Raw genomic sequence first — 72,089 nt, 5'->3', positions numbered from 1 at the left:
AAGTTTGCTCACATGGGCTTACTCGGAAAGTCAAGAAGCATGGGATCTAAGGAAATTTGGCTGTATAAATTCAGAATTGGCTTGCCCGAGGAAGGAAGAGGGAGGTGAATGATGAAGCGCATTCTGCCTGGCAGTCTGTTTTTGGGACCTGACTATGATTTTTCTCAGTGACTTGGATGTAGCAGTGAAAGAGTGTGTTAGTAAGATGGCAGACAACTCAAATGTGTGTGGTATTCTGGATAGTGTACAAGGTTGTCATAGCTTTCATTGGGACATTGAGAGGATGTAGAGACGGTCAAAGAAGTTGCAGAAAGAGTGGCAGAAAAGGGTGTATTGATTAACTGAAATTGAAGGCAGAATATAAGGTTAATTGCAGGATTCTTAGCAGTATGGAGGAAAAATTGGATCTTGATGTCTACATCCATAGATTACTCAAAATTGCCACGTAAGTTAATAGGGTTGCTAAGAAGCAGATGTTGTGTTGACCTTCATTGGTTGGGGATTGAATTCAACACCTACAAGGTAATATTGCAGCTCTATCAAACTCTAGTTAGGCCACTCTTGGAATATTGGGTGCAGTTCCATTTACCTCATTATAGGAAGGATATGGAAGCTTTAGAGAGGGTGCAGAGCTGATTAAATAGGATGCTGCTGGATTAGAGAGCATGTCTTATGAGAATAGGTTAAGTGAGCTGGGGCTTTGCTCATTGAACCGAATAACAATGAGAGATAACTGGATGGAAGTGCGCAAAATGAGAAAAGGCATAGATCAAGAGACATATTCTCAGGGCAGAAATGTCTAATAAGAAAGAGCATAATTTTAATGTAATTGGAGGAAAGTATAGTCAGGATGCCCGAGGTAAGTATTTTTTTACACACTCCGAATTGTGAGTGTGTAAACATGCTGCCAAGGGTGGTTGTAGAGTTGCATACATTAGGGATATTTAGGAAACTCTAAGATACATATGACAGAAAAATGGAGGGCTATATAAGAGGGAATATTTTTTATTGATCTTAGAATAGGTAAAAGTGCTGGAGCGTCATTGTGGTCCAACAGGTCTATACTATACCATAATGTTCTATGTTCAATGTAGTAGGACCAGTTTACAATCCACAAAATCTGGCATTGACAAAAGTTGCATTGTTTATAAAATTGTGCTTTAAAATCTCACTTGCAAGCTGGATGTAACTTACTTCTGATAACTAATGCAATTGTTTGAACCAGCTTTAAAAGAGTGTGGCAAAATACCATCTAAGATTTCTTTCCAGTTTTACAGGATTCTAGTCTGTGAGATCAATAGGTAACCGAAATAATATGAAAAATGTTATACATTATTTTAGATGGAAGAATTAGACCCAAAAATGTAATTACGGATATAAACTTTCACTGGTCATTGCAGTTGACACACGAGATATTTTTCTCCTTATGCCAGAGATAAAACTTTGCTTAAAGAAAAAAGGAAATTGCAAAAAAAAATATAAAAGCCAATTATCTCAGTTTGTTTCACAGTAAAAATGGAAGGCAATGTTCAGAGTTGAAGTAATAGCGGTTTCTCTTATTTACTAGAAAAACCGTGTAATAACTCAATTTATCATAGTCTGACATAGAAACTGACCTTTTACAATCAGGTAAAATGGGTAATAATGAATAGCTTGTTGGTTTTACATCTTCCCTGATTTTCAAAGCCAATGTGACAAAAAAAAAAGAAGAAATGTAACGCAGTCAACTGACCTTATATCACCACCGTTGATTTGATCCTGCATAGTGAACCTGAATTTGCTCCTGTTTAAAAGAATAATAGACTAAAATAGAAACTTCGCGTGGCAGTATTAATGTTATATATATTTTTTATTTCCACTGCATTCTACTTATCAGAATTTAAGTTTCTGTTTTTATTTCATTTTTCCAGTATCCATAGTGTTTTGTATTTTCCCTTGGATGCTGAGCAGTTGTTTCCCCTGACTTGATGCAAGGTGAGTATCAAGCTAAGACCATAAGACCCTATGATACAGGAGCAGAATTAAGTCATTTAGCCTGTTGTGTCTGTTCAGACAGTTGATTTATTTTGCCTCTCAACCCCATTCTCCTGCCTTCTCTCAGCAACTTTCCATGCCCCTTTTCAAAATCAAGAACCTATCGACCTCTGTGTTAAATATATTCAATGTCTTGGCCTCTACAGCTATCTGTGTCAATGAATTCCACAGATTCATCACCCTTTGGCTAAAGAAATAACTCTTGAAATCTCTACAAAAGGGATGTCCTTCTTTTCTAAGGCTTTGCCTACGGTCTTAGACTCTCCCACTATTGGAAATACCCTCTGCACATACACTTCAACTAAACTTTTCAATATTTGATAGGTTTCAATAATATTTCTCCCTCTTTCTTCTAAACTCCAGCAAGTATTGGCCCAGATCCATCAAAAATTCCCCATACATTAACTTTTACATTCACAGAATCATTCTCTTAAAACTAGTGATCACTGTCTCAAAATGAAGAAAAAGCCTGTAAGGCTTGAAACAACAGCATTTTTATATATAGAATGTTTTGAATTCTCTACCCCATAGAATAATCACACTGTCTGAGTATATAGCAATAGATTTTTGGGTACGTAGTGTAACAGGGGATAAGCAGATAAAGTCAAAATAAAAATACATTGATAATCAGCCATGATTTTATTCAATAGTTATTCGAGCAGACTTAAAGGGACTTACTGACTAATCTTGTTCTTATTTATTCTATCCTTGCAGTTTGCAGTTGCATTATGTCAGGTTTTGGATGGTGTAGATGCCAAAAAGGTGTTTACATTAGTAAGGAAGTCCAAGATCTGAAAATGCCACCTCAGAGGCCTGACTTTGGAACTGAGATGAAGAGGAATTTCAACAGCCAGAGCATGGTGAATGTATAGAATTCATTACTATAGAGGGCCAAGTCTGGGTGTGACTGACTGACTGAATCCTCCTCTGAGTCAGGGTTGACAATGTGTCCTAGCTGCCTAGACATGCAAGCCTGGGAAGTACAATATGGAGCGCAAGCTGTTGTCCATGCAACAGGCTTCCCCACTCCATGCATCTAATGAATCCAAAGGAATGGCAGAGACCAATACAGTTTGGCACCAGCAGTGTCACTGGAATTGCCAGTCTACATTGAACTCAATGTAGGACTCCCTTAGGGACTTCAGCACCAGATTTTTCCCTTCTGGTTTACTCCTGGAGCCTTCACCATAAATAGATATAGCTGCAAGGCAGTGGAGGTTTGAAATCAGAATTTTCTTTCTTGTAGATAGGCTGCCAACCGCACCTGATGAGTCCCATCTGCCTGAAGCAATTGGTTTTAAGGAGCCAGTGACCTGCCTTTGCCTATTCTCCTGTCAGTAGAAATCGTTCTGCTGAGCTTAGTAGCTAAGCCACACATGAAGGCCAGGAACTGGATTTGGTTGTCAGAGCCTATTTGAGAAGCACGCCATTGGAGTTTATCCCCATTACAACCTCCAGCTATAATAACCTTAAGGGACCATAATGGGTGTATGTAAGGCAGATATTGATAGGTACGTGATTAGTAAAGGAGTTAAGGATTAGAGAGAGAAAGCATGACAAGAGAATTGAAAACATAAATCAACCATGATTGAATGGTGACACAAACTCTGTGGGCCAAATGGTTTAATTCTCTTCCTATATCTTATGGACTTTAGATATATGTGATGATTTGAAATGTAAACCAAGATGTTCCCTGAATATGCATCTGTTCTACTGATAAAACAAAGTGAATAACACTGTGGATGAGAGCTTTGAAACTTTGACCTAAGAGCCAATGCCAATATTAATGATAGAACCATTGTCAGATGGGAATGCAGATGATAAGCCAAAAGTATCAAGTGGAGACTATGTTCATTCTCATTCTCAGAGACAAAATATTGGATCCTGATGCTGTTGCAATACAAACCTTCCGTGGAAGTCAAGAATGAGGCATAGAACATATTACTTACAATCTTGTTATTAAGTATTTCAAGAGCAAAGAGGACAGGAGAAGCAGCATGCCAATAGATACAGGAAAGGGAAAGAAGCAGCAAAAGAGTAAAGGTAGTGTGGTCTTCATGTGCCAGACTACTGATAGCAGAAAAGTTCAGTAAAATTGCATTGATAGCTGTTAACCAATTCAATAGCCAGATTCAAGGTATGTGAAACTGAGAAGTTTCCAGAAAAATGCAGAGGAAACTATAACCACTGGGCAACTCACTGTAGTAAAGGTGATTATATAGATCTATAAACAAGAATAAGAAACTTAAACAATCCTACAGCTCACTGCAACAAAGGATACCAACTGACTCTCAATATGGCCAGACCAGCATTTTGGGGATTGGAAAGAAACAACGAATCTTCAAAGTGGGAGTTAAGCTTACGTCAGCATTGGGCTTCATTGCTTTTGCAACAATTTGAATTGGTACTTGAAGTGCTGATTACACTTTGAGAGCCTACTTTACTGTCTACTGCCAAAGCTGTAAATAACATTAAAGATGCGGTGTTTGGAAGAGAAGCAACACTCCTGGTACTCCTCCCACACTCTCAGAAGTTCTTCCCAAACTATTTATGAGTCTTCTGCAGATTGGTTACCAGCGAGCCCAGATAAGGACTGGGATTGCAATTACATTACACTGCAACCTGTAGCTAAATATTGGTGTTGAGATCCAACAATTAGCAAATTATTCCAATATACATAAGTGATGAACAATCAGGTTCATGCAAATAGCACACACAGACCCTGAACATCAATAGGTAGCCAGACTTCATGTAATTTTAATTTACACCCACCCATTCTTCAGGTAAGAAGGTGGCTGATTGCAAACTTCAGGAGAGGGAAATCAGAATTCTATAAACCAGTAATCAGAGGATCAGAGGTGGAGAGGGTCAGTGACTATAAATTCCTGGTGTCACTATCTCAGAGGACCTATCCTGGACACTGCATATGAATATAATTGCAAAGAAAGCATGACAGCGCTTCTACTTCCTCAAGAGTCTGCAGCGATTCGGCACATCATCAAAACCCTTGGCAAACTTCAATAGATGCGTGCTGACGGGGTGCATTATGGCCTGGTATGGGAACACCATTGCCTTTGAGTGAAAAATACTACAAAAGGAAATGGATTCAGCCCAGTACATCCCTCCCAACTACTGAGCACATCTACATGAAATGTTGCCATAGAAATGCAGCATACATCATCAAAGATCCTCAACACCCAGGCCATGCTCTACTGTTGCTGCTGCCATCAGTAGAAGTTACAAAAGTCTCAGGACTCGCACCACCAGGTTCAAGAACAGTTACTGCACCTCAACGATCAGGCTCTTGAAGAAAAGGGGATAACTACACTTATTCTATTTCTGGTGTTCCCACAACCGATGGGACTCTATCTTGTTATTTCATACTCATTATTTATTGCTATTTACTTGTATTTGCCTTGCACTGTTTGTTGTTCATTGATCCTGTTTACAGTTACTGTTCTATAGGTTTGCTAAGTATGCTTGCAGGAGCAAGAATCTCAGGGTTGTACATGGTGACATGTATGCTCTCTTATAATAAACTTTGAACTTCAGCTAGGAACAGCTTAAATCTTCTGCATAATTCTCCTCATACAAACTCTGAGAGAAGACTTTGGAAACATGGGTAACAAAGCATGCAACTGAAGGTGGAAGACTGTAACTAGAAACTGATGCCATGGATTAGGACGAGAGAATAAATCCATTATTTGTTATCTTTGGAAGAAGGGAAGATTGCATAGACTCATCTCATGAAACATTTACTGTGTTATCAGATTAAAAACTCTGCTTCCTGTTATCATTTTTCTATTCAATTTTGACTGCAGAAGTTAAAGCTGCCATGCTTTGTCGAGTTGATTATACTGAAAGCTCTGCCCTTGTCACTTTGGCAGTAAGCTTTTTTATTATGCTTTTGGTGTTCACATTGATAATTATATTGTTATAGATACATTGGAATGTTTATGTGGCTAGAAGTATAAAATATATTATTTCACATTGGTAATATTAACAATTAACCTTGAGCTCACCTTATCAGAGCAGTCAGAGTTAAAGGAAGAACTATTGCCTACGTGAGTTTTTCTTTTCCTGCTGAGATACCTTTGGCGGTCAAGAAGTACAATCTCAATAAAACTAGCTGACCCCAAGCACAATTTCTAAACAATCTTTCTCTAAGTATTATCATACATTACCAAACTCATTGTTGCAGTGAAACCCTTTTAATGCAGTTCAGGACAAACTCAAAAAACAAATTTTAGCTCTGCATAAGGGTATTATAGTCCTTTGAATTGAACTATGTAAAGTTTAAGTGATAGCCATTAACCATCGTATCCATTTCTTCTCATGAGCAATTATTATCTTGTTTCATTTGCTTCAGTGTTATTGTTTAGAGATGATCTGAAAGCAAACATTTTGTGGGTGAAGACAAGCAGCAAAGAATTAGATGTTCATGCATAATTGCTTTGCTTCCATTTAAAAGAAGAGATTAACCCATTTATTAGAACAACAGTTAGAGAAATATTGGGGAAAAAGCTTTAAACTTCTTTAAGCACAATCTTTCTTTTCAGGTCATTTGTATGGAACTCATTTTCTATCCTGGATAATAAGTGGAGATGGAAAGAGAAGTGTAAATGTGTTATTACTGGAGAAGAACTTCACTACCACATTACAAATACAAAATGCAAGCTCCAACTTCTTAAATCAGTCATTTTAAAGTTACAGTAAGATACATTTTTTGCACACATGGAGCACTTTTGACAGACATGTAATAATCATCCACTTACTACTCCCAATTTTGGGTGATTTTAGCAGAAGCAAAAACTTAGAGAAATGCTACAAGGCCTTTCTGTTCACTGTCATCCACATATCACCAATGTTTATTGTTAAAATCCACCACACAGATCGAGAGCTTTAGATTTCCTTAAGGTAGTGGTCATGATGCACCATCAATAATTCCAAAATACTGGAAGTAGGGTAAATACTGAAAGGCTTTTATTCGCAGTAAAATGTGACTTCCAGCATGCTGAGTGTCTGCCCCTGGACTGGGAAGGAGGAGCAATGGTGAAATCGCCTTTATTCAGGGGTCTGTGGGAGGAGCCACAGGGGCAGTCAGCAGAGGGGCGTGTCCAGACAGGTAACCCAGTTACAACATATATATATGGTTTACCACAGGTCACCAACCTTTTTAAGCCCAAGATCCCCTACCTCGACCTTAGTGAAAGGCAAGATCTACCTACTAAATCGTTTAGAGAAAAAGCAGCTTAGATTGTACTTCAAATTTGAGGCCTTTTATTTGGGCTAATTGTATTTGAACTACACAAAATACTTTTGTCAAAGTCTTAAATTAATTCAAACAAGAAAACACTGTAACTAGCATATCAAACAGGCCATAGCTTTCTTTCTTTAAGAATATTACAATACTTCACACCTTTAATTCTAAGTTTCATTATTTAATTTTATTTCAACATGAAAAATAAATCAATAAAAATTGATTGTTGCAGTCAGTGTGATGACTGGGGCTGAATACTTCCTGCTAGTTCCCTGAAGTTTGGCTCATAACTATAGACAGCCAGTCTGAGACAGTCTGTGAGGTGTCTGTCAGTAAGACAGCTCCTGTACTTAGATTTAATAATTTTCATCTGTGAAATTGAATTTCACATAGATAAGTTGACCCAAAGTAGGCACTGACTTTTAGTGCTATAAAACCAATGCGCACACCACGCATTGCTGGGGCTCCATCAGTTGCAATTGCCACCAGTTTATGAATGGGGATGTCATTTTCACGGACATATTTTTAAAATTCATTGTAAATATCCTCACCTCTCATTCTCCCCTTTAATTGCAAAAGAGTGAGGAAGTCCTCCTTTGTTGTAAAATCCTGGAAAGCCATTCTGACAAATACGAGCTGAGCTGTTTGCATTACATCCAGGGATTTATCGAACTGTAGTGACAAGTCGATCCACGTCCTCTGACAGTGACTCTACCCTCCTTGTCACTGTTGCAGGGCCAGGCAGTATATTATGTACTGTGGTTGTGATGCCGTTTTTGTTTTTAAAGTCATTAAAAACAGTCTCTGTGGTAATGGCCATTGCTTCCTTGAATAAATCGCCATCTGTAAAAGGCTTCTTGTGTTTAGCCATAAGGTGACTTACATGAAATTGATGCTTCAATAGCGGCCTTATTTTGAGCAGCATGTTTTGTGAAAAACGATTGCTGGGCCTTCAACCCCGATTTCAGCTCCTCAACTTTCCTGGCACCTATTGCGCTCTTTGGGGGGTTAAAGTTAAAGTCTGTCCCGAGCCTTATGGCCCACCAGGCCGGTGCTTATGCCTGTTTCTATGGCGATTGCCGATTGCGTCGCCTCTGATCTGGGCCGACATTTAAGTGCTGGGCGGCACCTAATTAATTATCTTGTTTATTTTGGCTTTTTTCTTAAAGATGTGCTGAGTGCGTTACGGCCACCGCTGTACCACTGCATGCTTCGAGGCAATGAATTGTCCACGGCCTGAAGGTTGGGGACTCTGCCGTATATTGAGATTTGTGTCAGTCTGTACTCTTATCTAATCTGATTGGTCACTTTGATGCAGCACAGGCTACGCTGAAAATGCGGTGCATGGCAGGGGAACTACATACATGTGCACTGGGCAGAAAGAACGGAACTAAAGCCCTGCAACTCAGAAATAATCGCTCTTTATAAACAGTGTTCAATAGCAAAAGTATTGCTAAATTACCATTATCTTAATTAGTATTACTTATTTTTATGATGCTCATATTACAACAGTATTTGTGTGTTTCTTTTTGATTTTTTTTTGGGATCTACTGGGAAAGTCTCAAAGATCGACTGGTCGATCATAATTGATGGTTTGGCGACCGCTACTTTAAGGCAACTCGATGGCTTTGCCATTTTGTGGGTAGAATTTCCATTCACGCTTCAGATAATAGTTTAATCCAAAGGGGTGAAAAAAATGTGCAATGAAAAGGAAGACTCACCTTTCCAAGAAGTGAATTAAATTGAATTGAATTGACTTTATTTCTTACATCCTTCACATATGTAAGGAGTAAAAATCTTTACGTTACATCTCCATCTGAATGTGCAATGAGCAAATTCAATTAATTTGGAATAAGTAGTGTGTTCTGTAAGATATGCAACAGAACAATCAACATAGCTTAGAAATACAATTGTGTCAGTGTGAATTAAACAGTCTGATGGCCTGGTGGAAGATGCTGTCCCGGAGCCTGTTGATCCTGGCTTTAATGCTGCAGTACTGTTTCCCAGATGGTAGCAGGTGGAATAGATTGAGGTTGGGGTGACTCGGGTCCCTAATGATCCTTCGGGCTCTTTTTATGCACCTATCACTGTAAATGTCCTGAATAGTGAGAAGTACACATCCACAGATGCGCTAAGCTGTCCAAACCACTGCAATTGAGGGAAATACAGTTCCCATACCAGGCAGTGAAGCAGCCAGTCAGGATGCTCTCAATTGTGGCCCAGTAGAAAGTCCTTAGGATTGTGCCCCTGTAGAGAGAGTCTGAGGTGAAAGAGGAATCCTACTGGTATGATGTGAGCTTGTCAATCCAGAGCAGATACAGTATATAATGAGGCAATATAAAAAGGTATGACTCTGTCAAAACTGAGTGAAGACTTATGGACATTTGGTAAAGACTGAGGCTTGAAATTATGTCTTCAGAAGGACATAAGGCCACAATATAAACCCTCCCTCTTTTGGGGACACACAGGATCATTGTCTCTACCTTGCAGGGCAACCTGTCACCCATTGCATGTGGTGGTAAAAGAATGTGATAAAAGAATGACCTCAGGTTATTCATGTCCTAAGGGTACTCTGTGACAGCCTGAGGCTGGTCACTTGGAGAGAAATTTTACTTGGACAATGAGATAGAGGTTGAAGCAAAACACACAAAATGCTGGTGGAACTCTGCAGGCCAGGCAGCATCTATAGGAGGAAGTACAGTTGACGTTTCGGGCTGAGACCCTTCATCAGGACTAACTGAAAGAGGAGATAGTAAGAGATTTGAAAGTAGGAGGGGGAGAGGGAGATCCAAAATGATAGGAGAAGACCGAAAAGGGAGGGATGAAGCTAAGAGCTGGAAAGTTGATTGGCAGAAGAGATACAGAGCTGGAGAAGGGAGAGGATCATGGGACAGGAGGCCTGGGGAGAAAGAAAGGGGGAGGGGAGCACCAGAGGAAGATGCAGAGCAGGCAAGGAGTTATAGTGAGAAGGACAGAGAGAGAGAAAAAAAGGGTAAATAGATAAATAAATAAATAAATAAATAATAGATAGATAAATAGATAGATAAATAAATAAATAAGGATGGGGAAGATGGGAAAGAGGGACATTAACGGAAGTTAGAGAAGTCAATATTCATGCCATCAGGTTGGAGGCTACCCAGACGGAATATAAGGTATTGTTCCTCCAACCTGAGTGTGGCTTCATCTTGACAGTAGAGGAGGCCATGGATTGACGTATCAGAATAGGAATGGGATGTTGAATTAAAATGTGTGACCACTGGGAGATCCTGCTTTTTCTGGCGGACGGAGCATAGGTGTTCAGCGAAACGGTCTCCAAGTCTGTGTCAGGTCTCACCAATATATAGGAGGCCACACCGGGAGCACCAGAAGCAGAATATCACCCCAGACGACTCACAGGTGAAGTGTCACCTTATTTTTTCCTTTTGTTTTTCTCTCTCTGTCCCTCTCACAGTAACTCCTTGCCTGCTCTCCATCTTCCTCTGGTGCTCTCCTCCCCCATTTTTTCTCACCAGGCTTCCCGTCCCATGATCCTCTCCTTTCTCCAGCTCGGTATACCTTTTGTCCCCACCGAGACGCGTTCAAAGCTCTCCGCTTCTTTTTGGATTCCAGACCTAACCAGTTCCCCTGTACCACCACTCTCCTCCGTCTAGTGGAATTAGTCTTTATTCTTAATAGTTTCTCCTTTGGCTCTTCCCCTTCCTCCAAACTAAAGGTGTAGCCACGGGCACCCGTATGGGTCCCAGCTATGCCTGCCTTTTTGTTGGCTTTGTGGAACGGTCCTTGTTCCAAGCCTATTCTGGTATCCGTCCCCCACTTTTCCTTGGCTACATGGACGACTGCATTGGCGCTGCTTCCTGCACGCATGCTGAGCTCATTAACTTGATTAACTTTGTCTCCAACTTTCACCCTGCTCTCAAATTTACCTGGTCCATTTCCGATACCCTTTTGCCAATCAACTTTCCAGCTCTTAGCTTCATCCCACCCCCTCCTGTCTTCTCCTATCATTTCAGATTCCTCGCCCCCCACTTTCAAATCTCAAATGTTCTTTCAGTTAGTCCTGACAAAGGGTCTCAGCCCAAAACTTCAACTGTACTTCTTCCTATGGATGCTACTTGGCCTGCTGCATTCCATCAGCATTTTGTGTGTGTTGCTTGAATTTCCAGCATCTGCAGATTTCCTCGTGTTTGCAAGATAGAGGCTGAAGTTTGTTTTGTATATGCCAGCATCTGCTGCAATGACTTTAGTCAATTTCTGGGAAGAGGTTTCTATTTTTTCTACACATTTATGACCCAAGTGTGTTTTGAAAAATAATGAATCCCACATAGATAAGTGTCCTCAATCACTGAACTTGACACAAATCATAGATGAAATGTGTTTCTTAAATTTGGTTCTGTTGATTGAAATTTTGGAAGCAGAATACAAAAAGCTGCACCAGTTATCTTGCTAGTTCAGCATAGGCAACACAAACAAAATGACACATTCATATTGATTTTACTTTTGCTTTGTACTATATTTTGTGGAACCCTTTATATATTTTTAAAATTGTTTTAATTGGTTCAATTTTCATAGCTGTAACTTCAATTAACTCGGCCAAAGTATTGGGATTTCCTTGCTAAATCTATCTAACTCATCTCCTCTCCTTTTCTCAAAACAACTATTTTAGAACTTCTTTAAAACTCTCTCAATATCAAAAGTTGTTCAATATTGTTATGATGTAGAGACTTGGTGAAATTCCATATATAAACCACTATATAAATGCAATTTGATGTTGCTATCTTTGATTACACAAAAAGTAATATGTTTTTCATTTTATTCAACTATATGTATTTTAATATGCAGTTAGGAAGCAATTTGGGAGTTATTTTAAGGAAATCCCTAGATTCCAGAACTATTTAGATTGATGCTGCTCAGGTATTTATTGAGGTCTGTTGATTCCTTATGTTATTTTTAAAAATTAATCATTTGTCAGAAAAATTATGATTAAAAATAAGATTAGTGAATTGGAACAGCAACAGCAAATTAAAATAAAACCCTGGAGAAATTTGAAGGAAAAGGCTTCATTTAATGAGATTGTACTTAAATCTGATACTTGCATGGAAAATTAATAAATGAATCAAAATAGAAATATTACACTGTATTGTATACTAAGAGTACAGAGCAATGAATCAGCTATGAATTGACCATGGTAAAGATGGATCAAACCAACTATTCTGGTGCTACAACCCTCTAGGAAATGTTATTAACAGTTTAGGAAGGTTTAATATACTTATGACAGATAGGAGACATACTAATGGGGAAATTTATGTGCATTAAAATCTCAAACTCAACGTGAACTTGAAAAGGTAATTGGAAGTGTCCGCAGAAAGTAACTCTGACAAAATATCACCACAGTGGTTAGGCACCCTCCTGACAACTGGAAAGAGATTCTTAAAGGACTATAAAGAATTACCTCTTTATTCATTGCTTTTCATACCCGTCTGAGAAAAGAAGTTGAAAGGTCTGGTTGGACCACAGAACTTTGAACACACCATGAATGTGGTAACTTCAGCAGTGCAGGAAAATGAAAATATTGCTGGGATTCACCTGTGCGAGTGTTACATTGATGGCATTAACAGCTGTAAGTAACCAGGATGATCCAAGGAAGAAACTGAAGGGAGGTGTTACATCAAGTAAAACTGACGAGAAGAATATGTCTCACGTTGGTGCAATAAGAGAACACAGTGTAATGAGAACTCCACAGGCTGTCACTCAGCTCTGCCATCTGTTGCAGTTGCACTTAGTTCCAAAGACCAAAGGGAAGAAATCACTGGTTGTGAAGGAAACAGTGATCCTCACTGTTGGATAATTTTATACTCCAAGAGATGACATTGGCGCATTTACTATCAATACAACTAACCAGGTAATCACTTCTTCCTAAAAGCAAACACTGAATCAGTTTCCCTAAGCAGCCTTTTGAACCATTAGCAAACTGTTGGCTTTACCCTGTGTTGTCACACCCTAGGTGCAAGATGTCTATGGAGTTGCTTCCGCAGTGTCTGACCTGCAGTTCATTTACATGACTCCCTTCGTAGAAAAAGAGCACTGACCGAAAAAGAGGATAGTGAAGACAAATTTTTGAGGAAGCATTCCAATGCAACACCACCAATCCAGTTCTTACAATAATCAAATCTATTTATGTCCCATACACCTTATGGCTTGCACTTGCTTTGTAACTGTAAAGGCTGATTTATACTTGTGCGTCAAATCGACGCCGTAGGTACGGCATAGCCGCAAACCCTATGCAGTGCCTGCGCGGATCCCTACGCCATAGCCTGATGCGCACCTCTCCCAAAATGTAACTATGCGTCGTGGCAACGCAGACCACAACAACTGTGATTGGTCCGCTTGGTAGCATCGAATTTCCTCCAATGCTGCAATAGCTTCCCATTGGGCGACTGAAGGGCAGGGAAGGAACTCTGGCTGCAGTGCTTTCCATAAAGCTTTACAGACCTCCGAAATTATGGAGGACACATTTTGCTTTTACGAAAAAAGATGCTCGCTTTAAACTTGTTTACCCTGAGAAAGACTACCATGACCATGAAGCCTTGCACGGGCAGGTGTGTGCGCATGCGTGACGTGCGCAAATTGCAGAGCGACGCAGACACACCAATGCACAAGTATAAATGCTCACAACGGTGTTGCCCACTTGTGTAGGCTATGGCAGAAGCTTGACGCACAAGTATAAATCAGCCTTAACGCTCCATACTTATCATTATTGCACTTCCCTTGGTTTTAGCTCAGTGTAGTTCTGTTTTGAAATGATCTGTGTGAATGGCATGCAAAACAAATTCACTGCATCTCAATTCATGTGATAATAATAAACCAATTATTGATCTTTATATGAATATAAATGGCAAAGTAAAACTGAAAAACAAAAGCTGCTTACAAACATTTCCTTGTTGCATATTGAGACCCAGTATAAAATGTGCAGTAATGTGCTGTAATTGTTATATATTTATATGGTAAAATGTGCAGTAAATGAAGAAAGATGATAGGCAGGTGAAGTTTTTGCTTGTTTCATGTTGGGCAAGGTTTGGTCAAAGAGGAATCCTGCCAAGATTATATGAACATATGAATCAGGAACAGGAGAATGCTGCATGAACCTTTGAGCCTGCTCCACCATTAAGTGAAAACTCAACTTTCTTGTTCCATTTACCGACAACTACCTTCCAATTCTCGCTTATCAAGGTGATTTGAAATGATGCTGGAAGGAGTCAGATATTCGAAAGCTGAAACTAGAGGATCTATCAGCTTGGGCTCACCTTCAGGTTTCAAAGACAGATCATTCACTCCATGGTTAGCTTCATAGTCTCGAGCGGTAGTTAGATGGCATCACCCAGATTGAACTGTACCCCAGAATTAATTTGAAAGCTTTTTTCTCAAGGTAACTTGCTTTTGTGCTATCTATCTCTTGGCCAATTATTCTGCAAACCGGAGATGACTGAGTGTTTCAGTGCAGTCTTCCTGAGGACCAGAATGGATGCTCAGGCTCCACTTTTCCTTGCTTCCTCCTCCTATTATTATTCCAAAATTCTGATGGAGGGAGCAAAAGAGACTGTAATCACAGTGAGATGATTACATCTCACCACTGTACCATTGAGACCATACTCACCAACTGCATCTCGGTGTGGTATGGCAATTGTCCCGTATCGGACTTCAAAGCACTCCAGCGTGTGTGCCCAGCGGATTATTGGCACCTAATTGCCCACCATTGAGAACATCTACCATAAACGCTGCCTAGGCAAGGTGAAAAGCATTATCGAGGATGCATCTCACCCTAACCATGGACTTTTTACTTTCCTCCCATCCGGTAGGCACCACGGGAGCCTCCACTCCCGCACCAGCAGGCACAGGAAGAGCTTCTTCCTTGACGCTGTGACCCTGCTGAACCTCACATCACAGCGCTAAGCAGTATTGCACCCACATTGTACTGTCTCAGTACTTTTATATTTGTGTGCTGTAGCACTTACCTTTTATTCGCAGTTATTTTGTAAATAACACTATTCTTTACATTTCTGGTTAGATGCTAACTGCAATTCATTGGCTTTGTATCTGTACTCGGCACAATAACAATAAAGTTGAATCTAATCTAATCTAATGATTTATGATCACATTCAGTTTGAAACTTAATATAATTGAATATTATTTACTCTTGAATGGATCAAATTGGCATGTTAGAGTGGCAAAGTTCAAAGTAAATTTATTATAAAAGTACCTATACATATACTATGAGACCAGAAGATATAGGAGCAGAAGTAGGCCATTCAGCCTATTGAGTCTGCTCTACCATTCAACCATGGGATGATCCAATTCTTCTAGTCATCCTCACTCCCCTTCTTTCACCCCATACCCTTTGATGCCCTGGCTAATCAAGAACCTATCTCTGCCTTAAATACACCCAATGAATTGGCCTCCACAGCCACTTATGGCAACAAATTCCACAGATCTACCACCCTCTGACTAAAGTAATTTCTCAGCATCTCAGTTCTAAAAGGATGTCCTTCAATCCTGATGACGTGCCCTCTTGTCCTAGAATCCCCTACCATGGGAAATATGTACCGACACCTAAGTCCCTCTATTCTAGAACCCAAATGTTTATTGTAAAAGTCCCTTTCTGATTTGCCTTCCCAAAATACAGCACCTTCCTCTTATTAAAATTATAGACACAACAGGTACTGCCGATGCTGAATTTGCTGAAAATGGGATGCTTGATAGGGGAGTCCTAAAGAAGGGTCATGTTGGGTGTTTACTCCATTTTATAGATGCTGCTTGATTTGCTGAGTTAATCCAGCATTTTGTGTAACTTATGCAAATTGAATTCCTTCTGCCATCCCTCAGCCCACTGATCAAGAATCTCCTGTAAATCCTGATAATCATACTCTCCATTATCAACACCACCTACTTTAGTGTCATCTGCAGAATTACTAACCATGCCTTGTACATTCGCAACCAAATCATTGATATCGATATCAAGTCATAATTGGCTTAGTACTGAACCCTGGAGAACAGCAGTAACCATAGTGTTCTGCTCTGAAAAACAACCTTCATCATTACTCTCTAATTCCTGCCATCAAGGCAAGTGTGTATTCAGTTAGTTAGCTTTCCCTGGATCCCATGCAATGGTAGTTGTCCATCGTGCCCAATGATGACAGGAAACCTGTGGGGGAGAGTTTTTAAAGTAGAAAAGCTGTTGCACTAGGACAGTTCTATTCCCTCGATTTCAGAAGTTCAGGTCAAGTGGTTCGAACAAGCATCACAAACTAGTGTCTTCCTTGGTTGCAGTGGATGAACATGAGATCTTCCATGCCTTGTCATGCCCTTCGCTCTCCATGGAGCATTGCAGAGCCACCTTCCTTCCGAGCTGTTGGATCTCGCTGTTGATCTCATCCACCCCATCTGCTTCACATGCTAGGACAGGTATGTCCCCATCTCACTGGGATATACGGCTGCCAGCTATTCTCACTTGATTTAGTCTACCTGTTGAAGTGATGTTCTGGGGTGTGGCCACTGTTGCATACAAACAGTTACTTGGAGCCACTGGTAAGAAATGAGTGTCCAGCAGGGACCATTAGTTAGTAAACAACCCAGAATGGACATGACAAGTCCCATTGGTCACTGGCAGTACATTGATCCATACCATGTCTGATAACAATGTAAGTCCTGATCTGTAATCTACCTGAACACAGTGCTAGTCCACTTTTAACCCATCTCCTCTTTCACTCACTGTTAGGCTGATCTTAAACCCACATGTATTCTGTCAAAATTCCTCGAACTCAACCCATGTATGGAGTGCTGGGCAACATACTTACAACTCTGAAAATATCTGAAACCCATTCAATTGTATCTAAATCCTTTCAATTTTGGCTCAAGCTAATCTTTCTGTTGAAGATCAATGACTGAAGAACTTAGAGCTGATTCACTCTGATGTTTACTCCAAAGTTGTTCAGGAATAATTGCCCTCAAGCAAATATACTTTCAGTGGCCACTTTATTAGGTACCACTTATATTTAATAAAGTAGCTACTGAGTGTAACCTATCCACATCGAAGTTTGAAGTGTGCATTTAGAGATGATCTTCTGCACACAACTGTTGTAATGTGCGGTTATTTGAATTACTATCGTCTTCATGTCAGTTTGAGCAAGTTTGGCCATTCCCCTCTGACTTTTCTCATTTACAAAATGTTTTAGCCCACGGAACTGCCACTCACAGGATATTCTGTTTTTGCACACAATTCTCTGTAAACACTGGAGATTGTTGTGCAAGAAAATCCCAGGAAATCAGCAGTTTGTGAGCTACTCAAACCACCCCATTGACACCAAGAATCAGTCCATAGTCAAGGTCACTTCGAGTATATTTCGTCCCCATTCTGATGTTTGGTCTGAACAACTGAAATTCTTCTTCCTTTAATGTTGGTTGACAGATTAACATAAAGTGAATTTCTGCCAGCTACTGAACATCATTCAAGCACAGCAAATACTTATCTTCCAGGAAGTTTTCCACCACCATCCCTTTCATATCTGTGCCACTACAACCCTACATACTACTATGAGCATAAAATCCCAGACTATTAGCTAATAAACTTTCAGCATTCCATTACAAGTTGACAGAAGTAAATAAAAGAAAAAGAAAAACATAGAAAGAAAAAAGAATCCAGATTATTATTGCAGTTATAGTAAAAAAAATTGCTACTATTTTGGCTTAATGTCTTCTTCATAATTACCATAATCGTGTTATCCACCACATCTACAACACTGCTTTTTACCCCTACACATAGCTGCTTCATGATCAAACTTCTGCCACTGAAAACTGCTCAGTATAGTGACATATAATTCATAGAGCCAAAATTAAACATACCCTGCAACTTTTCTTCCATCAATTTTAATCAACACCCATAAGCTACCTGTTCTTATTCCATCACAAGACCCTTTTAAATGTTTGGCGTCCACAACCTTACTCCCAACTAAATTATTTTGTAACTTGGGCCATGGGTACATTTAGAGACATTCCCCAGGAACCCACAATTTGTCATCCTCCAATATTTCCTATCACCCCAAACCATTTCCCATGCACTATTTCTGTCTTCTTCATCTCTTCATGCCACCTCTACCCCACAATGTTTGACTGAAACCCAGATATAACTGAACCTCCTGACAACATCTGCATGCTTTTATACATTGTTGCTGTCACATGATTGGCTGATTAGATGCTTTCATTGACCAAATACCTACTACAGTGGCCACTGAGCGTATTTGCTAAATGAAGCAAATGAAAGTTGGCTGAAGAGGAAATACTTTTACTGAGTCACATTATTCAAGTCGCAAAGCAGACTTAATGACCCGAATGGCCTAATTATGACCCATGTCTTATGGTCTTATTTCTTGTAATACACAAACAGTAATCTAACAAAGGGGATATTCTTTTTCATCATTACAATTATGCAAATGTTCATTGTAACAAAAATATCAATCTTCTAGAGAATCTTGGGGCTGACCATTATTGCTACTGTACGCTGTACACTGCTACCTGTAATGAGTTTGCACATTCTTCCTGTGACCATATGGGTTTTCTCCCACAGGCCAAAGCCATACCAGTTAGCGGTTCAATTTATCATTGTAAATTGTCCTGTGATTAGGCTAGGATTGAGTTGGAGGATTGTTGGGCAGCGTGGCTCAAAGGACCAGAAGGGCCTATTCTGTGCTGTATCTCAATAAATAAATAAATAGTCATCTGACACACACAACACAATAAACAATAAGCATGATGTCTGACACACATGTAAATATTGGCTCAAAAGAACAGGTGCTTTTCAAAACTGGAGAAGTACCTTGCAGGTGTCTGTGGAATGCAGTGTTAAATCTATTCCTTCACAATAAGGTAAGTGTTTGTTGACAATCACTGCTAATGACACTGATAAAGAACTGTTCACTTATTAAAATCGGGGAACACAAGATTGTCAGAAATGGATGAACTGTGATGTTATTCAGATAACAGTCTTGCCATGGTAAATCCCAATAAAGCATTAAAGATGCGTATTGCACATCATGCTTGCATAGTAATCTTATTGCAACAATACCAAAATTGGAGTTAATACATGCAATGAGGTTTGGATTTTTAAATGCTGTTTGACTATTTTGCTGGGGTAAAACCATAAGTTTTACTCGGAAAGAACAAATTCAAACAACTTTCTGAAGAGGAGCTGATCAATAGTGTATAGAATAAATTCCTTGCTCTCAGAGGTGAGTTACCTAAAGGGAGTGTGAATCAGAGATAAAGTGATAACCTTCCAGTTTCAATTCATCAACTTATATTAATTCCACCTAAAACTCTCAAATAAGAATGCAGAGCAACTTAGAAATTCCTTCACATAGGACAGCCTTTGTTTTATGCAACATGACCAAGTTTTATTTGAAAGAATATTGCCAAATACAATTGGGGGGAGGGGGAGGAGGGAATGTCGACTCAGACCATGAGAGGCCTGCGTCGGGCATTTTCATGCCTTACAAGGCGCAGATTGGAAGTCTGTGTGGGGCGCCAATTGAGTATAGGCATATTATATATGTTGGAAGATTTATCCTTTATCCACCATGCTTTTGATACCTGGAGGGAAAAAGTGAACAAAACCTGTTTTGATGACACAGGCACAGAATCCACTGATGCATTCAAAGCCTGCAAATTGTGCCAACTAATAACATTCAAGTAAACTTCAATGTGTCAACGAGGTCTGATTTGGAGCCGGTTAAAACAGGTCAAACTTTACACATTTATTGTAGCTGTCAATCTTTTTGCACTTAAGTTCATCTTTAAATATAAAATAAAAGATCTGGAAATGCCACTTATGGATGTAGGCCACAAATGTAGGCCACATCCAGGCCACAAATCATGCGCTGCCGGGCCGTGAGGAAATGATATGATTTGGCGATATGAGTCAGCTGCACCTTTCCTCATTCCCTGTCACACACTGTTGAGCCATTACGCATGCGAGGTCATTACCCGCGCGTCATCCATGTCAGAGCGGGAAAGAGGTCAACTCCTCGAGCTTGCAAATCACAGCGGGCTGAAAAGTATGTTTGACATAACATCTCTGCCGGCATTCTGGATCAAAGTCAAGGATAAATATCCTGAGATAGCCACAAAAGCACTGAAAACGTTGCTTCTATTTCCAACATCATATTTCTGCAATGAATGCAACGGAAACTAAATTGCGAAATAGACTGGACACAACGAAGCCCCTTCGAGTACCGCTGCCTCCTGTCACCCCTCGATAGGACTGACTTGTTGCAGGAAAACAAGTATTCAGCCCAGGTCTCCCACTGATTCAGCGATATTGGTGTGTTGCAATGATTTTATAAGTTCATACGGGAAAATATGTTCTGTGTGTTTAATATCCAAACATTACTTAAAATGTTATGATGCTATTGACTTATATAACCATATAACAAATACAGCATGGAAACAGGTCATCTCTGCCCTTCTAGTCTGTGCTGAACGCTACTCTCACCTAGCGCCACCGACCTGCACTCAGCCCATAACCCTCCATTCCTTTCCTGTCCATATACCTATTCAATTTTTCTTTAAATGATAATATCAAACCTGCCTCTACCACTTCTACTGGAAGTTCGCTCAACACTTACTTCAAGCTCCCCTGTCCTCCCCTGATAATAGACTTCTCACTATATTCATGCGAGGAAAATATGCGCTATATGTTTAATATAAAATTCATTAGATAAACCCTTTTAGAAACGAAATTGAGTGTATTAGCCACTTATCACCTATATTCCGGTCGAGATTAACACCTACCAACCCCCCAAACAGAATCGCCAAAACGATTTGTAGGAAAAAAAATCGACACGTACACGCATGCGCACTGGTGCCCGCGCAAGGTTTCATGGTCATTATAGTCTTTCTTCGGGTAAACCCAACATATTTGACTGCTACTCTTGTCCGTTGGCAACACTCCCCCCCACCCCCCAGTCAGCCGGTCCGCAAGACTATTGTCAATATCAAACTGGTCCGCAGTGCAAAAAAGGTTGGGGACCCCTGTTGTAGATAGTGTAGAGGATTGTTGAAGATTGCAGAGAGACATTGATTGGATGCAGAAGTGGGCTGAGAAGTGGCAGATGGAGCTCAACCCGGAGAAGTGTGAGGTGGTATACTTTGGAAGGACAAACTCCAAGGCAGAGTACAAAGTAAATGGCAGGATACTTGGTAGTGTGGAGGAGCATAGGGATCTGGGGGTACATGTCCACAGATCCCTGAAAGTTGCCTCACAGGTAGATAGGGTAGTTAAGAAAGCTTATGAAGTGTTAGCTTTCATAAGTCGAGGGATACAGTTTAAGAGTCGCGATGTAATGATGCAGCTCTATAAAACTCTGGTTAGGCCACACTTGGAGTACTGTGTTCAGTTCAGGTCGCCTCAATATAGGAAGGATGTGGAAGCATTGGGAAGGGTACAGAGGAGATTTACCAGGATGCTGCCTGGTTTAGAGAGTACTGTTACGAGAATACACATAAAATTAAGATGTTTGCTGGCCTGGGCTAGCATCAGTGGCATCAGCAGTTGGTCTGCCACCTGCCCTCAGGGGAAGGAGAGATAAGGAACAATGGAGCAGCGTCTGGAGATGTGTAATGAAGGGATGTGGGAGGGAGAGCTGTCTGGAGCGGCTCCCCCCTTTGAACCCTGAACTGTTTGAAGTGATGGACAGGCGATACCCCAGCAGGGGGATAAAAAGGGACAGGTTCGCTAAGGCGACACACACGCCACCCGAGGTAACGAGACCCTGGAAGCGGTGCGCCTCTCACGAGTGGGTGAGAAGTGCCAGACAACGACAAGGGTGGAAAGGTACGATCAGCGGGAACCCGGTGTGTGTCCGCCCTTGCCTGGGTGCCGGGTTCACTGCAGAGGATCGACCGCATCTGGAGGAGGGGTCACAGTCGGTGACCTCAGGTGACATCACCAAGGACCCGCCCAAATGCTGTTTGTGAGCCATCTCGCTGGTCTGTGAGTGAAGCCGTTCTGAATGATCAGTTGTTCCTGTTCTATGTCTCTCTTCCCCCACCTTGTCCATCGCCATGGCAACGATTACTGCGAACTGGACTACTAACTGGACTGAACTTTGAGTCATTTTGAAATTGGTCATTTACCCCTAGACAACGATAGAGCTTGATTGATGCTGTTATCTTAATTCTGTGCACATGTGTGGTTATCATTGTTGAATTGTTGCATTTATTATCCTTTCGATTACTGTGTTGCTTGTTTCTTTAATAAAACTTTCTTAGTTCTAGTACTCCAGACTCCAACTGAGTGATCCATTTCTGCTGGTTTGGCAACCCAGTTACGGGGTACGTAACAGTACGCATTATGATCAAAGATTAAGGGAGCTAGGGCCTTACTCTTTGGAGAGAAGGAGGATGAGAGGAGATATGATAGAGGTGTACAAGATAATAAGAGGAATAGATAGAGTGGATAGCCAGTGCCTCTTCCCCAGGGCACCACTGCTCAATACAAGAGGACATGGCTTTAAGGTAAGGGGTGGGAAGTTCAAGGGGGATATTAGAGGAAGGTTTTTTACTCAGAGAGTGGTTGGGGCGTGGAATGCACTGCCTGAGTCAGTGGTGGAGACAGATACACTCGTGAAGTTTAATATACTACTGGACAGGTATATGGAGGAATTTAAGGTGAGGGGTTATATGGGAGGCAGGGTTTGAGGGTCGGCACAACTTTGTGGGCTGAAGGGCCTGTAATGTGCTGTACTATTCTATGTTCTATGTTCTATGTTCTATATTACAACTTTCCAGAATCTGTCTCCCTATCTGCTCCTCGATGTCCCTGTTACTACTGGGTAGTCTATAAAAAACACCCAGTAGAGTCATTGACCCCTTCTGTTCCTAACTTCCATCCACAGAGACTACGTAGATAATCCCTCCATGTCTTCCTCCTTTTCTGCAGCACTGATCAACAGTGCCACGCCCTCACGTCTTTTGCCTCCCTCCCTGTCCTTTCTAAAACATCTAAAGCCTGGCACGCGAAGTAACCATTCCTGTCCCTGAGCCAACCAAGTCTCTATAATGGCCACAACGTCATAACTCCAAGTGTTGATCCAAGCTTTAAGCTCATCCGCTTTGTTCATGATACTCCTTGCATTAAAGGAAACACATGTCGAACCATCATTCTGAGTGTGTCCCTTCTCTACCACCTGCCTATCCTGCCTCTTGCGCTGTCTCCAAGTTTTCTCTATTTGTGAGCCAGAAATTTGGTGATATATCAGCTGCGTGTAAGGGTGAAAAGCAGTGAGGTACATGTGGTGGAGAACAAGATTACGACAGTTGTGGAGAAGGCATTAAGCTAAATTGTAGCTAATGTGGAGGAGAACTTAGTGCTGCTTCTGCAGGATGTCCTTTATATAAGAAAGCTGTGGAAGTGCAGGATATTGGGTGGAAACGAGCCTATTGTATGCAGAGGCTTTGTACAGAAGACAGAGTCAATGAGGTCAATGAGACCTACCAATAGCCAGAATACAGATGGTTTAAAGGTTATTGAGTAAAGTGCATGATTGTATAACAAAGAATTCTCTGATTCTTGAAAAACTAAAATTTGTCACTTTCATGGCAGATGTGGTAAATTGTAGAGCATAAGCTAAAAGTAGGACAGAAAAAACTGAAGTTACATTAAAAACTGCAGAAAACAAATCTCTAGAAATAAAAGACTTAACTCTACAAGTTATTAATGATGCCTTACAAGGAGGAGTTAATAAGGTTCAGATTTCAAAAGTTGTTAATGGTTTTTCTAAATTTACAATTGAAAGCGAGAAGCCTTTTAGCTAATGGCGAAGAGTTTAAGAAACGTATTGAGGATTTACCGAATAAACCTGATGTTATATGCACACAGGAAACCACGTTAAATCTCATCTAAACTTTAAGATACAAGACCATGTTAATGTAAGAAGTGATCATAAAATGGGTAATGGAGGAGCAATGGCTATCTTTATCAAAAATGAGACAGCACATAGCATATGGAGTTTTAGAGGCTGGGGTTGTATACGAGTCAATAGCAGTTGAAATTTGGTGAAAGAATATTGAAGTACAGATGATATATTTTGTAACCAATAAATAAGGTTAACACATGATACATTGGAAAATGAGTGTGAATCTGGGAAAAATAAGGTTATATGGTGTGCTCATAGTATAGTACCATCTGAGGTGTAGTGACAGTAATGTGAATGGGACAGCGTGGAAGACTTTTTGGAAGAAATGTATTTTGTATGCTTGCAATGATGGTAGGATTACAAGGATAAATCTACCTAGCAATACTGTTTCTGCCATATTTGTTCTTCCAACCAGGTAAGGATATTGATTATAATTGACATTTTGATGAGAAACTCTGCTATCTTCTTAAAGATGATGCCTGGGCATGTCTAGTCCAGTGCTACTTATACACCGCCATCTGTCCCTCCTGATTAGTTAGTCCTCAGCCACTCAAGTTTCCGCTCTTCCACCTTGTTTACAATCAAATTCCAGTTCTTACTTAGAGCGATGTCCGGAAGTGAGGTAGGAATGGTGATTGACTCCAGGCTAAACAGAATCACAGAGAAATGAGACCCCCTCTGCCCACCATCTTGTCAGTAGCCGTGCAGTTGCTGGAGGGCAATATTGAGGAATTGAGGAAAAGATTGCTGTGTAAGAGCAAAATGAGAGATAGTTGTGTTCTACGTATACACAAGACATGTCTTACTCCCAGCACGCCAGATATAGCAATTAGACCCTAAGGCTTCTCAACTAACAGAAAGGATTGAACTGCTGATTTGGAAAAGGCAAAAGGTGGATGTGTGTGTTTCATGATAAACTCGTTGTGTTCAAATGTGGTGGTTTGGTTGATCTCATGTTCTCACAATCTTGAACACCTAATGATTAAATGCTATCTATTCCATTTACCTAGGGAGATCTCCTGCATAACTCTGACTGCAGTTTACATGCCACCGACAGCCAGCTATAATGAACCGCTTGAGATACGGCATGATGACGTCTCCACGCAAGAAACAGTTCATCCTGATGCATTTCAAATGTAGTTGGGGACTTCAACTGGGCTTGTTTGAAGAAACCGCTGACCAATTACCATCAGCATATAACCTGCAGCACCAGAGGTCCCAACACAGTCGACCACTGTTATACTAAGATAAGGAATGCCTGCAGTTCCAAGCCCAGACCACACTTCAGTAAATCAGTTAACTTGGCTGTCCCTGTCCTACCTGCATACAGGCAGGGCCTAAAGAACAAAGCTGCAGAGATTAGGACAACAAAGAGTTGGTCATGGAAAGCAGAAGAGCAGCTATAAGATTGCTTTATGTCGGTGGACTGGATCGTGCTCAAGGACTCATCTGTGGATCTGAATGACTAAACCATGGATTTTGCTAGTTATGCACAAAGTACATTTATTATCAAATATGTATGCAGTATACAACCCCGAGATTTGTCTTCCCACAGACAGTCAATTAAAAGCTAAATAGCAAAAGCAGCATGCCATAGACAGAGCCAGGCAATCCTGCATCCCAAAATATCAGTTCACATCTCTGCAGTCCTATGAGACCTAGTTGTAAAGTGTGCTAGATAACTAAACAGTTAATAGAAGGAGACGATTTCAATAACATTCCCATTGTTAACCATGTGGGTGCTAAAGGAATGTGTGAAGCATTTTTTTTTAAACCTTGTTCGGCCACAATTGCCAAACAGATTACCCATTTTGGCTTTTTACCAAATGAGCTACTGTCCCTTCCACCGCACAAGGTGGCTTTCAACCAACTTGATTCACTTCAGGTGATCCAGAAATATGTGAAAGGAAAGGATAGATCAAACTTGAGCTACAGTCCAGATGGCGCTTACTCCAACGCCTGCTGTACATCCAACTGAGCATTTTCCCCCCAATACAGCAATAACACTGTTATCTACCCATCAATGTGGAAAATTGCCCAGGTACATACTGGTCACAAAAGCAGGAAAACCCAGTCTGGGAATAAAAACTTAATTTGCTCACAATAATGAGAAAAGCAGTAGAAGCTGCCATTATGTGTGTTTTCAAATGGTATTTGTTCACAGATAACCTACACACTGGGGCCTATTTTCATTGTTCCAGGACTGCTGAGCTCTATGCTTCACACAAGCATGGTCCAGACTGTCGTGTATTTAAGTTATATTTGAGTAATATTATAAATACAATTTTTGAATAAGCATTCTTTATTTGTATCAATAATTCATTTGGGTTACATTTAATAGTACACAAATGATATATGTCATCATGCCACCATGTCATACAAGTGTGCCCCACTTAAAGGATCAATAAAGTTAGAATTGTGTTGCAGACTCTGTTTTTCCTTTCAATTAATTTTATGTTTTGGAGATACAAAACAACACACAAAGATGGACCAAAAGCTGAATTCCAGGATGACTGTCCCTGATATCAAGGCAGCATTTGACCAACTATGGCATCAAATTATCCTGATGCAAGTGTAGTCCATGAACATTAAATGCAAAACATTCTAGTTTTTGGAGTTATACCCTGCACGAGAAAAGTCATTTGTGGTTGTTGAAGGTCAACCGTTTCAGATCCGAAACAGACCTGCAGAAGTTCCTCAGGACCACTTTCTGGGCACAATCATTTTCAGCTGTTTCATTCAATTTCACTTGCAATGTCTCAACAATAAAGCAGCTCAGATCTGTGGGTATCAAGACTCGAACACAATTCGGCCATGTGTGATAAATATGTGGCAGTAGTATTCACTCCAAGAATTTCCGGGAAATAGCAATGCAAGAACTTATCCATCGATCACATAAAAGAAAAAGGATTCCAGGAGAAGGTAGTAGGCATCTTGTGCAGTACTTTATTGTATCCTGCTTTATTTGTTTGGATTTAGAGATACAACATGGAATGGGCCCTTCCACCCTTTCCAACTGCACTGCCCACCAACAGCCAGCACCTCTGATTTAACCCTAATCTAATCATGGGACAACTTACAGTGACCAGCTAACATACCTAGTATGTCTTTGCACTGTGAAAGGAACCAGAGCACTCAGAGACAACCCACACATTCCACACGGAGGGCACACAGAGGCTCCTTACAGAGGGCGCTGGGACTGAACTTCGAACTTTGACACCCCAAGCTATAATAATGCTGTGCTAACCGCTACACCAACATGGCAATTAGCATTGTTTTGTGGATATCTGTTACATCTATTCTAATAAACAAAGTCAACTCGGCTTTAATAATCGATCAAATTTCTATTCATTATTCATAAGCATTCCTTTATGTGAGGATTTACTGCAACTGCTAACACAAGTTCAAAGTAAATGCTATTATCGAAGTACAGTATATCACCATATACAACTCAGACTTTTTTGTGGGCATGCTCGACCAATCTATAGAATAGTAACTATAACAGGATTAATGAAAGATCAGCCGAAGTGCAGAAGACAACAAACTTTGCAAATGTAAATATAAATTGTAATAAATAATGAGACCATGAGTTGACGAGTCCTTGAAAGTCAGTCCATAGGCTGTGGGAACATTTCAATGATTGGGAAAGTGAACTTGAGTGTAGATATCCGCTTTTATTCAAGAGCCTGATGGTTCAAGGGTAGTTAATGCCAGAATGAAGGAAACCTCAATCTGTTTCCATCTGCACAATATTTTAACCAATTCATCCTCAGCCTTCCAATAACTTCTAGCAGTATTTGAGCATTGCTACTTTAAGAGCTTTTTCTATAACAGGCCATCATGTAGATTTTTCACAAAGGTGCATGTGACTGATTAACATGCACAATTGGCACAAATCATGTCATCTACTCTTTGTGCATGGGGCTTTGCCTTTTACTCTCTGTTTGGACAATCTTTCATCTCCATTTGTAACTTGGATATTTCACATTCTGTTAACACTTAGTTTACCTGAATCTGCCCTTGCACACTTTGCATCTGCCTTGTGACATTTCTGAAGCTTCCAGACAAATGGTAACAAGGTCAATGTCTCTTTAAACCACTACTTTAACTCTGAGTCTTCCTGTCACTATGAAATCGGAATTCTAGAGTAACAAAGAACTTCTGTCTGTCAATCGAAAAAATATGCCAGAGGATTGCTAGGTTAAATTAACCGTGTTAAAGATAATTGTACCTCACAAAAATAATTTTGCTATGATTGACCAACTCCATTTCAAATGAATCAGGTGTCATTTAATTTAATTCCTCCATTGTTCATACTTACAAAGGAGAAGAATAAGTGTCAAGTACTTGGATACAGACTATGTGAATGGATTATGCAAATTATGAAGACAGTACATTATGTATTTTCTTTACAAGTTAACTTTCCAAAGAAAATATGGCGAAGCAACAAGTATGGATCCAGAGATAGAAGGAATATGTTACAGCATTACTCTCAAGTCATAGGCCGCATTAGTTAGAAAATAGGTTATAAATCAACAAACGGAAAGGGTACTTCATAAAAAAAATTGATGAATTTAGTTAAACATTAGAATATTAGAATCTGAATATAAACAAACTGTTATAAATTGTCTGTAAATAGAAATATGCCCCTTTTAAGGGTTTTTTTTCCTGAAATTAAATTGCAACAGTTTAGCCTTTTTAAAAAAACATTTTACATCACTATAATTATTTGATTCAATTATTGACAAAATATTCATGAAGCTCATTTGAATTCTAGTCCTTGTGAATGTAAGTAACTTCTTAGATCACCAGAGTTAGAGTTGTTTAATGGTGGGTGTGGGGGGGTTGAGTGGAATATTTGAACAGTTCAAAAAGACAGCTTAACTCTTTCTGATCCCTTAGCATGTGGGGTTTGTATGTCTGTTATTGAGTAATGTTTGTAGAGTGTCTGTACAAGGGTAAGCTCTATAGGTCTGTTAAAGTCAAATGTTTGTAGATAGCAGCTGGATTCTTTCTTAGTCTCAGGACCATTAAAATGCAAATTAAAATTGGCTTGGCGGATTACTTATTAGATTCGGGCCCATAGCTTGTATGTCACATTAATGTTCTTTTTGACTGCCTCTGTGGCGTGCAGTCAATGAAAGACTCAGTGCTAAATTGAATTGAATGGAACTAAATTGAACACTCCTACAGTGTTAAAAGGACACTGAGGTCTGATGTTTAAAATTTTGTGTGTTATTAGCTTGTTTTTTGCCATTTGCATGATTTCTTCCTTTTTTTGTGCATTGGGTGTTTGATGTTTTCTTTGAATGAGTTCCATGGTGTTTCTTGGTTTTGTGCCTGTCTGCAGGAAGATGCATCTCCAGGGTTGAATACTGCACACATACTTTGATAATAAATGCACTGTGAATCCTTTAAGGAATGTTGTATCCAAAATATTGGTGGACATTGGATGAGCAAAGACCATTACAATGTCTAATTGATTTATGAGGCTATACTGAACACTGTTAATGGACACATGATGTGTTTGCAAAAAGACAGGCTGTGTTGAGACAAAAGTTCAAAGAGCTCATCTTTCTCTGTGTATCTCTGCCTTGTGAAGCAGATAAGTAAACCTTTCCCTGGTTTTGTTGGATCTCATCTGAGGGCTGGAATTTGCATTCAGTGCCTGGGACCCAGGGTGGTTTCACAAGTGAGTCAGAAATCGGAGCTCCCCCAACATCGGCGAGAATCAAGTGATGACTAAGAATCATGAGACCTGAAAGCTTTGTGGAAATTTTTTGACTTGCTACGTAATATTTCGGAAGGTTTATTTGTGCTGTCTGTTTTATGATAATAAATTATGCTGTTAATTTTTTGTGCTTGTACATGTCTCCTGGACACTTGAATAGTTTGAGTCTGATCAACCCCACCCAGTATTCTGTTTTGTTATAGGTTGCTTGTAATGTAATGATAAATCAGAAATTTATAAGTTCCTTTATATTAGATCTGTACTCTTGAAACAATTTTTATCTTGCATGCTAATGATGGGAGAGTTATGAAAATGAGAGAAAACATGGGTTTTCATGTCATCACACACACACACACACCAATGAAAGAGATCAGTATTTTGGACCCTTTGCATTCAAGAATCTATGGCAGAGCTTCAATGGGAATAAGCATCCTCTGTACCAGCACAGTTAACAGATCCATTTACTAACCAAATAGGCAACAATATGGAATATCATTTCACCTGTTTGTGACAGCAAATGAGCTTGATGTACACATGGAGAAGATCTGCCCTCCCTCTAAACCTTATTAATTAAAAACAGATACTTTGTGACAGGTGGATTAATTGAAGGTCTCCTAAAAATCAATGCTTCCATCATCTGCTATGAATTTAACCTGTGATTATTGATTTTCTAAAGTAAGTTAGCATCTAAACAAATTTCTATTTTGCAAATTTCAATGTAGTATCAACATATGTTTACTATATACAACCTTGAGATTCATCTCCTTACAGAAGTATTACTGGTAGAAACACGAGTGGTTTGGTTTCTGAACTTCTATATATTTTTTTGAACATAAGAGAATATCATTCAAGAACAGAAGTTGGCCAATTGGCCTTTTGAATCTGTGGTTCATTGCTGACCTGAGTATAACCCCAACTCTATATTCCCATCTATTTTGACTTGGCTTTCACAACATAGTTTATCAAGGGTATATCTACTTTAAAGGTATTTAGAGACTCCACTGTTTTCTTTTCTTGAGGATGAAAGTTCTATAAATTACAGACTGCAACAGAAAAATTAACCTCTTATCTGTCTTGCATGACTCCTTATTTTAAGCAGTAACTCTAGATTCATGACAAAAGGAAATAGCCTCCACTCTGTACCAAGACCACTACTATGCATACTTACTTATAGTGAAACAGAGGATGGGGCACTCAGCCCATTAATCCATGTAGCTCTTGCAGTTGCTATCCCATAATTCCCAATTTCTTTTGTTCCTCTGTAACCTTGCCAGTTCAAATTAAAAGTGTGAACTGGAGTTTCAAAGTGCCAGCAATACTCAGTTTACTTTTGAAAATTGAGAATGTCAACTTTGCAACGTTGACAGTTAAAAATCAATTAGCTTTTGACTGGTCTAGGTTCACAACCAGATTCTTGGTTGATGTGCCTTATGTAACACCCTGGTAAGGCATTTAGGCATTCAGTTAACTCAGTTTATTGGTAACTATTAGAAATAAATAGCCGTTGCTTACTTTGTGACAGAACAAAACTTTTGGGTTAGCTTTGGTCTTACACACATTCTGTTTTTTGCTGAGTCATTTGATTATACAAAGTGTTACACAACAGGTGATTGTCATTATGTTATGCCAAGATAGGATTTCAAATTAATCCAAAATGTTGCAAGTGTTACAGATATCTTTCTTTGTCCATATTATGGAAATATTATACAGTTGAAGTATCACACATCAAAGTTGCTGGTGAACGCAGCAGATTCATGGACATTATGTTGCTAAGATTTCACCTGTGTTAGTTCATAATCATCATAAAACAATCCCTAGACAGTCCCACAGGTTCAGGCATGACTTACATCCACTTCACTTTGAAGGAGTGGAAGATTCTCTCAATGTAGGATGACCATCACACACCAGCTACTACAAAGACTTGACAGAATTAGGTCTTACTTCAAAAGCAATGATGTCCAGGTACATCAAATGGCCAGCTATTGCAACTGCTAACATTTTATCTTCAGCTTACCACTCTTGTTCCCAGTGATTCTCACCACTTCCATCCTTCATTTAATCATTTGCCTCTTAGTCCCAACTCCCTTCATTTTCTCCTTGAAATTCATGGTCTCAACTTCCTTTATCCTGTTTCCCCCCTTTGTCAATCCACAGTCTCTCAGTGTGCTAGAATATGGACAGCCAGTTGCCCAGCCCTGCTACCAGTCTTTCTCAACCTCTAATGAGATATTTCCAAATTGTCAATTATCATGTGACCCCATAGCCTGTGACTCAGTTCAGACTAGCTCAGTCTGGTAAACATGGGGAGAATCCTTTATATTTTCAAGACTACTGATAGTCCATGTTTGGCACAAGCTAATAATGCAACTTCATCTTGCAGGAGTGGAAATGCTCACTTGGATGTCTTCATCAACCAGCAGAGAGCAAAGACCTTAGGCTCATGGGGCATCTGACTCCTATTTAATCTTTAGGCCAGAGTTTCTGCATCATGTTCTGCCTGTAAACCGTCAAACAACAAGAGTAGAACATTCAATGACCCTATATAAATCAAACCTCTATACATAATCGGTAAATCAAAATAATCTCATCACATTTTTTTCCCCATACAAGTTTCGTAGAGTCATAGACAAGTACAGCAACAGGCCCTTTGGCCCATCTAGTCCATACCAAACCACTGAAACTGCCTAATCCCATCAAAATCCATAGCCCTCCACACCCCTGCCATCCATGTACCTATCCAAACATGTCAAAATCTTTTTATAGCCCTATCTACCTGTGATGCCATTTTAAAGGAATTATTGATCTGTATTCCCAGATCCTTGTTATTGACAGGGCACTGATTCAATCACAGACCCAGTACTGTGCACACAGTGATATTATTTAACAAATCCCAAAGTACAAACAAAATCAGCATCAGAGTTCAGAGATCTCCCAATTTCCTTCTTCCTTCTCTTCTTCTTCTATTTCCGGCTGTTTAGATGCATCTAGGCATATTATAGCCCTCCGCAGGATGTATAATTAATTACAGAACTTCAAGGAACTCAAATTCTCGAATAAAACCTAGTCTCACGTATAAACTGAATAATACTCTTCAATCAGATGTATGTTGATTCTCTTGATGCCAAACAAAGATTTAATAGAAAACCAAAATAAATTTAAGCCAGATAGCCTCTTGAACAACATGCTTCTTTCAATTTTGTATCGATTACAGCTCAGCAAAACATGCTGGACTGTCTCTGGACTATCACAGTCACATACTCCAGTAGGATGTTTTCCTGTTATCTTTAAATAATAGTTTAACCCACAATGCCCCAACCCAAGTCTTGTAAATTTCACCATATCTCTACGACTTAAAAGGTAACAGTCTTAAAAGGCAACAGTCTGAGACCTTTTTAACTAGTGGGTGAATAGAAAAATAATGCCTGCCCCTTAATCCATTTTGCCAATCCTCCTGCCACTTCTTCGTTATTCCTTTTTTAATCCTACTTCTCAATTCTGCTCTGTCTAGGGGAACTCTACTTTCTACTTGCCTGCTCTGTAAGGAAGACTTTGCAATGCCATCCACAATTTCATTTCCCTCCACCCCAGCATGCCCAGGTATCCATGAAAATCTAACTGCACAACCCATCTTCCCTACTCTAAACACAAAGAGAATCTCAATAACTATGTCAGGACGAGCTTTAGATTTACTCCCTTTTATAGACTCCAAGGCAGCAGCAGAATCCGAACAGATGATAACCCTACCTGGTCGATAGTATTCTATCCACCATAAGGCCCAGAGGATTGCTAATAATTGTTGCAAAGACAGAAACACCATCTGAAACCCGGTGACCAATCTTAACTCCAAGTTGAGACACATACATCCCAAATCCTGCCCTACTACTCTCTGGGTCCACTGAGCCATCAGTAAAAATCTTCAAATAAGATCCCGATTTATTATTTAAATATTCATTTGTGATCAACACTGATGAAATTGCACTGCTTCCTTTAAGCTGAACAAGGAGGAATAAGTCTACTTCTGGTTCTGGAAAGAGCCAAAAAGGGATGGGTGGCAAGCAAATCTGGTCAACTATGTCTTCCTCAGTCAGTTTCAATTTCACAGCCCAGTTATTAACCAAATCTAAAATGGGCATCTTTTAATTTTACTTTGGTGCTCCGACTTCCCCTGCAAAAGACACTTTGATGGACAGCTGTGATTGAATCCATTTAGTTTTACCCAATACTGCAGGCCCAACTGAATTTGTCTTAAATGCAGAAGCACTTCTCCCATCTCCAAACAATCTTCTTCTTTTTCTTCTTTTTTGTTTAATGGCAGTTGGCAACCAGTTTTCAGTGCATTACCACCATCTGCTAGATTTGTGGTGTTCCAACCAAATATGTCCTGGAGTTCTCTACTTTAGACAATCTAGTTCAGCCTGCAGTTCTCTATTAGCATCACTCTGTAGCTGCAATTCCTCGTGAATGCTTAATGCACTCATTTGATAATGCCACAAACTGCTATTCTTCCCTAATTATGTCACATGTTTTCATATAGTTGCATTACCTCAATTAAATTGATTACGTCTACATCACTTGTAAGACTAAAATCATCTTGTTAAAGAATAGTAATTATCACACGTTATGCTTTTAAACTTCTTGTTTTTCCGAGTCTATCTGCTTTTTCAGGTTTTCCTTTTCTTGGATCGTAGCCTGCAGTTGTTTACTGAGACCTCAGAGTTCTTCTTCATTTGCTTCCATGTTTTCATTTTATAATCTGAATGTAGATAATTAACTTTGCAACAAATTCTTTTTCCTTTTGTATCCCTGGAATAATTTCCTCCATTTTCCAATCTCTTTCCAACTCACCATTGTTCTTGTCGGGTACTTCTATTTGTTGTTGTAGTTCTGCACATTTACCCTGGGCTTCAACCATAAAATCTGAGGATTTTCCTTAAGTTCTGAAACATTTCTTAAATTCTTGACCATTTGCGATAAGTATACTGCCATGAAGATTCCATCTCCCCTGCCTGTGAACTGTTGGATCCTCCATTCAGCATTTCTTTGACTTCTTCCACCTAATTCCTTTAATACCAAGATACTTTTCTGCAGACTTGACGATAATTTTAATTTTCTCAGTTCTTTTGCTTGTTTACGCTGAACAATTAATTGCATCCACCATAAAAAGGACAAACTCCTTTCTGCTCATTAATATTGTATCCTTATTTTCCATATTACAGATCTCACAATTCACCAGTTTATTATTCCCTGTATTTGTTTGCTTGATAGCCTTTTTTTCCATCGACTTCTTTCATTGCCTCTGCGTAACGGATTCCTTGAGTTACTTTTACATACTGCATCTCAGCCGCCTTCTTGCTGTAAGTGCACCCTCGATAAGCTGCGCTGTGTTCCTGGCCACAATTGCAGCATTTCAGCCTAGCACCCGCTTGACATTTCCCATATTCATGTATTCCAGTGCATCTCCCACATCTTTGTTTTCCTCTGCAGACCGCTGCAATGTGCCCGAATTTCTGACATTTATAGCATCTTAAAGGCGGTGGTATACATATTCTAACTACATAACACATATACCCTAAGTAAACGTTAGTCGGCAATCTCTCTTCATCAAAGTTAATCATTACCCATAAACTATCACACTTTTTCCCGTTTCTTGTAACTTTCAAACATTTGGCCTCAATAACTTTTGCTCCTTTTAAGTTCTGTTTCATCTCATCCATAGTAACTTTTGTTATCCCTGAAATAACTCCTCTAATCCACTTCCTATTGTTGGGTATTGAGCATTGTACTACTTTGCTGTCTATTTTGCATAATCTTATCACTTTACCTTGCTGAGCACTATCCTGACAAATCACTAATAGCCATCCATTTCATAAAATCTTTGCTCCTTTAATCTCGCCTAGAATTTTGTTCAGCATCTTCGTCAAACGAATCGGGTTCCAATCACCAAATGACACCCCATCTTCACTTAGTTTTATAATTGCTTTAATTTCATCTTCTTTCCATTGTTTTGCTGTCCTGCTTTGATCATCTGCTGATTCCTCGGAGTTTGATATCCCGTACCTCTGCTTTCTTTTCTTCCTCTTTCCATTCCGTTCCTCTTTTCCACCGACCACCATCTCTAGTTCACTTCCACTCTCACCAAAAACTTCCTTCAACGGCTTGGCTCTTTACTTGATGTTCTCACTCTCTGCCATTTTCCAGTGAGCTCCACAATCAACTCTTGCTATCACTTTTCCCCAGCCAGTCTCTTGAGCCAATAGCTTTGCCTCAATCACCCTCTTCTTCCTTCTCTGTCTGTCTGTATCTTGTTTTACGGCGGTTGGCATCCGGCTTAATGGTGCATTACCGCCACCTTCTGCTCTGGAATGTGCACTAGACATACATTCTAAATCCCTTCACCCAATCGCGCAGGCGGGCGCACACACGCAGAAACCTACACTTTACCCTCCCATCTTTGACCATCCTAGTACCCTATTCCTGTTTATCTGTCATATCCTATAAAAAAAACCCTGTACCCCTTAAGAACGCTAAAAATACCCAGACCTGTGCTCTGTCACCCAAGCCCAGCAACCCTTTTAATGTGAATTCCTGCACCCCCAACTCCCTTAGTTTAATTCTCATCATCTCTCTCTGTATCCCATACTTCCTGCAACTCAGAACTACATGTTCTACTGACTCCTCTTCCTGGCATTCCTCACACAATCCTGTCTGGTGTTTCCCTATCATTTTCAATGTTTTGTTTAATGCACAATGCCCCAGCCTTAACCTAGTCCACACAATTTCCTCTCTTCTGTTTCCACTACCTGCCCTAGTACCTGCAACACTCTTTTGTATTTGATATAAATGCCTCCCTTTCCCCTCCCTGTTCCATCTTTCTTGCCACATTTGGTTGACTTTTTCCCAGATTACACACTTAACCTCTGCTTTACTGATACTAATGTGCATTTCCACATTTTTTTTCTTTAACACCCTCTTTGCCAACTCATCCACCCTTTCATACCCCTTCACCCCTACATGTGCTGGAACCCATAGGAATTTTACCTGACCTCCCTGATTTGCAATTCTTGTAACTAACTGAAGGACTTCATAAAGTACATCTTGCCAACTGTTTGTGTGAAAAGACCTTAAACTTGCTAGAACTGAGGATGAATCTGAACATATCAATGCTTTGACTTGTCTGGCTTTCTGCACCCATTGCAATGCAACCATCACCGTCAGCATCTCCACTGTAAACACTCCTAACTTATTAGATGTTCTTCTGCTGATTCCAATTTCTTTTGCTGGTATAACCACCCCAAACCCTGTCACTCCTGTTTCAGGTTCCTTCACACCATCCGTATAAATGTGAGTATAATCACTATACTTTTCCATCACATGACAGTTAAATGCATTTACCAAATCTGTTTTGTATCTTCCTTTCCTTTTTACCTCTAACAAATGCCAGTCCATGTCAGGCCATACAAGCTTCCATGGAGCTACAACCGGATAAACTACTGAAGGACTTATCCTTAGATCAAACACTCCACATTCTTTCGCGATATCATTCCCTACCCGACTAAAGGTATCCCTCTGAAACCTCCCATTTTCCCAGCACTCCTGCAATACTCCTTTAGCAGGGTGAGAATCATTGTGCCCCTGCAAGTTAGCCCAGTAGTTTGCCATCAGTTGCATCCTCCTTAGTTCCAAAGGCATTATTCCCATTTCTACCTGTAGGGCTGACACTGGTGACGTTTTAAAAGCCCCACTGCACACCCTCAAGGCCTGAGCCTGAATCACATCCAGTTTCCTTATAAGAGACCCAGCTGCTGATCCATATACTATATTTCCATAGACCAACACAGATCTCACTAAAGCCACATACATTCTCTTCAAAGCTGAACAACTTGCTCCCCATTCCCTACCAGTCAAACATCTCATCACAGTTATTACTTTTTTACATTTCTCCTCAACTTTCCTGATATGGTCTGCCCATGTTAACTCCCAGAAATTTAAATGATGCAACCCTTTCTAATTCAACCCCATACATCCTTAACTTCTTCCCTACCTCAACTCTTTTCCTGGTAAAAAAAAATACAGTTTGAGTTTTATCTACTGAAAATCTACATCCTCAATCATAACTCCACTCCACCACTTCATCAATTGCTTCTTGTAGTTTCCTGATTATATGGTCTATGTTCCTGCCTCTTTTCCACAAGGCCCCATCATTCGCAAACAGTGACCTACCTATATCCACTGGTACCTTTGTGAAGACATCATTGATCATAATGATGAAAAGTAACGGGCTAATCACACTACCTTGAGGTGTGCCATTTTCCACTATGTACTGTTTTGATAATTCTGATCCAATCCGAACTTGAATTTTTCTACCAAACAAAAAATCTTTAATCCAATTAAAAACTCTCCCACCAACCCCCATCTTGTGCAGTTTAATTAATAATCCTTCCTTCCACATCATATCATAGGCTTTCTCAATGTCAAAGAACATTGCCACTACTGACTCTCTATTTGCCTGGGCCTTCCTTATTTCAGTCTCTAACATTATCCCTGAGTCCATGGAATTCCTTCCCTTTCTAAAACCACTCTGATAACTTGCCAGCATTCCCCTTTTCTCAAGCTCATATGATAACCTTTCTGTTATCATCCTTTCCATTATCTTACATATACTTGATGTTAATGCAATTGGTCTGTAGCTAGTGGGTTTTGACGGATCCTTGCCAGGCTTCCTTATTGGAATTACTACTGCTTCTTTCCATGCACTTGGTAATCTTCCCTCCTCCCACACTCTGTTATAAAAATGCAACTTCAAGAGCGCTCCTTCTCCTAGATTTTTTTAGCATCACAGAGCATATCAGATCTTTCCCTGGGGAGGTTGGTCTCGATCCCTTTATTGCTCTCACCATTTCTGCTAATGTAAATCGATCATCAATTATATCATCTGTACCTTCCCTCCTGTTTAACACACCTGGGTGTTGGCTCATTATTCCTTCCCTTCTCCTTCTCCCTTCTTCAGACAAATTTTCTGAACTGTGTATCAGTACAAATGACTTGGCCATGATCTTAGCCTTATCCCTACCGGACACTGCAGTTTCCTCCTCAGATATCATTACTGGATATTCCCATTCCCTTCTCTCTCCTCCCATCCTCTTAATCATTCCCCATATCTCTCCCACAGGTGTTGTTCTTCCTATCTTGTCACAAAAACTCCTCCAACTTGCCCTTTTAGCTTGACGTATAGTTCTTCTCACCACTGCCTGTGCTTTCTTATATTGAACCAAATGCTGCATATTATGGGTTCTTTTAACTAGCCTGAATGCTCTATTTCTGTTTTTTTTTTACAGCCTGACAACATTCCTCTGTCCACCATGGTACCAGTTTCTTAGTCATCCTATTTTTACTCCTGGGTATACTTCTTCCTTGTCTTGTATCTCCTATACTGAAATACATTGAGCAATAAACAAAGGTGCAGATGATAGGTGGAGCACGATGAGACACAGGTGGCAGCAATACAGGTAATAATGAGAAGCAGATGAGAGAGGGAGTACTCAGTAATACAGGGGCTGGAATAGAGCAGAAGTGGGGACAGGAGCATATGGCAATACAAAACCACAGACTGACAGCTAGGGGGAAAACTCACAAAAGGTAGAGTTCAACTGGAGGTGCTGACAGTTACAGTACATCAAACTCTTCAGATCCCTACCACTCACCATGGAATTCCTACCCTGGTTTGTCATCCCAAAGTGCAGCACATTACACCTGTCTGCATTAAATTCCATTGACCATTTTCAGCCTATTTTTCCAGCTGGTCCAGATCCCACTACAAGATTCTTCACTGACACAACGCCACCTATCTCAGTGTCATCCAAAATTTGCTGATCCAATTTACTACATTATTATCCAGATTGTTTGATATAGATGACAAACAACAACAGATCTAAATTTGATCTCTGTGGCACACCACTAGTCCCAGGCCTCCAGTCAGAGAGGCAACCATCTACTACCACTTTCTGGCTTCTTCTGCAAGGTCAATGTCTAATCCAGTTTACTACCTCATCTTAATGCCAAATGACTGAACCATCTTGATCAACCTCCCGTATCATAGATTTTGCTAAAGTACATGTAGACAATATCTACTGCCTTACCTTCGTCAACTACCCTGATAACTTCTCAAAAAATCTTTAAGTTGGGTTAGTTATGACTGACCACGCCCAAAGCCATGTTGACTATCACAAATCAGTGCATGCTACTATTTCCAGTAGCTAAGAATACTTTCCAATAACTTACCCACTAATGTCAGGGTCAATGGATTATAATTTCCTGCCTTATTCTTAGAGCCATTCTTAAACAACCGTACAATATTAACTATCCTCCAATCCACCGGCTCCTTACCCACGACTGAGGACATTTTTAGTATCTCTGCTAATTCCCCTGAAATTTCTGCAGTAGCGTCCCACACAGTCCAAGGGAACACTTTGTCAAGTCTTGGGGATTTATCCATCCTAATTTCTTCAGGACAGCAAAATGCTGTTCTTCGGTAATCTGTATATGGTCCATGACCTCAGTGCTTCACTTTGTATAGACTCAATGTTCATCTGCCGAGTAAATATGGGTACAAAAATTTATTTAAGACCTCCCCCACCTCTTTTGGTTTCATACATAGGTGGCCAGTCTGATGTCCCAGAGAACCAATTTTGTCCATTGCTATGCTTTTGCTTTTAATATATCTGTAGAAGTCCTTGCGAATCTCCCTCATCTTGTCTGCTAGAGCAACCTCATGCCTTCTTTCAGCTCTCCTGATTTCCTTCTTCCTTCTGCTGTATCTTCTATACTCCTCAAGTACCTCATTTGCTGCTTTCTGCCTATATCTGCTATGCACTTCCTTCATCTTCTTAACCAGAGCTTACATCTCTCAAAAACCAAAGTTCCCTAAACTTGTTATTCTTACCTTTTTTTCTGACTGGAACATACATATTCTATACTCTCAAAATTTCACTTCGAAGGCATCTTAATTTCTGAGTACATCTTTGCCAGAGGGCTTTCCACACTGTCCGGATCCTTTCTGATACTATCAAATTTGGCTTTTCTCCAATTTACAATCTCAACCCGAGGACCAGATCAATCCTTTTCCATAATTATCTCCAAAATAATGACATTATGATCACTAGATGCTAAGAGTTCTCCTAGACAAACTTCTATTACCTGACTAATATTATAAGTGACAGATTCACAGCAAGGACCTATGGCTTATTGACATTATATGACATAGTTTTATTCTCATTTGTTTTTCAGTTTATGATGTGGCTATCATCGGCAAGACCAACATTTTTTGCTGCAAAAATTTAATGAATCTGATAGCATCTGAGTGAGGACAGATAGAATTCCTACTATAGCATCTTCTGTTTTTATTTTAAGTTTTCCATCATTCACAATGTTGCAGTTATATAGGACCCTGGTCAAACCTCACTTGGAGTACTGTGCTCAGTTCTGGTTGCCTCACTACAGGAAGGATGTGGAAGCCATAGAAAGGGTACAGAGGAGATTTACAAGGATGTTGTCTGGATTGGGGAGCGTGCCTTATGAAAGCAGGTTGAGTGAACTTGGCCTTTTCTCCTTGGAGCGACGGAGAATGAGAGGTGACCTGATAGAGGTGTATAAGATAATGAGAGGCATTGAAAGTTAGAGGATTTTTCCCCAGGGCTGAAATGGTTGCCACAAGAGGACACAGGTTTAAGGTGCTGGGGAGTAGGTACAGAGGAGATGTCAGGGATAAGTTTTTACACAGAGTAGAGAGTACGTGGAATGAGCTGTCGGCAACAGTGGTGGAGGCGGATACGATAGGGTTTTTTTTAAAGAGACTTTTGGATAGGTACATGGAGCTGAGAAAAATAGAGGGCTTATGGGTAAGTCTAGTAACTTCTAAGGTAGTGACATGTTGGGCACAACTTTGTGGGCCGAAGGGCCTGTATTGTGCTATAGGTTTTCTACGCTTCTATGTTTCAATCACCCAATCCAACATTTCAATACCTGTACTGCACTCGTGGTCTGACCTTCATCCATAAGACCATAAGACATAGGAGCAGAATTAGGTCATTCAGACCATTCCTCATGCCTGATTTGTTACTCCACTCAATCCTATACTCTTGGCTTCTTCCCATAACATTCAATCCCCTTACTAATTATGTACCTATTAACTTGCACTTTAAATATACCCAAAGACTTGGCCTCCACATCCTTCAGTGGCAATGAACTCCACAGTTTCACCACCCTCTGACTAAAGAAATTTTTCTTCCTCTCTTTTCTAAAGAGACAACCTTCTATTCTGAGAATGTGGCCTCTGGTTCTAGACTCCCCCAATATAAAAACATGCTCTCCACATTCAGTCTATCATGGTTCTTGAACATTTGATAGTTTTCAATGACAGTCCCCCTCATTCTTCTGAACTCCAGTGAGTACAGGCTCAGAGCCATCAAACACTCCACCTATGTTAATCCTTTCATTCCTGGAATCATTGTCATTAATCTCCTCTGGACTTTCTCCAATGCTAGCAAATCTTTCTTAGATAGTAGTCCCAAAACTGTTCAAAATACTCGGTGCATTCTGACCAATGCCTTATAAAGGCTCAGCCCAGTGGTTTATTGATAAACAGCAACCAGTTTATTTCTCTATCAACTTCTCAGCCCTTGACCAAGTTTCCTCTTGCTCTTTGGCAATCAACCATGACCCTCGCATTTCCTCCACAGCACCCTCTTGCTTGCCCTGAACTCGCATTATCACAGTCTATTTCTGTTCATTGGGTGACCCACAGCAACGCTGTTATCCATTTTTCATTGTTTGCCTCATAATGGCCATGTGAGGTTCTCTGTTCGATCGCAGACAACAGGTGTGTGCTAAAATCAAAATACTACTGAAGCTGAATATCTGAAATGAATCAGAAAAGAGAATGCTGGAATCACTCAGTGAGTTAGGCAGCATTTTAAATGATAGAATTATAAATTCCCACTAAATGGAATCAGGCCCTTCAGCTGGTTGTGTCCATAATGATTATCAAGCATGTGTTTACAGTAATGCATTTAATTTCACCCCATATTCCTATCAACTACCTGCCCCCAATTATATCACTCACCTACATGCTAGAGGCAACATACACTGGCCTATTAATCCAGCAATTAGCATGTCTTTGGGATGCAGGGGAAAACAGAACATGAAGGAAAGCCAGACAGTCACAGGGAAAAGCTGCAAATTCCACTCAGTCAGAACCTGAGTCCAGGTTGCTGGAACTGTGAGCAGAGAATGCCACTGAACTATCATTTATGGTCGAGTCAACATTTCAGTTTGATGACTTTTTAAATCAGAATCTAAAGCATATTGTTCAGATTTTCTGAATGTTTCCACAATTTTATTTAAAGTTTTACAAGTTGTATGCTACAACTTATTGTAATAGTAGTACTTGAACAAAAGTGTCTTGGATCACTGCACATAACTATATCAATAAAACATTCAGGAACCATTCAATGTCTAGGACAAGGTATAAATGTGAGATTCATTCCCTAAACCCGCTGCCAACATTGTTTCCTTTTTAAGTAAAACTTTAAATAATTGGCATAAAATAATTACTGTTCAGCAATTCATTTGGCAGTCAGAGTTGACTTTCCCAAGGTACAGTAAGTAAATTAACAAGCACAAAAATAAATATGCATATATCTTATCATTGTTCCCTATCTTTTTCTTAATCATAACTTACTACCTTTTGTTATTTCACTTTCTATACTTGTTTAAACTTGAACTGAATAATTTAACTGGCACGTCTTATTTCATGTCTGGTATTGTTCATTAATGGCAGATTAAGGACTTAAATAGTTTACGCTGATCCCATGTTCTTTGAATGAAGTGCCATTTTGGTTAATTAATTTACAATTAGTTGCATTGAAAAAGCTAATAGAAAGTATATGGACAAGAACTTGTGTAATAAAAGACCACTATCTTTCACTTAACACCAATTGTCCATTGATAGTTGTATTGCCAATACATTGTAAAGAGATGTTCACTTCAGAGCAATAATGCCACAGCAGGCATTTTATGTATGATGTCAGCCGATGATGCAAAGTGGTTCAATTGAGGTGTTTGGGCCATTTTGCTGACACATCATAGGTCTGGTTCAAAATACATCTGTTAGGTGCTGCTTTGGTCTCCTTATTCAAATAAGGATATGTTTTCCTCAGATTGTTCCTATGTTGACATTTACACATATGATATATTGTATTTATAATTAATATTGATTGATTTCAGACTCAAGGGTAATCGAGGGATATGGATGTAGAGTTGCAGGGCTGAGTCAAGTTAAAGGATCAGTTATGAACAAAATGAATCAAGCAGCAGGCATGAACAACAATGTAGTCTACACATACTCCTCTTCTTATAGCACAGGACTCAGGTTTGCTATTTTATTTAAGCATTGATTGATGAAGGCCTGAGTTTTATATAATGTAGAAATGCAATTGAACCATAAGGATAGATTAAACTTTAAGATGATATTCATTATCTGCAAGCAAGGGAAAACTGAAATATTTATTTATTGATTGATTGATTGATTGAGATACAGCTCAGAATAGGCACCTTCACCCCTTCGAGCAGTGTTGCTCAACATTCCCCTAATTCAATCCTAGCCTACTCACGGGGCGATTTACAATGACCAGTTAACGGACCAAACGGTACATCTTTGGACTGAGGGTGGAAACCAGAGCACCTGGAGGAAACCCACATGGTCACGGGGAGAACGTACAAACTCTTTACAGACAGCGGTGGGAATCGAACCCATGTCACCAGTACTGTAAAGTGTTGTACTAACCACAACACCACCGTGAATTTTCTGTTCCTTTTCTTGATTTGAACCAACAGGTTTGTATGTATCACATTGGTCTAAACTCACCTCAACTCCCCTGAACTATTGAAGATTGTCATGCAAGTAAAATGCTGGAAACACTCAACATATTAAGCAACTTGTGTGAAGAGAGATTCATTTTAATAATATACTGCCAGAATTGAAAAAAAAAGTAGAACAAGGAAGATGATATAACAAAAGAAGATGCCAGTATAAGTTAAAAGAGAAAAGACATAGGATAAGCAAAGAAGCAAAAGTCATGCATGAAGAGGTAAACATAACCTTAGATATTCCTAATGACTTGGTCTCCACAGCTGCTTGTGGTACCACACTCTGGCAAAAGAAATTCCTCCTCATCTCTGTTTAAATGATGTCCCTCCATTCTGAGATTGCACCCTGTGGTCCAAGACTCCCACACTATAGGAAATAACCTCTCCACTTCCACTCGATATAGGCCTTGCAACATTTGATAGGTTTCAATGAGATACCCCCTCATTCTGTAAATTTCAGGGGTAGTACCAGAGCCATCAGACACTCCTTATATGATAAGCCTATCATTCTCAGAAAGATTTTTGTGAACCTCCTTTGAACCTTTTCCTATGTTAGCACATCCTTCCTCAAATAAGGGGCCCAAAACTGCTCATAATTCTGAGATCTCACCGGTGCCTTATAAAGCCTCAGCATAATGTTCTTCATTTTATATACTAGTCCGCTGAAAATTAATATTAACATTGCATTTGCCTTCCTTACCACCAACTCAAACTACAAATTAACCTTTAGGGAATCAGACGCACGGCACCCAATTCTCCTTATCCTCGGATTTTTGAAATTTCTCCCCATTTATAAAATTATCTACACTTTTATTCCTTACACGGAAGTGCATGAACATACACTTCCCAACACTGTATTCCATCTGCTACTTCTTTGCCGATTCTCTTTTCTGTCTAAATCTATCTACAGCCTCCCTGCTTCCTCAACATTATCTGTCCCTCCAAATATCTTCATACTATCCACAAATTTGGCCAAAAAGCCATCAATTCTGTCATACAAATCATTGGCATACAAAGTAAAAAAAAAACGGTCCTAACAGTGACCCATGTGGAATGCCACTAAAAAGGCTTCCTTTATTCCCAATACTTGTTTTTTTTGCTAATCAGCCAATGCTCTATCCATGCTAGTATCTTTCCTGTAATACCATGGGTCTTATCTTGCTAAGCAGCCTCATGTGGAGCACCTTGTCTTGAAACTTGTGAAAATCCAAGTACACAAAACCAGTGATTCTCCTTTGTCAACCCTGCTTGTTATTTCCACTAAGAGTTCTAACAGATTTGTCAAGCTAGGTTTTTCCTTCAGGAAATCATGCTAACTTTGTCCTATTTTATCATGTGCCTCCAAGTATCCCAAAATTTTATTCGTATGAATCAACTCCAACAGCTTCCCAACCACTGAGGTCAGGCTAATTGGCCAATAATTTCCTTTCTTCTGCCTCCCTCCCTTCTTGAACAGTTGAGTAACTTTTGCAATTTCCCAGTCCTCCAGAACCATGTCAGTATCTAGTCATTCTCAAAAGATTATTACTAATGAGTCCACAGTCTCTTCCGCTAACTCTTTCTGAACCATGGGTGTATACCATCTGACCCAGGTGACTTATTTACCTTCAAAACTTTCAGCTTCCCAAGCACCTTCTCCTGACTAATAGCAACTGCACTCATTTCTGCCGTCTGACACTACTGCTAGGCTAGTGTCTTCCACAGTGAAGAATGATGCAAAATACATATTCAGTTCTTCCACTATTTCAATACCTCCCATTACTGCCTCTCCAGCATCATTTGCTAGTGGTCTAATATCTATTTTCACCTCTCTTTTACTCTTTATATATCCAAAAACACATTTGGTATTCTCTTTGATATTATTGTGTAGCTTACTATCTTTAATCTTATTACCATATTGAATCTTTTCTCTCCTTGTTTGTTTCAGTTTCCTTCTGTTTGTTTTTAAAACTTCCCACTAATTTTTATTCTATTGTAAGCCCTCATTTAGCATTTATGTTGTCTTTCTCAGCCAATGTTGCATCTTTCTGCCTTTAGAATACTTCTTTAGGGTGCATCTACCCTGTTCCTTTTGAATTGCTCCTAGAAACTGCAGCCATTCCTGCTCTGCCATCATCTCTGTTAATGCCACCGTCCAATCAATTTTGGCCAGTTCTTCCTTCATGCTTCTATGATTCCCTTTACTCCACTGTAGGAATGATACATTTAACTTTACTTTCTCCCTCTCTCTCAAATCACAGGGTGAATTCTATCATGTTATGATCATTGCCTCCTAAAGGTTTGTTTACCTTAAGCTCTCTAATTAAATTGAGTTCATTACACAACACCCAATTCAGAATAACTGATCGCTAGAGGACTCAACCACAGGTTGCTCCAAAAAGCCATCTCACAGGCATTCTACAAATTACCTCCCTTGGGATCCAAAAATGTATGCCAACATGTTTTTTTCCCCAATTTACTGTACCTGCATATTGAAGTCCCCCATGACTTTCATAACATTGTCCTTTTAGACCATAACCATAAGACCATAATACATGGAGCGGATTTTAATCCATTTGGCCCATTGAATCTGCTCTGCCCTTCAATCATGGCTGATTGTTTTATCTCCTACTCTGCCACACTTCCTGGTCTTCTCCCCATAAACTTTTGATGCCTTGTCCAATCAGAAACCTATCAAGCCCTACCTTAAATATATCCATTCACCCAGCCTTCACAGCTACACGTGGTAACAAATTCCACAAACACACCACCCTTTGGCTAAAGAAATTTCTCCACATCTCTTTTAAATGGACACCCCTGTATCCTGAGGCTGTGCCCTCTTGTCCTAAATTCCCCCACAATATCCTTTCCATATCTACTGTCTGGGCCTTTCAACATTCAAAAGGGTTCAATTAGATCCCCCTCATTCTTCTAAATTCTAGTAAGTACAGACCCAGAGCCATCAAACGTGCCTCATTTGATAACACTTTCATTCCCAGGATCATCCTTGTGAACCTCCTCTGAACTCTTCCCAATGCCAGCACATCTTTTCTTAGATAAGGAGGCCAAAATTGTCCACAATACTCAAGGTAAGGCCTCACCGGTGTCTTATAAAGCCTTAGCATCACATCCCTGCTCTTGTATTCTAAACCTCTTGAAATGAATGCTAACATTACATTTGCCTTCCTCACCACCAACTCAACCTGCAAGTTAACCTTTAGGCTGTCCTGCAAAAGAACTGCCAAGTCTCTTTGGTATCTCTTTTTTTTTTGATTTTCTCCCCATTTAGAAAAGAGACTGCACATTTATTTCTACCACCAAAGTGCACGATTATGCATTCTCCAACATTGTCTTTCATTTGCCACTTTCTTGCCTATTCTCCAAATCTGTCTAAGACCTTCTGCAGCCTATCTTTTTCATTAACACTACTTGCCCCTCTAACAATCTTTGTATCATCTGCAAATGTGGCAACAAAGCCATCTATTCCATCATCTAAATTATTGATATACAGCATAAAGAGAAGCGGTCCCAACACTGATCCCTGCAGAACACCACTAGTCACTGGCAGCCAATCAGAAAAGGATCCTTTTATTCCCACTCACTGCATCCTACCAATCAGCCTATACCCCAGCCGTGCCAGTAACAGTCCTGTAATACCATTGGCTCTTAACTAGGTAAGCAGCCTCAAGTGTGACACCTTGTTAAAGGTCTTCTGAAAGTCCAAATATACACCATCCACTGCATCTACTTTATCTATCCTAGTTGTAATCTTGTCAAAGAATTCCAACAGGTTCATCAGGCAAGATTTTCCCTTAAAGAAATCACGCTGACATTGCCCTATCTTGTCCTATGTCACCAAGTACTCCATCTCCCCATCTTTAACAATTGACTTTGACATCTTTCCAACTACTGAGCTCAGGATAAGTGGTCTATAATTTCCTTTCTGTTGCCTTCCTCCTTTCTTAAGGAGTGCAGTGACATTTGCAATTTTCCTGTCATCTGGCACCAGGCCAGAATCCAATAGATTTTTGAAAGATCATTACTCATAGCTCCACAATCTTTACCATTACCTCTTTCGGAACCCTAGGGTGCAGTTCATCTGACCTAGGTGACTAATGTGCCCTTATGGTCTTTCAGTTTTTTGAGCACCTTCTCATTGTAATTGTAAGTGCACACACTTCTCTTCCCTCACACACTTCAATATCTGACACACTGCTAGTGTCTTCCACAGTGAAGACTGATGCAAAATACTCATTTAGTTCATCTGCCATTTCCTTGGCCCTCAGTTATTATTGCTCCAGCCTCATTTTCCAATGGTCCTATATCCAGTCTCATCTCTTTAATTTTTTTACATACTTGAGAAAGCTTTTACAAGCCACTTTGATATTGTTCACTAGCTTGCTTTCATATTTCATCTTTTTCCTCCTAATGATTCTTTTAGTTGCTCTCTATTTAGGTTTTTAAAAGCTTCTCAATCCTCTACAGTCCCATTAACTTTTGCTTCATTGTATGCCCTTTCTTTTGCTTTTACGTTAACTTTGACTTACCTTGTTAGCCACGGTTGATTATTTTGCTATGTGAATATTTCTGTTTTTAGAATACATCTATCCTGCACCTTCCTCAATTTTCCCAGAAACTCACGCCATTGCTGCTCTGCTGTCATCCATGCCAGCATCTCCTTCCAAATTACTCTGGCCAGCTCCTTTCTCATACCACTGTAATTTCCTTTACTCCACTGAAATACTGCTACATTAGACTTTACTTTCTCCCTATCAAATTTCAGGATGAACCCAATGATATTGTGATCACTGCCTCCTAACTGTTCCCTTCCCTTAAGGTCCATATTCATCTCTGGTTCATGACATAACACCCAATCCAGTATAGCTGATCGACCAGTATGCTCAACAACAAACTGCTTTAAAAAAGCCATCTTGTAGGCATTCAATAAACACTGTCTTGAGATCCATTACCAATCTGGTTTTTCCAATCAACCTGCATGTTATAATCTCCCATGACTATCATAACGTTGCCCTTTTGACACACCTTTTCTATTTCCTGTTGTAATCTGTGGTCCACATTCCAGCTACTGTTGGGAGGCCTGTATATAACTGCCATCAGAGTACTTTTACCCTTGCAGTTTCTTAACTCATCCCACAAGTATTCACCATTTTCCAAACCAATGTCACATCTTTCTACTGATTTGATGCCATTCCACCCCCTCTGTCTACCTTCCTATCCCTCCAAAACAACATGTAACATTGGACTTCCAGCTCTCAGCTACAACCATCCTTCATCTACGATTCAGTGATGGCCACAAGATCTCCTGCCTTATTTTTTATATTCCGTGCATTGAGATATAACACTTTGCGTACTCTATTTGCTACCCTGTTTGATTCTGCATCCCTCATGCACTGATACTCATCCTGCTGTCTGTAATTTTGTCCTATCCTCTGCCTGCCCTCCCACATAGTCCGACTGCATGCTATGTTTTGTTTTTTTGCAATTTGTCCTATCCTGAGTCCTTTCACTCTGATTCCAATTCACCTGCCAAATTACTTCAAACTCTCCCAACAGCTCTAACAAACCTGCCCACGTGAATATTTTTCCCATTCAGGTTCTGTTTCAATCCTTCACTTTAGTACAGGTCATATTTCCCCCCCAAGAGATCTCAATGATCCAAGAACCTGAAGCCTTGTTGCCTGAACCAGCTTTTCAGCCACACACTTATCTGCCAAAACATCTTGTTTCTACCCTCACTGGCGCATTGTCCAGGTGGCAATCCAGAAATTACAATCCTGAGAAATTATTGCCCTCACATGATTTTCTATCTACCATTGGAATTTGTTGCCCTTATCCTGGCTACTCTTCAGAGGCCTGTATATAACAGCCTTCAGGGTCTTTATACCTTGGCATTTCCGTAACTCTACCCACAAGGTTTCTACATCTCATTTTTTACAAACAGAGCCATGCCACCCACTCATCCTACTTTCCTGTCCTTTTGATGCAATGTGTATCCTTCTTTGTTAAGCTCCCAATCATAATCTTCTTTCAGCCCTGCCTCAATGATGCCCACATCTTAGCTGCCAATCTCTAACTGTGCTACAAGATCATTATCTTATTCCGTATCCTGCAGGCATTCAAATACAATTCCTTCAGTCCTGAATTTGATTGTCTCCCATTACACTGTAATTCATTCCACTTATTCACTTATTCCATTTTGCACTTATCGTCTTCCTGTCCTCCTTGACAATCTCACTATAAGCTGCATCTACTTGTTTAGCAACTGGCCCATCTTTGGCTCTATCACTCAGATTCCCCCCCCCCGCCCCACTGCTAAATTAGTTTAAAGCCTCCCCAACAGCTCTAGCAAACCTGCCTGCAAGGATATTGGTCACTCTTAGGCTCAGGTGTAACCCAACCTTTTGTACAGGTCATACCTTCCTTAGAAGGAGATACCAATGATCTGAAATCAGAAACCCTGCCTCTTTCACCAGATCCTCAGCCACTCGTTCATCTGCAAACTCATCCTGTTCTTATCTTCACCGGTGTGCGGCAGAGGTAGCAGATCAGAGATTACTACCCTCTAAGTTCTGCTTTTCTGCTTTCTACCTAGCTCCCTAAATTCTCTCTTCAGGACCTTCTCCCTTTTTCTATCTACTTCAATAGTGCCAATATGCACCACGACTTCGGGCTGCTCACCCTATTCCTTTAGAATGAGGAGATTCTGATCCAAGATGTCCCTGGCCCTGGCACCTGGGAGGCAACATGCCTCTAACATGCCCACAGAATACCATGTCTACTCTCTAGCTATGGAATCCCTTATTACTGCTGCAGAATTGTCCCCCCACCCCACCTTCCATTCTGAGACACAGCCTCAGAATCAGTGCCAGAGACCTGTTTGCTGTGGTGACCCCTTGGTAGGCTGTCCCGCCAACATTATCCAAAACTGTGTACTTGTTATTGATAGGAATAACTACAGGGGTATTCTGTACTGACTCCCGATTTCCTTTCCCTCTCCTAACTGTCACCCAGGTACCTGCTTTCTGTAACTCTGGGATGACTAGCTCCCTGTAGCTCCTATCAATCACCTCCTCAGTTTCCCATATGAACCAATAGTCAGTGAGATGCAACTCCATTTCCTTATCATGCTCTGAGGAGGTGAAGCTTCGTGCACCTGCTGCAGTTGTGTTTACCCAGGAGGCTGGATGTCTCCCAGAATTCCCACATCTCACACAAAGAACACAACCCAGCCCCTGGAGCCATTCCCACTGCTCTGAAGATGTACCAACAGATGAAGAATGAAGAAGAAACTTACCAGATATGTATCTCATCCAAGACTGTTCCCAATGAAGCCTGATGAGTCAAAGCCTCCACACACTGACTCTGGTCCGCTCCAACAATGGACACTCAACAATGGCTGTTCTGCTTAAACCTCCCATATTTTTATTTGCCCTTGCTAATGAATCACAATTTGATTGGGTTTCTGAAAGCCCATGAATCCTCCTTTGTAAAATCTTACTCATTTACCTGTGATCCCCTCCTCTTTTGCTCCAATTTGATTGGTCTGGATTTGATTTTGTCAGGCTTACTTTTAAATATATCCATAGTCTGCTTCAAGTGTTCATGTAATAGTAGGTTTCATTTTCCAATCACTTCAAGTATACCATTTTTCCTGAATTCATTACTTAGTTAGTTCAGATTGATTTACTGGAATTTATCACAGTTCATGTTTAAACCTTATTTATATTTTACCAATAAATCTCCTATTAATAACATGTCCATAATGTAATTGTTGTGAGATAATGGTTAATGTAAAATGTTACTGAACATTGTTGAATGTAGTTTTAATTGACTCCATCTTTACAATTTCTGTTTCAGTATCTAGAAGGTTCAGTGAAGCAATTAACAATTCATTTGTCAGCAGCTGCACTGAAAACAAATAAGTAGTTTTACATTATTTTTACCTTCCTTACATACAGAGGAAACTTCTGCATCTTTTTTTGTTTTCTTGGAAAATGGAATGAGTGAGTGAAATTAAAAAATATCCAGGCTTGATTAATTATTGATTAAAACAAACATCACATTAAATAGGCAAAAGCATTGGGAAAAGTAGGACATATTGATGTGACACAGAGGTCAACAACAGTAATATCAGACCAAGGGAAGTGTTAAAGATGCTCTGCTTTTTACATCAAGGGACCGAGCCTTCAATGCTGAAAACTAAAGGAATTAGCAGAGTGGATAATTGCTTTGGAGAACATTGAATTACACATCTAGAACTGACTGCCAGCTGAGTCATACTTACTTTGACTTTTAGTCTCAATGGTCTGATCTCTGCCAGTTCCATTAAAAACTTACATTTGTTTAAATTTCTAAACCACTAACATTACCATCCTGAGCCAAGGAATCTTAGAGAGATAAATTTGTATAATGAAAATTCAAACTTAGAAAATGACTGTGTAAGTGGAACTTTCAGAACTTTAAAGAGGACTACTGCATCGCACACAATGTGCAATAGTAAAGTTATGAATATTGGCCACATGTAATTTCAAGAGTTGCATACAATGCTTCATCTTAATGTCCTAATCTTTCACAGCAATGAGACTCTTGAAGAATACAGTACCAAGTAGTCTTCAAAAGATTGCCAACTATAACTTGGGATATAGGAACGAGTACAAATAGTTCTGCTATAATGCATTTTCTGTAATAGAAACAGAAAATAGGTGCAGGAGTAGGCCATTTGGCCCTTTGAGCCTGCACCGCTATTCAGTATGATCATGGCTGATCATCCAACTCAGAACCCTGTACCTGCCTTCTCTCCGTACCCCCTGATCCCTTTAGCCACGAGGGCCATATCTAACTCCCTCTTAAATATAGCCAATGAACTGGCCTCAACTGTTTCCTGTGGCAGAGAATTCCACAGATTCAGCACTCTCTGTGTGAAGAAGTTTTTCCTCATCGCTGTCCTAAAAGGCTTCCCCTTTATCCTCAAATTGTGACCCCTCATTCTGGACTTCCCCAACATCAGGAACAATCTTCCTGCATCTAGCCTGTCCAATCCCTTTAGAATTTTATACGGTTCAATCAGATCCCCCCCTCAATCTTCTAAATTCCAGAGAGTATAAGCCTAGTCGATCCAGTCTTTCATCATATGAAAGTCCTGCCATCCCAGGAATCAATCTGATGAACCTTCTTTGTACTCCCTCTATGGCAAGAATGTCTTTCCTCAGATTAGGGGACCAAAACTGCACACAATACTCCAAGTGTGGTCTCACCAAGGCCTTGTACAACTGCAGTAGTACCTCCCTGCTCCTATACTCGAATCCTCTTGCTATTAATGCCAGCATACCATTCACCTTTTTCACCGCCTGCTGTACCTGCATGCCCACTTTCAATGACTGGTGTATAATGACACCCAGGTCTTGTTGCACCTCCTGTTTTCCTAATCGGCCACTGATATATGAACTGTTAATAACTATTTGCATTACAAGGGTCACAATGGTCATAACATGATCACAATTGGAAAACCTGTTTAAATTAGTGCTTTGGAGACAACTACATCTGGTTCTGCTCTATCATGGCTTTCTATAATGCAAGGTCTCTCATGAATGTAACTACAGTGTTATAGCTACAGATATACAATACGGTGGAGAGCATGCTGTGAAGAGGCTGCAGATGGTTGAAGACTCAACAAGTTCCATTACAGGTACAAGCCTCCCAACCATTGAGCAATCTTCAAAAGGTGGTGCCTCAAAAAGGTGGCATCTATCAATAAGGACCTTCACAGCCCAGGAAAAACCCTCTTCTCATTATTAACACCAAGGAGGAGCCACAGGAGCCCGAAGTCCTACGCTTTTAAGAACAGCATCTTCCCCTTCCCTACTAGATTTCTGAATGGTCCATAAACTCATGAACACTACCTCCCTAATCAGTTTTTGCACTGATTAGTCTTATTGTAACTTATAGTTTTTTTTAATGTCTTGCACAGTACATCTGCCACAAAAACTAATTTTCACAACATATTCAATGATAAAAGACATGGTTCTGATATTGAGAACTACATGTACCTGGGGTTCTCCTTTGGGCAATAAGGCATTGTGGATTCAATGAAAAGTTCTCTTGGAAAGCATCAGAATTGCTCAGCCACAACATTATCTCAAATCTCAGAAATATTTAGTCTATTAATAAAAAAAAATGGTTGTCTTCAGTCAAGCACAATCCAACAGTATTATAGACAAGCATTTTCCTGTGTCTTCATTTTTCTGTTTTTTTTACTCAAGAAACTTACTATATTTGTGTGTGTACATGATCTGTAGCTACAGCAATAATGTCAGACAAGCTTTGAATTTTGATTGATATTTAATGCTACATAGTCACGAGCTTCAGTTCTTTGATGAATGGAAGCCAGAAATTTAGTTTCAGAATGTGTGCCAATAATATATAGAAGTTTTGGCACATTATTTCAGTTATATGGATCATAATAAAGCATGCATGACAAAGGGATTTCTAATTATGAAATATAAAATTCATAGGGTGGTGAGGTGGTCTCTACCAAAGTTGTTGTAAGGTGCTCCTTTTCTCTGCTAGCCTGTAGGTCACCCTTGGGCAAGGTATAGCACCTGCTTAACCCTGTAATAAGGGTCACATGAAGCAATGGGAGCAGGTGGAGGATGGTCATACAAGTAGCTGGTGCACAGCACAAGTCTTGGTTATGTGCCAGGTGGACAATCGCTGAAGAGTATTTATAACATCCATGGTCACCCATCTTGTAAAGACCCTGCCCAGAAGGAAATGGCAAACACTTCTGCAGAAAAATCTGTCAAGAACAATCATGGTTATGGAAAGACCGTGATTACCTATGTCAGACAATACAGCACATAACGTGAACAAATATAATACATGCATAATTTTTTTTGAAGTGGGAGGCCATTCAACCCATTGACTTGATGTTAACTTTCATAGCAATTCATTCCTCAGATTTTCTACTGTTGCCGATTTTCTGACAGAGTTCCTTTAACCACACCTTATACTTCCCATCTCCCAATTTTCCCATGGTGCCGAGGGGTTAAATATAGTGTGGCCAATTAATCTAATAATTAACATGTATTTTAAATGTGAGAGGAAATTGAGCACTTGGGGGAAAACCCAAATAGTTACAGGGAGAATGTGCAATACCATGCAGGCCACACTGGTGATCTGGATCAGGCCTGGGTTGCTGAAGTCATTCAATTCCAGTACCTTGAATTATCCCTTAACAGTCTTTGCCATAGACCTATTTTCATTAAGATCTTTAATTTATAAATGTTGAACATATTCTTTGTCTGTGTCCAATAAAAATATACCATGCTGCAACTTGACAAGATTTAAATGCTTTCTTCTAGATTCTTCAATTTGGATATCTTCTATTGATTTGACAAAAAAAGAACTATTTTTTATTAGTCTGCTCCTAACCCTAATCATTAATAATTAGCAGGCTTGCTTCTCTAAACCTCTGTGAAGTAAAAACACAGACCAGTGGGTAAGTTTGCAATCATATTTTCCATGGTGAAACTTACACTTCATGAAATTCTTTTACCCAGTAACATTGGATTACTTCAGTGGTGCATATTACATTTGGTGAAGTAGGATGGCTGTTCTAGAGTCAGGGAGAGATATGACATGGAAATAGGTTCTTCGACCCACCAAATGCATGCAAGTAATGACAAATCATTAAGTCCTGAACCCCTATAGCCACTAAATATTTAAATGACTACATATTCCAAATAAAAGAAAGAAGAAGATCGTGGCCAAGTATCTGAACTTGCTGCAGCTGTTGGCACTTAATTGAGCAAAAATATACCAATACTTCACCCGTTAAGGTATTGTTTTCCATTAAAGTACAATACTGCTGCAAATGCCCAATGGAAGTTATAGACCTTTGTCGTAACCGAGGTACAGAAGCCTGAAGGATCAAACTCAATGGTTCAGGAACAGCTTTTTCCCATCTGCCATCTGATTTCTGAATGGACATTGAACCCATGAACATTACTTCACCACATTTTTTTTACACTATTTGTTTAATTTAACTATTTTATATAAGAGAGTCTATATACTTATTGTAAATCATAGTTTTCACAATTTAATTATTAGGTATTGCAATGTGCTGCTGCCACATAACAAATTTCGTCTTTTTAGACCCTACTTCATTGTAAGCGCTAAAAAGATAGGATGTGGCAATGTGAATTTCAATGGCTGTCCTCCATCTGCTGGACAGGAAACTCAGATAGGCCACCAATATTGTTGGCTGGATAAGGAGTGCTTGTGAACACACCAAATGATTCTTATCAATTTAGACATGATGCCTAATCAGCAGTTAGTTTCCAGAGAACTGCTGCAATAGGGTGTAGACATATAATGTACAAAATATATAAGAGGCCCTTTACATCTGTTGTGACTGACAATTGATCTGATTTAGGGAAATGAGTCAATTTGTTCTGGCAAGATCTTACATGAGTTTTACGCAAAGATTGACTTGAGTATGTGTGTAGTTTACACAAAGGAACACAGATGAAGGAAAACAGTTATTCGCCGGTGTCACAATTTAGACTGAGGAAACAAAACATGCTATGCCATTCCAGAAATCTTTGAATATTCCATCAGGTAACATTAAACAAAACAACCTTTAAGGATGGAAAGACAAGTAATTTACTCAATGAATATGATGATATGCATACCCAATAATGAAAAAAAATGTTGATTCTTATTAGTCTACACCAGCGGTCCGCAACCGTTGGGCAGCGGACCGGTACCGGGCCGCAAAGCATGCGCTACCGGGCCGCGAGGAAACGATATGATTTGGTGATACGAGTCAGCTGCACCTTTCCTCATTCCGTCACGCACTGTGTTGACCTCGAACGCACGCGAGCTCATTACGCATGCGTCATCCATGTCAAAGCGGGAAGGAGATCAACTCCCCGAGCTTGCAAATGACGGCGGGCTAAAAAGTATGTTTAACATAACACCTCTGCTGGCAATCCGGATCAAAATCAAGGCTCAATATCCTGAGATAGACATGGAAGCACTGAAAACGTTGCTTCCATTTCCAACATATCTCTGCAGTGAATGCAACGAAAACTAAATTGCGGAATAGACTGGACATAGGGAACCCGTTCGAGTATCGCTGTCTCCCATCACCCCTCGATAGGACCGTCTTGTTGCAGGAAAACGAGTATTCAGCCCAGGGCCCCCACTGATTCAGCGATGTTGGTGCTTTGCAATGATTTTATATGTTCATACGAGGAAAATATGTGCTGTATGCTTAATATCCAAACGTTACTTGAAATGTTATGATGCTGTTGACTTAAGTGACTTACAGAACCATATAACAATTACAGCATGGATACAGGACATCTCTCCCCTTCTAGTCAGTGCCGAACGTTACTCTCACCTTGTCCCACCGACCTGCACTCAGCCCATAACCCTCCATTCCTTTCCTGTCCATATACCCATCCAATTTTTCTTTTAAATAATATCGAACCTGCCTCTACCACTTGTACTGGAAGTTCGTTCAACACTTACTTCAAGCTCCCCTGTCCTCCTCTGATAATTGACTTATTGCTATATTCACGCGAGGAAAATATGTGCTGTGTGTTTAATATTAAGTTTGTTAGATAATCCCTTTTAGAAACAAAATTGAGTGTATTAGCCACTTATCACCTATATTCGGGTCGTGATTAACACGCTCCCCCCCCCCAACAGAATCGCCAAAAACGATTTGCAGAAAGGAATTCGCATGTTCACGCATGCGCACTGGTGCCCGCGCGAGGCTTCATGGTCGTTGTAGTCTTTTGGGGTAAACACAATGTATTTGACTGCTACTCTTGTCCGTTGGCAACCATTCCCCACCACACCCCCCCCACACTGGTCGGCCGGTCTGCAAGAATATTGTCAATATGAAATCAGTCCGCAGTGCAAAAAAGGTTGGGGACTCCTGGTCTACACAGATAGGTTAGAAAACCTACACAAAATACCTAGTTCATGTGCTTGTTGAAGAAAAGTACGAAGTTCCTTCCAGAATTTGTATGTGGTGAATAAAATAGTAAACTTCACGATGTATCTGTTTATGTATGTAATAAATAGAGGATGAGAGTCTGTCACTCCCTCTGCACATTTTATTGATGACTTTAGCATGGAAAGGATTGAAGAAATATTTTAATTAAAATAATATCTGAGCATTAATGTCAAAATAAAATGACTTCTGTACAATACTATCAATTTATCAGCTTTGCAATTTCCTTCTATGTTGATTTGTTAACCCTAGACTGTGACACTGTTATCCCCAACATGGCTGCTGCTAACTGGAACAATGTTCCTCCATTACAGCTAAAGTGATTTCAGATGGTATAATGGATAATGATGTCCAGGAAGGCTTGTTAGTGACCATGCTGTGAAATGTTGAATTAGCATTTGAGAGAGAGATATCATTAAAGGGTGGGAGCCATTTAAAAGGAAGAAGTTTTATTGGGAGAGAGTTTTATTTGAGCCAGTAAAAGGAAGGGAGGTGTAAGTGAAGCAGCTATTGTTGGAGTGGGCCAGTGTTAGAGTGGGAAGTTTTGTTTCTACAGGTTCAGATGAGAACCAGTTTGGGCAAGCAGACAAAGGTTCTAAGCTTCTAGTAACTTTTGCATTCTCTTTCATTGTGTACTAGTATATAATGGTGCACTGAAAATGGGTCAGAATTAGTGGAATGTTCTTTATTTGGAAAGTGAGAAGTCAGAGACCTCAAGTCTCCCTAATAACTATAACTGCATTAAGTGCATCAAATTGCAGGTCTTCAGACTGTGTTAAGGAGCTGGAGCTGCAGCTTTGTGACCTTCAGCTCATAAGGAAGAACGAGGAGCTACAAAGTGGTAGTCATTCCTATGTTGCAGGAGGCAGGTATCTGGGTAACTGTCAAGGAGATGAAACTGGAATAAGCAAGCAGTGCAGAATATTCCTGTTGCCATTCACCTCAATAATGATTATACCACATTGGATCCTGTCGGTGGGGAGCGGGGGCGATACTCAACCTTCCAGGGAGACGCAGCAGAAATTGGGTCTCTGGCACTGAGTCTGGCTCTGTGGCTTAGAAGGGAAGGGGGAGAAATGGAATACAGTAGTGATAGGGGATTCCATAGATAGAGGAACAGACGAGATTCCGCATATGTGAAAAAGCCAACCAGTTGGTATTTCGCCTCCCAGCTGCCAGGATTAGGGATTATTCAGATTGGGTCCACAGCATACTAGAGGACAGTGAGCAGCCAGAAGTCATGGTACATATTGGTACATATGACATAGTTGGGAAAAGGGAGGCGATCCTGAAGAGAGAATATAGGAATTGGGTCAAAAACTGAAAAGCAGAATTTCCAGAACATATCAACCTCTGCTTTAAATATACTCAAAGACTTGGCCTCCACAGCCAACCATGGCAAAGAATTCCAGAGATTTACTATTGTCTGGCTAAAGAAATTCCTCATCTCTGTCCTAAGGGATGTCCTTCTATTCTAAGGAATCCTGAAAAGGACTCCCAAGTCCCTTTGAACCTCAGATTTTTGAATTTTCTCTCAGTTTAGTCAACAGTCTACACCTTTATTCCTTCCACCAATATGCATGACCATACACTTCCATACACTATATTCCAACTGCCAACTTTTTGCCCTTCTCCCAATCTGTCTAAGTCCTTCCACAGACTTCTGGCTTCCTTAACACTATCTGCTTCTTCATGTGTCTTCATATTGTCCACAAACTTGCTACAAAGCCATCAATTCCGTCATCCAACTCATTGCATATACCATGCTGCAGATAGAAAAGGAACTTTGTAGTCACAGGTCCTTTTGGAGTACTAAAAGAAAGCAGAGGCAGGGAAGATATGTTTGATGGTAGAAGTTATGGATGTTGATCCAATGAATCTGAAGACTGATGTGTGGAAGTGCTCTGCCGGAAGAAAAGTGATTGACAACAGAAATGCAGAGAATAGCAGAGACACAATTCAGAGCAAGTCAATAAAACCATTAGACCACAAGATATAAGAGCCGAATTAAGCCATTCAGCCATTCAAATCTGCTCAGTCATTCCATCATGGCTGATCCAGGATCCCACTCAACCCCATACAGCTGCCGCCTTGTCATCAACTTAACAAGCCCTGACCGATCATAAGTCCATAAAATATAGGAGCAGAAGTAGGCCACTTGGCCCATCGAGTCTGCTCCGCCATTCAATCATGGGCTGATCCAATTCTTCCAGTCATCCCCACTTCCATGTTTTTACCCCATACCCTTTGATGGTCTGGCTAATCAAGAACCTATCCATCTCTACCTTAAATACACCCAATGACTTGGCTTCCACCGTCACTCGTGGCAAAAAATTCCACAGATTTACCACCCTCTGACTAAAGTAATTTCTCCGCATCAGTTCTAAAATGACTTCCTTCAATCCTGAAGTCATGCCCTCTTCTCCTAGAATCCCCTACTATGGGAAATAACTTTCCCCCTGCCAAATTAGTTTTAAACTCTCCCTAACAGCTCTATTAAATATGCCCGCCAGGATACTGGACCACTTTGGGTTCAGGTGTAACCCATCCTTTTTGTACAGGTCATAACTCCCCCAGAAGAGGCACCAATGATCCAGGAACCTGCATCCCTGCCCCCTACACCAGTCTGTCAGCCACACATTAATATGCCTGATCATGCTATTCCTGCACTCGCTAGCACATGGCACAGGCAGCAATCCTGAGATCTCTACCCTAGAGGTCCTGCCTTTCAGCTTCCTACCTAACTCCCTGAATTCTCTCTTCAGGACCTCCTCCCTTTTTCTCCCTGTGTCATTGGTACCAACATGTACCAAGACTTCTGGCTGTTCACCCTCTCCCTTCGGAATACTCTGCACCTGATCTGAGACATTCCATACCCTGGCACCTGGGAGGCAACACACCATGCGGGTATCTCTATCAGGCTGACAGAACCTCCTGTCTGTTCCCCTCACTATGGAATCCCCTCTGACTACCACATTCCTCATCTTCCTCTTCCCCTTCTGCACCACGGAATCCAGCTCAGTGCCAGAGACCCGATCGCTGTGGTTGTCTTCTGTCAGGTCATCTCCCTCACCTGCAAGATAATGAGATAACAGTTACTGAGGGGGATGGCCACAGGGGTGCTCTATACTATCTGAGCTCTTTCTCTCACATCCCTGACCGGGAGGAAGCTGGACAAAATGTGTGGCATGGTAGCATGTTGGTTAGCACAATGTTTTACAGTACAGGTGACCCGGGTTCAATTACCACCACTGCCTGTAAGGGTGCTCTGGTTTTGTCCCATGGTCTAAAGACATATAGGTCAGTAAATTAATTGGGCATTGTAAATTGTTCTGTGATTAGGATAGGATTAAATTGGGGGATTGCTGGGCAGCATCACTTTAAGGGCCAGAAGGGTCTATTCTACAATATCTCAATAAATAAGTAAATAACTATTTGTCCTTCAGTCAGCCATCTGTAAAAGAGAATTTAGTCATTGTTACGTTGCTGTAAGTGGGAGTTGCTGTGTGCAAATACTGCCACTTTTCCTACTGTATTTTTAGACTTCCAAATTAAGCCACTGGCAGTAAAGTGCTTTGCAATGCCCTGAAGCTATGTAATGTACTAGATAAATCCATCAAACAATTGCTGGGGAAGTTCAGTGCATCAAGCAGCACCTATGGGGGGAAAGGAGTTGTTGAAATTTTGTTCAAAATCTAGCATCGGATCTCACATAAATGCATGTTATTTTCTTTCAAAGTTCAGACAAGCACACATGATCGTAGGTGATTTGAACTTTCCACATATTGACTGGGACTTCCATTCTATTAAAAGGATTGAATTGGATAGTGTTTGTCAAATGTGCTCAAGAAAGATTGCTCAGTCAATATATTGAGGACCTAAATAGAGAAAGTGCAATATTGGTGTTGCAACGAACGAGGCGCAGGACACAGGCACACAGACATGGGCGTGAGCATTGAAAGACAAACAGGAGGGAGTACAGGAAAGCAGGAGGCAGGCAGAACTTATCTTGACAGAGCGTAGTAGGGAAAACAGCAGACAAAAGTTTTCTTAGCGCAGAGAGAGAGAGTTTCACAGGTAAACCTCGGAGCTGAAGTAAAACTTAGAAAATTTACCTTGACACGGAGAGACTGAGTTCCACAGGTAAATCTCAGTACTGAAGCAAAACTTAGAACACACAATCCTAAGCAGCTGGGAAACGTTAACTACCATACTGGCAAAATCAACAATCTGGCAACTAGTGGGTGCAAAGCCAGGGTTCTTGTGCTGCAGGTCTTGATGAAAACCAGGTGTGCCACCATCAAAGGAAATTAGGAGACAATGGGGAACTAACGGTTGGGACCATGACAATTGGATATCATATTAAGGAATGAGATAGGGAACATGATAGAAGTGTGTGTAAGGGAACATTTTGGATCTAGTGATCATATTTCCATTAGTTTCAAGATAACTATGAAGAAGAATTAGTCTGGTCCTTGGGTTGAGAATCTGAGAAAGGCCAATTTTGATGCAATCAGAAGGGCTGGGATGTGTGGATTGGGATAGGTTGTTTTCTGGCAAAAGGATGCTAGGTATGTGGGAGGACTTCATAAATGAAATTTTGAGAGTACAGAGTTTGTATGTTCCTCTAAAATGTAGGCAAGGCTGTGAGGTTTAGGGGACTATGGATATTGAGGTACTTGCTAAGAAAAAGGAGGCATCAGAGAGGATCCTGATTCAGCAGGTAAAGGCAGCAATGAACTAACAAGATACTTGAGTATAAAAAATGTAGGAGAACTCTTAAGAGGGAAATCAGAAGGGCAGAAAGAAGTCATGAAGTTGCTCTGACAGACAAGGTGAAGGAGAATCCCAAGTGCCACTACAGATATATTAAGAGCAAAAGAAGCAAGGGACAAAACAAGTCCACTTGAAGATCAGTGTGGTAATTTATGCATGGAGCCAAAACAGATGGGGGGAAATCTTAAATAGAATTCTCACGCCTGTATTTACTCATGAGGGTACAGAGTCTATAGAACTGAGGAAAAGCAGCAAATGGGTTATGGACTACATACGGATTGCAAAATAGGTGCTTTCTGTCCTGAGGCAAATCAGGGTGGCCAAGTCCCCAAAGACCTAACAAGATGGCCCCTCTGACCTTGTGGATAGCTAGTGCAAAAACTGCGTGGGCCCTGGCAGAGATATATAAAATGCTGTTTACCACATTTGTGGTGGTAAAAGACTAGAGGATAGCTAATGATGTTCTATTGTTCAAGAAAGTCTCTAAAATTAAGTAGGCAAGTTAAATGTCAGTGGGTTTTAATGTCACGAAAAATTATTGGACGGTGTTCTCAGACTAGATAAATACATATTTGGATGGACAGGGCCTGATTAAGGTGCGTCAAGATAGCTTTGTGCATAGTAGTGTCTAACATACATTATAGAATTTTTTGAGGTGGTAACCATTAAAATTGACAACCTAAACTTAAAGCTATCAAGGATTTTCACCATTCAATCCATTTAATAGGTTTTGATGAGGTCACCCCTCATTCTTCTGAATTCTAATGAATACAGGCCTAGAGCCATCAAATTCTTTTCATACGAAAAGCCATTCAATCCTGGAATCATTTTTGTGATCCTCCTTTGAACCCTCTCCAGTTTCAGCACATCCTTTCTAAGGCCCAAACCTTCTGACAATACTCCAAGTGAAACCTCACCAGTGCTTTATAAAGTTTCAACAATACATCATTACTCTTAAATTCTCATCTGCTTGAAATGAATGCTAACATTGTATTTGCCTTCCTCACCACAGACTCAACCAGCAAATTTTTGCGCCTCCAATTTTGCATTTTCTCTACATTTAGAAAATAGTCAATCATTTCATTTTGTCTACCAAAGAGCATAACCATACACCTCACAACACTGTATTCCACCACCCACCTCTTTGCCCATTTTCCTAATCTGTCTAAATCCTTCCGTAGCCTCTCTACTTCCTCAAACCTACCTGCCCCCCCACCCATCTTCATGTCGTCTATAAACTTTGCAAAAAGCCATCAATTCTATGATCCAAATCAGTGACATAATGTAAAAAGAATTGATCCCAACACAGACACCTGTGGAGCATAACTGTTTCTCGGTAGTCAGTCAGAAAAGGCTCCTTCTGTTCCAGACCTTGCCTCCTACCAATCAGCAAAGCTTTACCCATGCTAGAATTTTTCCTGTAACGCCATGGGCTTGTAGCTTATTAAACAGCCTCATGTGCAGCACCTTGTCAAAGGTCTTCTGAAAATCCAAGTGCACAACATCAATCTATTCTACTTTTTCTATTATGCTTTTTACTTCTTCAAACAGTTCCATCAGATTTGTCAGGCAAAATTTTCCCTTGAAGAAACCATGCTGCCTAAGGCGTATTTTATCATGTGCCTCCAAGTACCCTGAGACCTCATCCATAATATTCGCCTCCAACATCTTCCCAACCACTGACATCAGACTAACTGGCCCATAGTTTCATTTCTTCAAACTCTCTCCCTTTTTGAAAAGTGGTGTGACATTTACAATTTCCTAGTCTTTCGGAACCATATCAGAAACTAGTAATTCTTGAAAGATCATTACTAATATGTTCACGATCTCTTCAACCACCTTTTTCAGAACTCTAGTGTGTACACCATCTGGTCCAGGTGACTTATCGAACCTCAAACCTTTCAAATTCCCAAGAACCTTCTCTCTAGTTATGGTATCTTCACACAATTCATGTCCCCTGACACCTGGAACTTCCACTATACTGCTAATCTCTTCCACAGTGAAGCCTGATGCAAAATACTTATTCACTTCATCTGCTATTTCATTGTCCCCCATTATTACCTCTTCAGAATCATTTTACAATGGTCTGATAGCCACTCTCACCTCTTTTACACTATGTATCTGAAGAAACTTTTGGTACCTTTTTTTATATTATTGGCTAGCTTATTTTTGTATTCAATCTTTACCTTCGTAATGACTATTTTAGTTGACTTCTGTTGGTTTTTAGAAGCTTCCTAATCCTCTAATTTCCCTAATCCTCCAATCTTTGCTCTATTAACACCCTCTCTAGTTTCCATGTTGACTTTGACTTCTCTTGTTAGCCATGGCTGTGTCATCTTTCCTTTAGAATACTTCTTCCGATTTGGGATGTATATATCCTGTGCCTTCCGAATTGCTTCCAGAATGACAGCCTTTGCTGTTGTGCTGTCACCCCTACCAGTGCTCTTTTCCAACTCCTCTCTCATGCCCTTGTAATCTCCTTTGCTCCACTGTAATACTGATACATCTGACTTTAGATTCTCCTTCTCAAATTTCAGTGAATTGAATCATATTTTGAAATCTTTCCCCTAAGGGTTTTTTTTTTAAACCTTAAGCCCTCTGATTAATTCTGATTCATTGCACAACACACAATCCAGAATAACATATCCTCCAGTGGGCTCAATTTCGAGCTGCTCTAAAAATCTATCTTGTAGACACTCTCGAAATTCTTCCTCTTGTAATCCAGCACCAACTTGATTTTCCCAATCTACCTTCATATTGAACACCCCCATGACTCTTATAACATTGCCCTTTTGGCATGCATTGACTATCTCCCATTGTAATTTGTAGGCAACATCCTTTCTACTGTTTGGGGGTCTGTATACAACTCCCATCAGTCTTTTTACCCTTGCAGTTCCTTAGCTCTATCCACGACGACTCAGCACCTTCTGACCCTTTGTTTCCTCCTTCCAAGGATTTGATTTCATTGTTTGACCAACACCTTGCTGCTTTCCTTGTGATACATTGTGTATCCTTGAACATTAAGCTCCCAGCTATAATATTTCAGCCATGATTCCATGATGCCTACAAGATCATTACTACTGATCTGCAACTGCGCTGCAAATTCATCTACCTCATTCCATATACTGCGTGCATTCGGATACAACACCTTCAGTCCTGTATTCACCCTTTTCAATTTTGTTGCATCATGCTCAACCTTTTGATTCCTAACTTTGTCTGAGGTCTTATCAGCATCTACCTGCACAATCTCTCCACTAACTGTTCAGGCAGTCTAGTCCCCCTCCACACTGTAAATTTAGTTTAAACCCCACTGTGCAGCACTACCGAACCTTCCTGCTAGGATATTAGTCCCCCTCCAGTTCAGGTGCCATCCTTCCCTCTGTCTCACATTCCCTGGAAGAGAGACCAATGATTCAAAAATCGTATGCCCTCTCTCCTGCACTAACTGCTTCATCACATATTAAACTGTATGATGTTCCTAGCTCTGGCCTTACGAGTATATGGCACAGGCAGCAATCTTGAGATCATAACCTTGGAGATCCTGCCCTTATAACTGAGGACTTAACTCCCTGTAGTTCCTATGCGGAACCTCATCACTCATCCTAATCATGTCATTGGTACATACATGGACCATGTCTTCTGGCTGTTCGCCCTCCCACTTAAGGCGGCTGAGGACTCGATCAGAGATACCCTGGACCCTGGCACCCAGGAGCCCACTGTCAAGGTCCAGTCTGTGAAATCTATATTCCAGTTCACGGTCCTATTCATCGATCCTTATTCTGGGTTTTCCTGTTTTCCCTTGTTCCATTGGGTGCCTTAATTGAGGCACCTGATTCTCATTTTGGGCTGGCACATAAATACCTCTGCATGCTAAGGATTCCCTGCTGGACTGTTCCCTTCCCCTCTCCATCTGAATCCCTGACAGTTTCCTCAGTGGTCACCTCGGCAGTCATCGTGGCCCTGCTTCCAAGAAAGGGTTCTGGCCCTGCTTCCTGGAAAGCATCCTGGCCCTGTGGTCCAAGGAGGGTCCTAATCAAGTCGAGTCCAAGAACTGAGCCAAACCTAGTCTGAGAGCCTCACCCAGCGCAGGAATTCCCTCGCCTAGTCCAAGCCACTTCCAAGAAACTCGTCCTGGCTTTGTGCTCTCGTCCTGTCCATGTGCCACGTCTTGTGCAGGAGTTCCATATCCAGTCCTGTAGCCATGTCGTGTCCTCGCCTAGTTCCGAGGTCCAAGCCTGAGTCAAGACCCAGGTTCCGGGTTTCTGTCCAGTCTCTGGCTCAGAGTCCAAGCCTAGGCTCCTAGTTCCATGTCCTGGTCCCGCTTTCACAGTCTTAGTCCTAGTCCGGGCCCTGGGTCCTTGTCTCATCCAGGGCCTGTGTCCATGTCCAATGTCATTTTTTCCTGACTCCCCTTGCTTTCTTAATAAACCTTTCCTGTTCCTAGTACTTCAGTGTCTGTGTCTTGCATTTGGGTCTGCTCCCAACGCCCTTTTATGACAGCAACATACAATCTGGTTCCATTCTCACCCATGGAACCTTGTGTCCATTCCCCTAAATAATGAATCTCTTATCACCACTGTGTGCATCTTCTTCTCCCTCCCCATCTGAGTTACAAAGGCAGACTCAGTGGCAGAGACCCATCCACTGTGACTTTCCTCTTCTAGTTCAAACTCCCCCCCCCCGCCACCTCGACAGTATCCAAAGTGATATACTTGTTGTTGAGGAGGGATGGCCACAGGGGAACTATAAAATGGCTTCTTAACCTCTTTCCTCTTCCTGATTATCACCCAATTTCTTGTTTCCTGCATCCTGGATATAACTACCTCTCTATATGTCCTATCCATCACCCCCCCAGCCTCCTGAATGATCCATAGTTCATCCAGTTCCAGCTCCAACTCCTCAATGTGGTTGTTAGAAGCTGCAGGTGGATGTACTTTTCACAGTTGTCATCATCAGGGACAATAGAAGTTTCCCTGCTTTCCCACATTCTGCAAGAGGAGCCTTACACCACTCTGCCTGTTATCTCTATGGGAAAAGCCAGAGAGGGGCAGTAGAAGTTGCCACTCTGACTGGAGACCTGCGTCTAGTGGCTTGCCACATAAATCGATACCTGGTCTGCTATTGTTTGTCATGTATATCAACAATTTGGATGATTATATGGAAACCTGGAGCAGCAAATTTGTGGATGACACCAACATTAGAGTGTAAAGGACAGTAATCAAGGCTATCAAAACTTTCAGCAGGATTGAGACCAACTGGGACCAAGGCCTGAAAATGGAAAACGGTGTTTAACTGCAGGTGTTGCAGTTTGGAAGGACAAATAGTGTAGGACTCACACAGTTAATGATAGGGCACTGAAGAATGAGATACAACAGTGTGATCTGGGAATACAGATCTATAATTCCTTTAAAGTGGCATCACAGGTAACTTGCATTGTAATAAGAGCTTTTGGCACAGTGCCACATTGGTCTCAAAAGTATTGGGCATGGGAGTTAGGTTGAAGTTGTATAACACATTAGTGAGTCTGAATTGAGTATTGTGCATAGTTCTTGTTACCCATCTATAGGAAGATTGTCAATAAGACTGAAAGATTAAAGAGAAAATTTACAAGGTTTTTGACAGAACTTGAATGACAGGCAAAGGTTGAACAGGTTCAGACTTTATTCCCTGGAGAGTGGGAGACTGAGAAGAGATTTGATAGTGTTATACAAAATTATGTAGAGTATAAATAGGGCGAATGCAGACAGGCTTTTTCCACCGAGGAAGAGAAGGCTAGAAGTACAGGTTAAGCATAAAACATTTCAGGGAAAACTGAGGGAAAACTCCTTCATTCAGAGGGTAGTGAGAGTGTGGAATGAACTGCCAGCAAAAGTGATGGATGTGGGTCTGATTGCAACATTGAAGAGAATTTTGGATAAGTACATGGATGGGAGGGGTAGAGGTTATGGCCCAGGTAGGGGTTGATGGGATTAGGCCTGTTTCTGTCACAATGGGGGGGGGTGTTGATGGCAGACCCAAATGCAAGACACAGACACTGAAGTACTAGGGACAGGACTAGGATGCAGGACCTGGCCAAGGATATAGACAAGAAACAGGGAACCCAGACTAAGAACTAGGAGCCTGGGCTTGGGAAAGCAGGACCAGGACTAGAAACCATGGACTAGGAGCCAAGACTTGGACTCTGAGCCAGAGACTGAACAAGGACCCAGAACCTGGGTCCTGCCTCGGGCTCAGACCCCAGAACCAGGCAAGGTCATGACATGGCTTCAGGACAGGACAAAGCTGGGGTCTTCAGGCTTGAGGCTTGAGGCTGGGGTCTTGGAATACGGAGGCTGATAACTTGGAGGCTGGAGCTTGGAGACAGACTATGAACTGAACATCAACATAGAGCTGGGACTTATCCTCCAAAAAGGCAGGACTTACCTTTATCTCCACACCAAGGTGGGACAGTTCCATCAGTCGGGTAATGGCAGAACAGCCAGACTTACCCAACAGAGGCAAAGACAAGACAAGACAGATCCCCCCCACAGGGCAACAGCAGAACAGCCTGTCTTACCCCATGGAGGTGAGGACAAGCAGAGACAAACAACAAAGAACAACAGACAGTCCCACCTTTGCATCAGGGTTGCTCCAAGTTGCAGTTACAGCCAGCAATCTTGGCTGGCTGCGGAAACAGCCAGATCCCTACCTAGCTTGGAGTGGCTGACGACCACTCAGCTCACCCAGGAAACAGCCAAATCCATACCGCAAAGGCAGCTCTGAATACTGACAGCAAGGCTCCATGAAGTGATGGTTAACCAATATGGCCTAAAGATGGCAAGTGGCTGCTCTCGCCTTCCACCAGCAGGTTGCTCCTAGGGAAACTTGACAAGACAACCTAGCAGCCCACAGTTGTCCCCAAGGCTACTTATATTCCAAGCCTCAAGATGAGAATCAGGTGCCTATGATTAACTTAACCAAAGCAAGGGACAGTTGGAAGACCCGGAGTCCTGAGTCCATGAACCGGAATGTGGACTTCACGGACCGGACCATGACAGTTTCTGTGCTGTAATGCTCCATGATTCTAACTCTATGAGCAGCCAGAAGAAATAATTTTGAAAATAATTGAAGCAGTTCCGAATCCCTTCAATTAGTAGTTATAGGAAGTGGGTTAGCACCTTTTCTGCCATTGATCTGAATGTTCAGCAGTAAAATAAGAGAATGCGTTGTGTAAAACATGGCATTTGAAAATGATGTGATTATCTCATGTGTATGCTGTGTATTTATCATTGTAATTCATCTGCTCCATTTATTGCTACTGAACATTGCCTTCACTTAAACAAATTGATGTAAAACGTTGGCATCATAACAATTTCTGTCAGAAAAATGCCTAGCATTCAGAATTTGATTTTGTTTATTCCTTCCTCCTGAGTCCCCTCCTCCTTCCCTACCTCCTGTGGTCCACTCTCCTGTCCTATCAGATTCCTACTTCTCCAACCCTTGACCTTTCCCAACCACCCTGTTTCACCTAGCACATTCCAGCTTGCCTCTTCCCCTCCCCCTCCACCTTTTTATTTTGGTGTCTTCCCCTTTCCTTCTCAGTCCTGCAGAAAGGGCTTGTTCTGAAACATTGACTATCCATTCATTTCCATAGATGCTGCCCAACCTGCTGAGTTCCTCCAAAATTTTGTGTGTGTTACGGTTGAGTTTGATTGCTGCTTGCTGACTAATATAAATGGTTGCTACCTGATTGCTCCATACAATATCATCCTAGATTTTTTATATCTTTTTTCCAGGTTCCATTTTGAAAATGTCCTCGTTCTGTCATTCTCTTTTGGTTTTGATTTTCTTACAATGTTCTATTTTACATTTCACAGTCCAAGTACATTCTGTTTTTCACTCTCCTACAGGGACCTGAAGAAGGGCAACTGCATATTTTAACTTCATTAAGACTAGATTTGTACTTACCTTGTGATCCAGCTGGCTGGGATATTCGCATTGGAGAATGGAACATTTTAATCTCCTTGGTGTTTAGTCTGAGAATAGAACACTGATGAGCTATGAAATATACATGTAATTGTTTGCTTTGTTATTTTAAGTCCTGTTGCAGCCAGTTTATGCTACCTGATTGAAATTAAAATTCTGCTGAATAAAACTAGCTAAATTCCTGCTGTATCATCTTAAGTACAGTCAGACTGAAGCACCTCTTTGATTTTTCATGGCTTTTTTCTTGGTTCAGTTGACTTACTTAGTTACTTAGTTCTAAACTATCAGGGATGCCAGGAGACAATATTGATCCAAAGTAGAATCCCAGATCAGCCATCATTTGTGGCGCCAGCCATCTGCTATAACAGGCTAGAAAAGAAAGTTGGGCAGTATTGCTGGCAGTAGTGTGACCCT

The sequence above is a fragment of the Mobula hypostoma genome, chromosome 5 (genome assembly GCF_963921235.1).
Source record: "Mobula hypostoma chromosome 5, sMobHyp1.1, whole genome shotgun sequence".
NCBI lineage: Eukaryota > Metazoa > Chordata > Chondrichthyes > Myliobatiformes > Myliobatidae > Mobula > Mobula hypostoma.
Note: the sequence above shows the minus strand (reverse complement) of the source record.